Consider the following 72,089-nt stretch of genomic DNA (forward strand, 5'->3'; position numbering starts at 1 on the left):
TTTTTTAGTCCAGTTATTCTATTGACTTTTGTTGACAGTATTGATGTTTGTCTAATATTCTGTTTTTCTGATTTCAACTGTTCCAATGAAGAATTCTTCCTGCTCTGTCTTTTTGTTCAACTGCATGATTTTTTTTTTTTCCTCATTCTGCTCTGATTGTTTTGTTGGACACATTTTTGGTAAAGTGATTTTGCTGTTACAGGATTTGCACACTTGTCCATAAGCAGGACGTTTGTTTCTGTTTCTGTTCATAATCACATCTGGAGAAGGACAGGAACTTGAACTGTGTTCTGTGAATGTGTGTTCTGTTTTCTGTTTCTTCTATAGGTTCTTCCATCTGGACTGTGAAGAATCGTGGCTGGTCATGATGGCAGGTTGCCCTCTCTGAATTCTCACCTTGTCCCACATGTATATGCTTGGTGGGCTCTTTGTCTGTCTGTCATAATAGCTGTTCTACTTGAGTTGTCTTCTCTGCAGCTTGCCTTGAATCTGTATTTTGCTTTTCTTTGAATGTCCAGTATGTTTGGATTTTTCTCATTGGGCCATCCTTCCATGGTCCTTGTGTGTAGTAGCTGCATCTCTGGATCATTTGCTGTTGCCTTTCAGAATGCAATTTAACCACTGGCTTTCCCTCCTGCAGAACTGCTGCTCCGAGGTCTTCTGAGCTCGCATCTACAGATGGTGTACCAGGTATTTTTACCTCATAGAGCTTTAGTGTGGGAGCATTTATCAGCAGAGATTTCAGTTTTTTTATAGCTTTGTGCTCGACTTGCCACGGAGTGCCACAGATGTCATGCTCGAGCAGTTTTCTGAGGGGTGCGCTGACTTCAGACAGGTTGGGAATAAATTTGGAAAGGTACTGAATCAAGCTCTCATTTTATCTCGATCTAGATTGAGACCTTCTGCAGAGAGAGCATATGGCCATGTACTGGATTTGTGATGATCTGATCTTGCACTTGTTTTTGTTGAGTTTCAGGTTCCACTGTCTTTCCCTTTTCAGCACTTGGACGAGTCTGCCGTCATGTTTCCTTGACCGTTTCATCCCAGACTAAGATATTGTTCGTAACGTTGACGACACCTTCCAGGCCTTTAATAGTCTGCAATTGACTTTTGGAATACCTGAAGCTGAGGACACCCCAAAAGAAGATCAAAGGAATCTGTATCTTTCAATAGGTATGTTTAATGTGCAGACCTTGGAACTTTCATGATGTTTGATCTGCCAAAATCCTCACCACTGTGACCATGCTGCTTACCCAGTCGTTGGGTTCATGCTGTTTGGGGATTTACACCCCTTCATTTTGTGTAGCTCATCAATGCTTGTTGTCTTTCAGGGCAATCGGGACTTTTCTTGATGGATGAATCACTGGTGAGATCATGGGATCTACTTAAATGTGGTGATGTCCTGGTAGGAATCCAAGAACAGTGAACAGATCAATATCTTTCAGAATGTCACTTTACTTTGTGATTCCATGCACTCTTTTAACCACACCTAACATCTCCCATGTCTCACGTTGTAGTACTGCTGGTACATCACCATCAACAATATGTGAAATTCAATTTAGCATTTTTGGCTTTTGTGTTCACAGGTGAGTGGTAGCTTTCCCAACGGTGACATGCGGTGGCCGGAATATGTGAGTACTCTGCTGAATTCTGCAGTTTCTGGTCCCCGAATTGCTCCCGTATGCTTTCAGCTGGATCCTAAGCTCTCGTGAAGAACAAATGGTGAACATAGGGTAGGTTCTTTCTTGACTCTCAGTAATCCCTGAACTTGTTTTTCAGTTTCTTTCTCTCTGAATTGTAACATGTTGTAGACCTTCACTGCATCTTCCCCAGCGACGTGTGGAAAGGTGGCGCATTGTACTCCTCAACAATCCCACTCTCTGTAAGAAACAGGTAAAACTTTTGCATCTAAAAATCCAATTTTTGACGAGATTGCCTTGCAAGCACAGTGCTGAAGGTGGCTGCAGTTGTGCCACTTGCTTGTGTTCTGCTTGGACCGTGTTTTGCTGCTGTATCCTGCTTGTGTTTTGCATCAAACTTGTTACGCTGCTGTTTTCTGCTTGAACAACGTTTCACTACTGTGTTCTGCTTTTACCATGTTGGGCTGCTGTGTCCTGCATCAAAGTTGTTACTCTGCTGTCTTCTGCTTGAACGATATTTTGCTTGTGTTCTGCTTGAACTGTGTTGGGCTGCTGTGTCCTGCTTGTGTTCTGCATCAAAATTATTACGCTGCTGTGTCCTGCTTGAACAGTGTCGCTCTTTCTGTATAATAATTTTGATGCTGTCCTGCTTGTGTCCTGCATCAAAATTGTTACTCTGCTGTGTCCTGCTTGAACGATATTTCGCTGCTGTGCCACTTTTTTGTGTTCTGTTTGAACAGTGTTGGGCTGCTGTGTCCTGCATCAAAATTGTTACTCTGCTGTCTTCTGTTTGAATGATATGTCACTGCTTTGCCACTTGCTTGTGTTCTGCTTGAACGGTGTTTGGCTGCTGTGTCCTGCTTGTGTTTTGCATATAAATGGTTACACTGCTGTGTTCTGTATAAATTGTTTTGCTGCTTTGTTGTGCTTGAGCGGTGTTACAGTGCTGTTCATATTCATACATAAACCTAAATCTTCTCTTCATAGTTTTTTATTTATTTATTTATTATTTTCCTCACTGAATTGTAACATGTTGTAGACCTTCACTGCATCTTCCCCAGCGATGTGCAGAAAGGTGGGGCATTGGACTCCTCAACAATCCCACTCTCTGTAAGAAACAGGTAAAACTTTTGCACCCACAGTCTCCAATTTTCGACGAGATTCCCTTGCAAGCACAGTGCTGAAGGTGGCTGCAGCTGTGCCACTTGCTTGTGTTCTGCCTGAAAATTGTTACGCTGCTGTGTTTTGCTTGAACAGTGTCACTTAACCTTGTTCTGTATAATAATTTTGCTGCTGTGTTCTGCTTTTACCATGTTGGGCTGCATCAAAATTGTTACTCTGCTGTCTTCTGCTTGAAGGATATTTCGCTGCCATGCCACTTGCTTGTGTTCCGCTTGAATTATGTTTGGCTGCTGTGTCCTACTTAAACGATATTTCACTGCTGTGTCCTGCTTTAACCATGTTACGCTGCCATTTCCAGCTTGAACAGTGTCACTTAACCTTGTTCTGTATAATAATTTTGCTGCTGTGTTCTGCTTGAACTGTGTTGGGCTGCTGTGTCTTGCTTGTGTTTTGCATATAAATGGTTACACTGCTGTGTTCTTTATAAATTGTTGTGCTGCTTTGTTGTGCTTGAGCGGTGTTACAGTGCTGTTCATATTATATAAACCTAAACCTTTTCCTCATCATTTTTATTTATTTATTTTCCTGACTGAATTGTAACATGTTGTAGACCTTCACTGCATCTTCCCCAGCGATGTGTAGAAAGGTGGCGCATTGTACTCCTCAACAATCCCACTCTCTGTAAGAAACAGGTAAAACTTTTGCACCCACAGTCTCCAATTTTCGACGAGATTGCCTTGCAAGCACAGTGCTGAATGTGGCTGCAGCTGTGCAACTTGCTTGTGTCCTGCTTGAACCATGTTGGGCTGTTGTGCCCTGCTTGTTTTGCATGAAAATGATGCTGCTGTGTTCTGTATAATTTGTTTTGCTGCTTTGTTGTGCTTGAGCGGTGTTACGGTGCTGTTCATATTCATACATAAACCTAAACCTTTTCTTCATTATTTCTTCTTTTCCCCATGTGCTGAGCTGCCTCCTGCTGGTGCGAGTGCATTTGTGTTTGGCTGCTCTTTCCTACCCTGTCCTGCTGTAACCCCCCCACACACAATTTCCTGAGATGATCTTTCATTCAGCACCAGTGTCCAACTTGAAAACAATTTTTTATTTATTTTTTTTTTCCCCAAGATTCAGTCCAGTTATTCGTTTCACTTGGTGTGATGTTTGTCTAATATTCTGTTTTTCTGATTTTAACTGTTCCAGTGAAGAAATCTTCCTGCTCTGTCTTTTGATGTCCTTTTCTTTGCACAGCAGATATTCATGGCCTTGATCAATGTCTGATCTGTTTCTCTCAGCAACCTTGCCCACAATAGGTCTTCCCCAATACCACAAACACTCCTGTCTGATTAACGAGTCATGCAACTCACTGAATTCATGGTCTTTTGCCTTCTTCAGGTCTGTGGTGTACGCATCAGTGCTTTCAACAGGCCCGAGAAAAGCAGAGGGCTCCTCGAACATCACTGTCGGGTTTTACCCTCTGCTAACCAGTCCCTCAGTGTAAAGTATGGACTAAGGACGACTCAGTGGTACACTTTATTGTGTTTGGTTGACATGATTGTTACTTACGGATGCCTCTTTGGTACATAACATGGGTGACGCCCCCACACAATTATTTTTTTCTTAATTTTTTTCTTTCATATATAAGAATGAGAAAAGCTTGACATTGCAGAATAACCTAAACAAATCTAAGATGCAGTAAATGACAGGAACCTTAAATTCAGTCAGCAGAGGGACAGGAGCTTGAACCGTGTCGTCTGAATGTGTGTGTGAATATTGTAAATGTGTACTGTATGTGTGTTCCAGATTCAGTCCTTGTATCTTGCTGGTGTTTTCACATGTCTTCCTGACCTTGTGAAGAATGCCTCTCGGGTGTGTCTCAGGTAAGTCTGATTGTTTTGCAGTACCAGTTTCTGCAGGTGGACCAGATTCACTGACCTGCAGCTCAACACAGGAATCTGCAACAACATTGGGTGATGCTGATGGGAACTCTTTCAGTCATACTGAGGAGGTGTTTTCTGTTTCTCCTATAGGTTCTTCCATCATGTCTCACGTTCTAGTATTGCTGGTACATCACTGTCAACAATGTGAAATTTAATCTAGCATTTTTTGGCTTTTGTGTTCACATGTGAGTGTTAGCTTTCCTAACTGTGACATGCAGTGGCTAGAATATGTGAGCGGTTTGTAAGCTGAATTCTGGGGTTTTGTTTCAAATCTGAGTGACTTGTAGACATTTCCTGAGATGACCTTGCATTCAGCACCAGTGTCCAACTTGAAAACAGTGTTCTTGTTGTTTATTTCAAGATTTTTAGTGCAGTTATTCTTTTCACTTTTGTTGTGACAGTGTTTATGTTTGTCTAATATTCTGTTTTTCTGATTTCAACTGTTCCAATGAAGAAATCTTCCTGCTCTGTCTTTTGATGTCCTTTTATTTGCACAGCAGTTATTCATGGCCTTTGTCAATGTCAGGATGTGTCTCAGGTAAGTCTGATTGTTTTGCAGTACCAGTTTCTGCAGGTGGACCAGATTCACTGACCTGCGGCTCTACACCGGAATCTGCAAAAACATTGGGTGATGCTGATGGGAACTGTTTCAGTCGTCCTGAGGAGGTGTTTTCTGTTTCTCCTATAGGTTCTTCCATCATGTCTCATGTTCTAGTATTGCTGGTACATCACTGTCAACAATGTGAATTTCAATCTTGCATTTTTGATTTGAGTTTTGTTTCAAATCTGATTTGTAGGTCTGTGCTGTGATGACGTTGTCTTCAAGTTGGGCACTGGTGCTGAATGCAAAGTTCTTGTTTTATTTTCAGTCCAGTTATTCTATACACTTTTGTTGTGACAGTGTTGATGTTTGTCTAATATTCTGATTTCAACTGTTCTAATGAAGAAATCTTCCTGCTCTGTTCAACTGCATGATTTTTTTTTTTTTCCTCATTCTGCTCTGATTGTTTTGTTATACACATTTTTGGTAAAGTGATTTTGCTGTTACAGGATTTGCACACTTGTCCATATACAGGACATTGTTTCTGTTTCTGTTCATAACCACATCTGGAGAAGGACAGGAACTTGAACTGTGTCCTGTGAATGTGTGTTCTGTTTCTTCTATAGGTTCTTTCATCTGTCGTCTGGACTGTGAAGAATCATGGCTGATCATAGCAGGTTGCCCTCTCTGAATTCTCACCTTGTCCCACATGTATATGCTTGGTGGGCTCTTTGTCTGTCATAATAGCTGTTCTGCTTGAGTTGTCTTCTCTGCAGCTTGTCTTGAATCTGTATTTGGCTTTTCTTCTTTGAATGTCCAGTATGTTTGGATTTTTCTCATTGGGCCATCCTTCCATGGTCCTTGTGTGTAGTAGCTGCATCTCTGGATCATTTGCTGTTGCCTTTCAGAATGTAATTTAGCCACTGGCTTTCCCTCCTGGAGAACTGCTGCTCTGAAGCCTTCTGAGCACTCATCTACAGATGGTGTACCAGGTATTTATTACCTCATAGAGCTTTAGTGTGGGAGCATTTATCAGCAGAGATTTCAGATTTTTATAGCTTTGTGCTCGACTTGCCACGGAGTGCCAAGGAGTTTCATGCTCGAGCAGTTTTCTGAGAGGTGCGCCAACTTCATACAGGTTGGGAATAAACTTGGAAAGGTACTGAATCATGCCCATTAATCTCATGAGTGCCTGCTTGTTTTCTGGTGTAGGCATGTGTGTTACAGCTCTCACTTTATCTCGATCTAGATTGAGACCTTCTGCAGAGAGCATATGGCCATGTACTGGATTTGTGGTGATCTGATGATTGTTGTCTTTCAGGGCAATCGGGACTTTTCTTGGTGGATGAATCACTGGTGAGACCATGGGATCTACTTGAATGTGGTGATGTCCTGGTAGGAATCCAAGAACAGTGAACAGATCAATATCTTTCAGAATGTCATTTAACGTTGTGATTCCATGCACTCTTTCAACCACACCTAACATCTCCCATGTCTCACGTTCTAGTATTGCTGGTACATCGCCATCAACAATATGTGAAATTCAATTTAACATTTTTAGTTTTGTGTTCACAGGTGAGTGGTAGCTTTCCCAACAGTGACATGCGGTGGCCAGAATATGTGAGTACTCTGCTGAATTCTTCAGTTTCTGGTCCCCGATTTCCTCCCGTACACTTTCAGCTGGATCCTGAGCTCTCATGAAGAACAAATGGCGAACATCGGGTAGGTTCTTTCTTGATTCTCAGTAATCCCTGAACTTGTTTTTCAGCACATTTCTTGTTTCAGTTTCTTTCTCTCTGAATTGAACATGTTTTAGACCTTCACTGCATCTTCCCCAGCGACGTTCGGAAAGGTGCATTGGACTTTCAGACTCCTCAACAATCCCGCTCTCTGTAAGAAACAGGTAAAACCTTTGCACCTAGAAATCAACCGTGTTGGGCTGCTGTGTGCTGCTTGTGTTTTGCATCAAACTTATGCTGCTGTGTTCTGCTTGAACGATATTTCGCTAATGTGTTGTGCTTGAACCATGTTGGGCTGCTGTGTCCTGCTTGTTTTGCATGAAAATGATGCTGCTGTGTTCTGTATAAATTGTTTTGCTGCTTTGTTGTGCTTGAGCTGTGTTACAGTGCTGTTCATATTCATACATATACCTACTCCTTTTCTTCATTATATTTATTGTTTCCTTCATTTCTTCTTTTCCACATGTGCTGAGCTGCCCCCTGCTGTCTGCTGGTGCAAGTGCATTTGTGTTTGGCTGCTCTTTCCTAACCTGTCCTGCTGTAACATCTCCCATGTCTTGCGTCCTAGTATTGCTGGTACATCACCATCAACAAGGTGAGTGGTAGCTTTCCCAACAGTGACATGCAGTGGCCAGAATATGTGAGTACTTTGCTGAATTCTGCAAATTCTGTTTCTGGTCCCCAAATTCCTCTTGTACGCCTCAGTGCTTTTAGCTGGATCCTGAGCTCTCGTGAAGAACAAATGGTGAACATCGGGTAGGTTCTTTCTTGACTCTCAGGAATCCCTGAACTTCTTTTTCAGCACATTTCTTGTTTCAGTTTCTTTCTCTCTGAATTGTGACATATTGTAGACCTTCACTGCATCTTCCCCACGACGTGCAGAAAGGTGGCGCATTGGACTCCTCAACAATCCCACTTTCGGTAAGAAACGGGTAATACTTTTGCACCCACAGTCTCTAGTTTTTTACAAGATTGCCTTGCAAGCACAGTGCTAAAGGTGGCTGTAGCTGTGCCACTTGCTTGTGGTCTGCTTGAACCGTGTTGGGCTGCTGTGTCCTGCTTGTGTTCTGCCTGAAAATTGTTACACTGCTGTGTCCTGCTTGATGGGTGTTGGGCTGCTGTGTCCTGCTTGAACGGTGTCACTTAACCTTGTTCTGTATAATAATTGTGCTGCTGTGTCCTGCTTGTGTTCTGCCTGAAAATGTTACGCTGTTGTCCTGCTTGATTTGTATTTCGCTGCTGTATTCTGCTTGTGTCCTGCATCAAAATTATGCTGCTGTGTCTTGCTTGAACGATATTTCGCCGCTGTGCCACTTTTTTGTGTCCTGCTTGAACAGTGTTGTGCTGCTTTGTCCTGCTTGTTTTTCATCAAAATTGTTACGCTGCTGTGTTCTGCCTGACCGATGTCAATTAACTGTGTCCTGCTTGTGTTTTGCATGGAAATGGTGGTCATGCTGCTGTGTTCTGTATAAATTGTTTTGCTGCTTTGTCCTAAACCTTTTCCTCATTTTTTTTGTTTTTTATTTTTTTGCAAGAAACTGGTAAAACCAATTTTCGACGAGATTGCCTTGCCAACACAGTGCTGAAGGTGGCTGCAGCTGTGCCACTTGCTTGTATTCTGCTTGTGTTTTGCATCAAACTTGTTACGCTGCTGTGTTCTGCTTGAACAGTGTCACTTAACCTTGTTCTATATAATAATTTCGCTGCTGTCCTGCTTGTGTTTTTCATCAACATTATGCTGCCGTGTTCTGCTTGAACAATATTTCGCTAATGTGTTGTGCTTGAACCGTGTTGGGCTGCCGTGTCCTGCTTGTTTTACATGAAACTTATGCTGCTGTGTTCTGTATAATTAGTTTTGCTGCTTTGTTGTGCTTGAGCGGTGTTACAATGCTGTTCATATTCATACATAAACCTAAACCTTTTCTTCATTATTTCTTCTTTTCTCCATGTGCTGAGCTGCCCCCTGCTGTCTGCTGGTGCGAGTGCATTTGTGTTTGGCTGCTCTTTCCTACCCTGTCCTGCTGTAACCCTTCAAAAAAGTCTGTTCATTTTTAGCTAGTTTGGATTTGCTCTTGTGTTCAAACCCAACTGTTTGTTTTGTTTCTGTCGTTCTGTTTTGTATTTCATTGAGCACTTTTTTTCACTTTGCTTGATGTCCCTTCATTTGCACAGCAGATATTCATGGCCTTTGTCTATGTCTGATCTGTTTCTCTCAGCAACCTTGCCCATAATAGGTCTTCCCTAATACCACAAACACTCCTGTCTCTGATTAACAAGTCATGCAACTCACTGAATTCATGGTCTTTTGCCGCCTTCAGGTCTGTGGAAGAAGCCTCTCTGTATGCCTCTCTCGGATGTGCCTCAAGTAAGTCTGATTGTTTTGCAGTACCAGTTTCTGCAGGTGGACCAGATTCACTGACCTGCAGCTCGACACAGGAACCAGCAACAACATTGGGTGATTCTGATGGGAACTCTTTCAGTCGTCCTGAGGAGGTGTTTTTTGTTTCTCCTATAGGTTCTTCCATCATGTCTCACATCCTAGTATTGCTGGTACATCACTGTCAACAATGTGAAATTTAATCTTGCATTTTTGGCTTTTGTGTTCACAGGTGAGCGTTAGCTTTCCCAACAGTGACATGCAGTGGCTAGAATATGTGAGCAGTTTTCAAGCTAAATTCTGGGGTTTTGTTTCAAATCTGATTTGTAGATCTGTGCTGTAATGACATTGTCTTTAGACTGGACACTGGTGCTGAATGCAACGTTCTTGTTTTATTTTGATTTGCAGTTCTGTGTTATTTTCACTTTTCTTCTGACTGTCAATGTTTTTTTGATGTATTGCGTTTTTCCAATTTCAACTTTTCCAATGAAGAAATCTTCCTGCTCTGTCTTTTGTTCAACTGCATGATTTGTTTTTCTGATTTTTGATTGTTTTGTTTTTACACATTTTTGGTAAAGTGATTTTTCTGTTGCAGGATTTACACACTTGGCCAAAGGCAGGACAGTGTTTCTGTTTATGTTCATAACCACATCTGGAGCAGCTTGCTTCTGCTGCTTGTTCATTTTTAGCTTGTTTGGATTTGCTATTCTGTTCAAACCCAACTGTTTTTGTTTCTGTCGTTCTGTTTTGTATTTCATTGAGCACTTTTTTTTTTCACTTCACTTGATGTCCTTTCGTTTGCACAGCAGATATTCATGGCCTTTGTCTGATCTGTTTTTCTCAGCAATCTTGCCAACAATTAGTCTTCCCTAATACCACAAGCACTCCTGTATCTGATTAACGAGTCATGCAACTCACTGAATTCATGGTCTTTTGCCTTCTTCAGGTCTGTGGTGTACGCATCAGTGCTTTCAACAGGCCAGAGAAAAGCTGAGGGCTCATCGAACATCACTTGCTAACCAGTCCCTCAGTGTAAAGTATGGACTAATGTGAAATTCAATCTTACATTTTTGATTTTTAAGTTTTGTTTCAAATCTGATTTGTAGATCTGTGCTGTGATGACATTGTTTTCAAGTTGGGCACTGGTGCTGAATGCAAAGTTCTTGTTTTATTTTCAGTCCAGTTATTCTATTCATTTTTTTTTGTGACAGTGTTGATGTTTGTCTCATTCTGTTTTTCTGATTTCAACTGTTCCAATGAAGTAATCTTCCTGCTCTGCCTTTTTGTTCTGAATTTCTTTTTTTTTTTTTTCCCCCTCATTCTACTTGGATTTCTTGTTGGACACATTATTGATAAAGTGATTTTTGCTGTTACAGGATTTGCACACTTGGCCATAAGCAGGACATTGTTTCTGTTTCTGCTCATAACCACATCTGGAGAAGGACAGGAACTTGAACTGTGTCCTGTGAATGGGTGTTCTGTTTTCTGTTTCTTCTATAGGTTCTTCCATCTGGCGTCTGGACTATGAAGAATCGTGGCTGATCATGATAGCAGGTTGCCCTTCTGAATTCTCACCTTGTCCCACATGTATATGCTTGGTGGGCTCTTTGTCTGTCTGTCATAATAGCTGTTCTGCTTGAGTTGTCTTCTCTGCAGCTTGTCTTAAATCTGTATTTTGCTTTTCTGCTTTGAATGTTCAGTATGTTTGGATTTTTCTCATTGGGCCATCCTTCCATGGTCCTTGTGTGTAGTAGCTGCATCTCTGGATCATTTGCTGTTGCCTTTCGGAATGTAATTTAGCCACTGGCTTTCCCTCCTGCAGAACTGCTGCTCCGAAGCCTTCTGAGCTCTCATCTACAGATGGTGTACCAGGTATTTTCACATCATAGAGCTTTAGTGTGGGAGCATTTATCAGCAGAGATTTCAGTTTTTTTATAGCTTTGTGCTCGACTTGCCACGGAGTGTCATGCTCGAGCAGTTTTCTGAGAGGTGCGCCAACTTTGGACAGGTTGGGAATCAACTTGGAAAGGTACTGAATCATGCCCATTAATCTCATGAGTGCCTGCTTTTTTTCTGGTGTAGGCATGTGTGTTACGGCTCTCACAGTCTCTTGATCTGGCTTGAGACCTTCGGTAGAGAGCATATGGTCATGTACTGGATTTGTGGTGGTCTGATCTTGCATTTGTTGTTGAGTTTCAGGCTCCACTGTCTTTCCCTTTTCAGCACTTGGATGAGTCTGCCGTCATGTTTCCTTGTTTCGTTTCACCCCAGACTAAGATATCGTTTGTAACGTTGACAACACCTTCCAGGCCTTTAATAGTCTGCAATTGACTTTTGGAATACCTCTGAAGCTGAGGATGCCCCAAAAGAAGGTTAAAGGAATCTGTATCTTCCAGTGGGTATGTTCAATGTGCAGAGCTTGGAATCTTCATCGTGATGTTTGATGTGCCAAAATCCTCACCTCTGTGACCATGCTGCTTACCCAGTCGTTTGGTTCATGCTGTTTGGTGATTACACCCCTTTTCTCCATTTTGTGTAGCTCATCAATGCTTGTTGTCTTTCAGGGCAATCGGGACTTTTCTTGGTGGATGTATCACTGGTAAGACCATGGGATCTACTTGAATGTGGTGATGTCCTGGTAGGAATCCAAGAACAGTGAACAGATCAATATCTTTCAGAATGTCATTTAACGTTGTGATTCCATGCACTCTTTTAACCACACCTAACATCTCCCATGTCTCACGTCCTAGTATTGCTGGTACATCACCATCAACAATGTGAAATTCAATTTAGCATTTTTGGCTTTTGTGTTCACAGGTAAGTGGAAGCTTTTCCAACGGTGACATGCAGTGGCCAGAATATGTGAGTACTTTGCTGAACTCAGCAGTTTCTTTTTCAGACTTCTCAACAATCCCACTCGGTAAGAAACTGGTAAAACTTTTGCACCCAAAGTCTCGATTTTTTTTTTTACAAGATTGCCTTGCAAGCACAGTGCTAAAGGTGGCTACAGCTGTGCCAGTTGCTTGTGATCTGCTTGAATGGTGTTGGGCTGCTGTGTCCTGCTTGTGTTTTGCAGAAAAATAATCATGCTGCTGTGTTCTGTATAAATTGTTTTGCTGCTTTGTTGCGCTTGAACGGTGTTACAATACTGTTCAAATTCATATATAAACCTAAACGTCTGCGTCTGCTGTCTGCGGGTGCGAGTGCATTTGTGTTTGGCTGCCCTTTCCTACTGTCCTGCTGTAACCCTTCTAAAACGTCTCCTAACCCTTTGTGTTTGTTTTTCTCTCGTTTCCATATGTTGAGATGCCCAGTTTCAACTGTTCCACCGGCAGACCTCGCTCTCTCCACTACCCTCCTGACCGATGTCCGGTTCTGGGGCCTCTAATTGAGTCATCCTCCCCTCACTGCATGGCTGTGCTTGTGACCGTGTACCTGCATGGACTTCATTTCACTCCTGTTTTCATCTTTTTATGGCTTGACGGCACATTGGCCATATTCCCTTAATTCCATGTTTTATTCCTGTTCTGCTTTTCATTGTGCTATCCGGTGTCGACCAGAGGAGGATGGGTTCCCTTTTTGAGTCTTGGTATCTCTCAAGGTTTCTTCCTCTCGATCTGAGGGAGTTTTTCCTTGCCACTGTTGCCGCTGGATCTCTGTAAAGCTGCTGTGTGACCACATTTGTTGTGAAAGCGCTGTATTAATAAAATTCATTTGAACTGAATACTATATTCTGTGTGAGTTATGCTCCTCTATGCTGTTTGTGTAGTGTTATGCTACCATATTCTGGTTGAAAGAGTACTGGTACTGTATTCTATATCAAAATAATGATTCTAATGTCTTCTGAATGAAAGCGTTATGCTACTCTGTTGTGAATGAACAGTTTCAGGCTACTGTGTTCTGTCAGACATCGTTACGCTACTCTATTCTGGTAAAACAGGGTTCTGTTACTGTGGTCTGTAGGAAAGTTCTGCTACTTTTCATACAGAATTCAGTAGCATAGCTCTGAATACGGGATACAACAGTGTTGCGCTTCACATTCAACACAGAGCTTGTAGCGCCCCCAATGGATTCTGTAAGGGGATTAGCATAGCCCATTTTTCAGATAACATGATTCACCTCCCTGAAATGTAATCCTAAAAATACTGTAAATATCAGAAATCAAACATTTCATACCCCACTGTATCTAGGTTAAAGTACCTGAAGCAGAGTTTCACACAGTTGAAAAGACCTAAAATAAAATGTTCATTTTCCCACATCCTGCAGTTTTTTAGTTTTTTTTTTTTGTTGTTGTTTTTTTAGCTCTGGTTTTGACCCTCGCCTGTTTACTGGTTAAGAAAAACATGTTCACCTTGTGTGCTTTAGAAAGGACTGTACATCTGTTGAACACAGACTTGAATGTTAGTCAAGGTCATTTTCCATCATTTCCTGTTAAAAACCCTGGAATACGGAGGAGGTTTTTGTTGGTTTGAAAACAACACTTGACCTTCAAAGCAAAAACGATGTGTCTGTTTTGTTGTCTTTTAAAATGAAACGCATCCAAATTCTCACACTTGCTATATTTCTATTTAATTTAAGGCCATATTTCAGTTTATATTCTGCTCATTGCGCTCTGGTCTACAGCGGGAGCGGGGAACTGACGTGTATTGAAGCGTGGTTGTGAAATGCTGTTTCCATGCGGTTCTGCTTTGGAAGATCGAGACGTGATTCGACACAGAGCGTCGAGCGACCGTCCCTACTTTATAGTCTTTAATATCAGCTCTATCTGAGCCAGTTGTTGTGATGCTTGTGCTCTCAGCTCTCTGTGTTACTGTACAGTTCTCTGTCTCACTGACCGGTGTTTGCGTTTTTGTCGCAGGAACATGGTGACCGCGGAGGGACGAGCTCTCCAGACGCGTTGCAGGGAGGTCATCAAGCTTGACCCGCAGTTCCAGCTGCTGTTGTAAAGGCACTCCAAAGTCCATGGATGGAGACATCATCAGGGCTTCCAGCTCTTCAGTTTTCATATATTAGAAACCTCACCCAGGTACTTCCATTTCATGTAGTTATTGTTACACATTAGTTTATTAGATTGTGTTTACCCTCATTTACTTTAACATTCTGGAAGTAAAAATAAAATTAAAATAATTAAAATTATTAATGAACAATGATGTTGTAACAACTTTTTCTTTAGAAATACATCAATCAGGGTGACTCATGAGTTGATGAAAGACAAGATGAAAATGATCAATTTTATTAAACAGTTGTATGAATTTGCTGTCTACAGACAAATAAGGGCTTAAGGGTTAAATACACACAAAAAGTATCAAAATGGTTATCACATTGTTTAAAATGATGGATAAACATGATTTAGAGTATTAATAAGTGGAAAATTTAGCAGAGCCAATTGCTGTACATGGTATATAATAAACAATACTAGAAATGCTGAGATTAGTATACAAACTCCAATCAGTGCAACAATCGTATTGTAACAATAATGCACAACAAAAAGTACAGCAACAGATTTGGATAAATATAATACAGAAAAAAAGATAATAGATTATAAAGTGACTTTAGAGACGTGCAGCTCTTACTCCAGTGTGAGTTGTTCTCATTAGTCTGGAACACTGGCACTGTGGAGAATAATTAATGTTATTACAGAAAAAATGTGGTTATTGTTTTGTGGGCTAGTTCTTCAGCACAGTGTGATGTACAGTTGAAACTACAAGTTTACACACACTATATAAAAAACACATGCATTTTGTTTCACTGTCTGACATGAATTTAGAATAAACTTGACCTGTTTTAGATCAATTAGGATTTTCAAAATTATAGGATTGAGGTCAGGGTTTTTTTTGACGATTGAGTTTTGATAGAAGAAGCAGAGCGCAGGCAGACAGAGAGAGAAAAGAGGGAGGGGGGTAAAACTAAACCTGTGTCTGTGTGTCTCAGTTCCTGCCGATCCTGACTTCGACGCCGCCCCGCCAAGAAGACCAGCACCAGCGGGAAACCAGAACCAGCCTGAAGCAGCACCCGAACAAGCGGCAGTGAGGCCACATGTCCCACCCCATCGGGTCCCTATGCCGATGTGCAGCAGGAGCTCGAGGAGCTGGCTGCTGGACAAAGGGAGGCCAGACCACTCACATCGCCAGTAGCCTCCCATACCAGAAACCGTGATACAGAAAGAGAACCTAACTTCAGCACACCCTTCAAGGGTCCGCCTGACCAAGGGGAAGTCTTCACTGCAGTCCAAGCCCTGAGTGGCTTTTTCTCTATGGTAGAGGTGGCTGGACCAGAGGGTCCCCTCTTAATACATCGATACTGGACTGAAAAGAACATGATGGAAACTGCCTCCGACCTGTCTGACCCCCAACAAGTAGGAGGACGCAAGTTTGGAGGAGAATTTGGGGACTTTGTCATGCCGCCCGACCTCGAATGAGAGAAAACGCGTTCTGTTTCCGAAAATTAGACTCCAGCTACTGCAAGGTTGATCAAGGCTGGCCGGATAGAGATGTACGCCTGGCTGATCCCACCTACAACCCCGGAGCTAACGTTCAGCCGGATCCCAATGCCCCTTATCTGAACATAAGAGATTTAAGAACTCGATTGGAAGCTGCCTTTGCCCTGCATGTGAACACAGGGAAAATAGCAGCATGTAAGCAGGAAGACTGAGAGACTGCTCATGTTTATCTGGTCCGCCTGACAAAAGTTCACACGGACTTTAGCGGACCGGAAACACCTGTGACGAGAGCAAATAATCCAGAAGATGTGATTCCATGGGAAGCACACCTGCACAACAGCTTCCTGATGGGACTGAGATCTGAGCTCTCCAATGCTATCAAGCAGCATTTCGTGGGGTATGCCAGACAGCCCCTCACCACCATAGAGGATCATGCCAAGCATCATGGAAACCTCCTTAACACCCAAGCGAAGACGAAAGAGAAAAAGCAGACAGACACGTTGGATCAAGCCATGTTATCGATAGTACAGCAAGTTGCAGCCCTCCCCACTAACGCTCCACGTTAGTTTCTCTCTCTGTCTGCCTGCTGAGGGGTTGAGGATTTGCAGGCAATGGGCCAGCTTTCCAGCCAAACCAACCAAATGTGGATCAGGGTGAATCATGGGTGAATCGATGCTACAGTTGTGGCAAGCATGGACATTTTGCCAGGGATTGTTCCGACCAGTATGTCCAGGAGGAGAGAAAACCAGCAGCAGCGCATCAGGAGCAGTGACAGGCAGCGGAGGGGCAGGACGGTGGAACGGGAACCCACTGACACTGCAAAAAGGGAAGTGCCTTCTTCTTCTCCCCAACTTTCATTAGTGCAACAGCTTACAACATGCCCACTAAGTATGGCAAAATTGACTTTAATTGTAGAAGGAAGGAGTTTTAAATTTTTGGTAGATAGCGGGGCGGGCCACTCAGTGATTAGGACTAATGAGCTTCATTGTGACACGCAAAAGGGAAAATCCCAAGCATTAATAGGGGTAGGGGGAGAAGTGGTCAGAGAAAAGGTGTCTGTGCCCCTCCAATGTTCTTTAGATGGGAAAACTTTTTCGCATTGTTTCCTGATGTCTTCTGTTTGTCCTGTAAATTTACTGGCCAGAGATTTGATGTGTAAACTAGGTTGTACCCTAATCAGCTCCCCTGAGGGAGTAGCTGTAGAATTTTCAGAACAACCATGCATGGTACAGGTAGCATCAGGGGTTCCGGGGTATGCTTGTGGCGCAGTGTTGATGAGCAGGGGGAGATTATCAGACACTTTCTATCAGAGGCAGAGAGGGTGGTGCCTAATCCTTTGCAGTGCAAAAATAATGATTTACATTGCACTTCACACATTAGCCAAGGCCCTGATCATGATTATGAAAAACATTTTTTTCACATCAGGAACAGAGCCTTAGTCAGCCACAGCACTGATATGGAATGATAAGATGGCAGCTGCCCTAGTCTTACTAACAAAACAGCAGGATGTGTTTTTCACAGTAGAAAATTCCTACCCCCACATCTCCCTGGCCAGATTTAAACACACCCTCCCGTGGCGAGATATCGGGCCATGGGCCTTGAGGGTGGCCAGGGCTAATGATTGGGCCAATACCGAGCGCCCCAATGTGCAGTATAGCGCTTCCACAAAGACGTGGAAGTGCCCCTTTCAGTACAGGCTAAGAGCAGAGCGAACAGTGGAGCTGTTTGGCTCACCTCCACTGATTCAGGCTGCCACACTCACAGAAGAGGAGGAACTGGAGCTTGCTTCACTTCCCCCTCAGCTGTGGGCTTCTAGTGAGCATGATATGGGATTGATTAAAGACTGTGAACCAGTATCCATTACACCAAAATCCACATATATGCCCAGACAAGCTCAGTACCCCTTGAAACCTGAAGCAGTTGACTGTATTAGACCTGTGTTTCAAGCTTTGCTAGAGGCAGGGGTCATAGTGCCATACTCCAGCTTCACCAGTTAAGACACCAATTTTACCATTTAAGAAACCGGACGGAATGTGGAGGTTTGTTCAGGACCTGCAGGCAGTAAATGCTGCGGTTCAGGCTCGAGCACCTGAAGTACCAAACCCTCATACTATTTTGTCTCAAATTCCTACAGACCACACTCATTACACAGTGGTAGATTTAGCGAATGCATTCTTCAGTGTACCAATCCATCCAGATAGCAGGTTCTGGTTTCGCCTTCTCCTTTGAGGGAAACGTCTTTGCAGACCATGTGGCCAAATGCATAGCTCACGCAGTGCTTGTCGCCGCCGCACAACTTCCTGTAACAGACCAAGAGAAACCCACCCTGCCAGTAATTCAATCTACTGCCACTGCAGCAAAAAAAGCTCAGTGGACCAAATCAGGGTGTGTCAAACAAAACAATGTGTGCATCCACATTACAACAAAACTTAATTGGGTTAAGTGCCTCCCCCTGGTTCTCTGGCAAAGCAGAACCAGGCCACAAAAAAGAACTGGTCTCAGTGCTTTTGAGTGTTTGGCAGGCCTCCCAGTTCGGGATTAGGTCCACCCCCACTGGATAACCAGTTACCCCTCTCTCACAGTGTTTTGCGTCTCTTTGTATGAGGCGCTTCTGTCTGTGTCCAAGCAGGTGAAAGCAGTGCTGCTGCAACCAGCTGACCAGCCCTTCCATGACCACAAGCCAGGTGATTGGGTGCTGATACGGGACCTCTGCAGACAAGTCGGAACCAGCCGAGATGGCCGTCAAAGGGACACTGTATCCTAACTGCTAAACATGATTCTGATGGCTCTGATGAAATTTAATTTAGACACCCAGGGAAGAATGTCTTTTGGCAATATGTGAATTTGGAACTATGAGAATAGAGTCAAAAACGACCTCTAAGTTTCTCACTGTTTTACTAGGTATAACTAAGTGAGCATCTGTGTTTACCACAGTATTATCATTTATATCTTTATCTATATTAGGACCATGTAGAAGGACCTCTGTTTTATCAGAATTAAGTAAAAGAAAATTGAGTCATCCAGTTTTTAATTTCTTTAATACAGTCTGTTTTTTGGCTGAGACACAGGTCCTCGTTAGGTTTAGCTGATAGGAAAATTTGGGTATCATCAGCATAACAGTGAAAGATAATACCGTGTTTACGGAATCTTTTACACAGCGGTAAAATATAAAGAGTATTGAACTCATTTAAAGCTATATATTCATCAGGTTTAACCCATGTCTCCAAGAGACATAGTGCATTAAGCCGATTGTCAGTAATAATCTCATTTACAATAACTGATTTAGGTGCTAGCAATCTTATATTTAACAGTTCTAATTTAATGCGGTAGTTGCTGTTGCTCTGATGGACGGACAAGTTTCTATTAATTCTAATGAGGTTGTTAAAACAGTTTTTCTGGCTTTTTGGATTTTAAGTTACACAGGGGACAGACACAGTCTCAATATTGAATTGTTTATTTAGCACTGTTATGAGGAAAAGACATGGAAATAGTACATGCTGAAATTCAAGCAGAAAAATGGCAGGCTGAATTATTAAAATGGTATAGATCACTTACCTGGCCGGTGTGACTGGGTAGAGCCAGGTATACTGAGCATCTCAGTATACTACAATTCCCTGTGTCCGTTAACCCCTGGACCTACAGCCTTTATCTAAGGTGAAATCATTGTTTTCTAGTTCTGGCTGTGGAAGTGGGTAGAATGCTTACGAAGCGGTAAATGACTAAACAGATATTGAACGCCGGCTTCACAGTACTGTGAACTTTAAACAATGAACTTTTTAAAACTAGTAATAGTACAAAGGTCATTGTACATTCAATGTTAAAATAATGAACTCCTTGGGACATTAAAGTGTATGATGTTCCTGGGACCATATAATATACTAATAATGTGATCACACAGCTTAACTGCTAATGCTATTATTAAACACACTGTACTACTGTACTTTCTACAAAGCTCATTGTCAAATCACTTCTTCAAATAAATCATGAGTCAAAATTGGTGTATGATGTCCCTATTTTAAGACTGAATGATGTTCCTGGGACTATATAATGTGCTAATACTGTGGTCAGTTTTTCGAGGGAGCGAACGTTGGCTGCAACAGGCTAGGTAGTGGTGGGCACGCAGCCCTAGCCTTTAGCCTAGCATGTAGCCCACCTCTCTTGCCCCGTTTCCGCCTTGGGCACTCTGTCCATCTGTGTGCTGTGTCCAGCTGTGTCGTCTTCCTGAGGCCGGTGCTGCTGTACCTTGCTGGCTGGTTTCGGCGGTGTCCTAGTGCAAAAGAAAATGGAAATCAGAAAGGCTTAAGGTAAGTTCATGATGAACTTTACCAAACTCCAGGAGCGCCTCTCAACTGTAACTAAGCGTTCCGGAGGAGAACTGTACGTGTAAAATATAAAAAGTTAAAGTTAAAATCAATAATAAATAGCGTCAGTTGCCAGAGGAACACACAAAGACGTCTGCCATGGTGGGAATCATCTTGGAGTTGAAGATGCAGTGCTTTGTGGGAACAGTGGTTTCTATGCAGGTGCTGATGTAGCTGGTTACTCCAGAGGCATAGTCTTCTAAGTCAGCAGTACAGCAGCAGTTCTGAACACATCCCAGTTTGCACTGTCAAAGTAGTCCTGAAGCACCAGGTCAGTTTCTTCATTCCACACAAGCTCACGTGATAATGATATTTGGGGAGGACGGTCCTCAGGTTGCTGTGGTTAAAACTGCAGACGACAATGAACACCACGTCCGGATGTGCGGTATCTTGTTTGCTGATTGCGTCATGCAGCAGCCCCAGCACCGTTGCTGAGTTCGCACAAGCCTGAATGTAAACAGCCAGGATAAACACAGCGCTTCTTTGTGTCTGAATGCGACCTGTTGTTTACAAAGACACAGACGCTGCCGCCCTCTGTTCTTCCCGGGTGTTGCCATGTGGTCTCCGGGGTGGACGAAGTGCGTTTATGCCCTCCCACAGGCCACAGATTGGAGCTAGGTGCTTGGGAATTTCAACATTATCAGATGTTTGTAAGACCTCCTGCATCCTTGATTTGCAAAACTTCATGGCTCATCCTTCTTGGCAATGTTGAGGGTATGTTTGTTTGTGTAGGAGTGAATGTAAGTGTCAAAGAGGAACAAAGAAGAAGAGACAGAAAGATGTTTATATACACTGAGCCTTAAGCTGATATTTAGAGACATATCTGTGAAGATTTTGCCGCTGTGATTTGGCATAGCCTGATGAGTATGATCCTGCAGCGAGAAAAGAGTATATACTCTTCCATTTCTTCTCCAAAGCTGTCAGGAAAAATAAAAGGAAAAATGTCAATTTAAGCACACATTAAAAATAGAATAATCTATAAGCTGTGAAAAGACAAGAAAAAATACATTCACTGGCCTGACGGTGGCGCTGCAGCAAAGCATTAAATGTTTTTATTCAATAACGTCTGACCTGTAAGTCCTACACTCAAAATGATTTATGGCTGATTCCTTGATGCCTTCCTACTTCTGCTAACTAGTCCAAGATTTTCTTTTTACCACTCCTCACATATTTGGTATTAAAATACTTGCAATGGTCTTAATAACTAATAATTATTCAAAAAAGTAAGCCTGGAACTTTTGAACGCTTGAGCCTATTTAAACAAAATCTGTTCAGCACATGATTTTAAGGTGTCATGTCAAGTTTAGTTTCAGATCCAATACGATACATAAACTTATTAATAAATACACAACATCTGTCCAATACTATTAAATAAATAAACTGTATGCCTCAACATGTGGGAGAAATTAAAGGCATCAGCTAACCTCACTAACTTTGTAAAATAAAATATAACAAATTATCACAGATATACATTGTTATTGCTATTTATTTTATTACTAAAATAAGAAATGATTGTGCAGGACTTTGGCACGGAATTTGCCTTACAATGATGAAGTATTAATAGGAGACCAGATTTTGTAATTTTCAAAAGATACTAGGCTATTCTAATATGTCTTTATATGAGATATGACTATTAACTAAATGTTATGTAGTTATGTAGATATAATAGATTATATAGAACATATAAATTTGTTATTCATGTATTTAGCAGTGTTGGCTCAGGACTTTTATTCTGAAAGGTGAAGTCCAGTGAGACCAAAGGGAAGCAAGCATTGCTAATATCGGGACCAATATCCAATCCTAATATCTGATGGGTGCACTAGTCTCATTGGGCCTGTTGTGCTGGTTCTTTAGGTCTCATCGGGCCTGTTGTGCTGGTTCTTTAGGTCTCATTGGGCCTGTTGTGGTTGTGGCAAATCTTACAACTTAGGCCTACTTAAAGCCATAGCTGACACCCATATGACTCCAGTGTTGAGACAAATTGCATGTTTTTTTCATGGTAATTCCTACTCCATCCACTATGTGGCAGTATATTGGAAATAGGCCAGGTTACAAGCCAAAAGGAGAGGATCATTCAGTAGCAAAGAGGTTTAGCTGAGTCTCACTTCAGGCCTCATTGTAATGAAGACTGAATGAAGGAACTTTGGTTCAAATACTCATTGTAAGTTTGCAATCCTTTAATTCTTTATATATTCTATCAATGTTTGTGTGTGTTTAATGCATGAGGTTGGGTGCTGTTGTGCTTTTGCAGAAAGCTTCTCTTTTTTCTTGTTGTTTGTTTGTTTGTTTGTTTCTCTATTTGCACTCCTTACAACTAACTTGCTCTTCATATGGACATTGGGATTAGCCTGTTGTGCTTGTTTTTAGGGTCTCATTGGGCCTGTTTTCATGTTCCTAAGTTCTCATTTGTCATGTGCTTATGGTCTCATCGGGCCTGTTGTGCTGGTGCTTTAGTTCTCATCGGGCCTGTTGTGCTGGTGCTTTAGTTCTCATCGGGCCTGTTGTGCTGGTTCTTTAGGTCTCATCGGGCCTGTTGTGGTTGTGGCATAAAACAAATCCTACAACTTAGGCCTACTTGAAGCCATAGCATAGTGTTGAGACAAATGGCATGAGTACAGGCCCAAGACTCATTGTAAGTTTGCAATCCTTTAATTCTTTATATATTCTGTCAATGTTTGTGTATGTTTAATGCATGAGGTTGGGTGCTGTTGTGCTTTTGCAGAAAGCTTCTCTTTTTTCTTGTTTGTTTGTTTGTGTTTCTCTATTTGCACTCCTTACAACTAACTTGCTCTTCATATGGACATTGGGATTAGCCTGTTGTGCTTGTTTTTAGGGTCTCATTGGGCCTGTTGTGCTGGTGCTTTAGGTCTCATTGGGCCTGTTGTGCTGGTGCTTTAGGTCTCATTGGGCCTGTTGTGCTGGTGCTTTAGGTCTCATTGGGCCTGTTGTGGTTGTGGCATAAAACAAATCCTACAACTTAGGCCTACTTGAAGCCATACCTGACACCCATTCCCATCTATTCTAAGGGTAGTAGTATATTTCAGCTGCGTCTCTGTACACTACAACTGACTTTGGATTTGTATGCTATCTGGATGTTTCACTGGAAGAATATTACATTACAAATTGTGAAAATCAGCATATTTTATGTATATATTTATTATTGTTATATATTGTTTTTTATTTAAAGTGCTAAAAGTGCTTGCCAAACTTGACTGAGCTATCCAAACTCAAGTGGAAATGTGCTTGTATGTACAAACGAACATTTTTTTTGGCTCATTAGTAAGACAGCCCGATTCACCTTGGTGAAGTTTATATTGCTAGCATTTTCTGAGGAGACCCTGAAAGCTGTTTATCATGAAATTCATGTGTCATACTGTCATGTGTGTCTCTTGTATGATCTTTGTTCTTTGAAATGCAGCTTCTCCTAGTCTTAGAAATATGTGGAAATAGTACCACCAGTGAAAGTGGTGAGATTTGGTATGGGGGGTGAGATTAGGCGCAGCAGTGTTAACTGAGTGTTAACTGTTTACGAGCTCTCATGTTGCTTGTTAATCATTTCTTTGTATTCTTTAATATTAGCTTTGGCTTGTTTCTTAGCCAGTGTCAATCCTTGCGCTATCTACTATGTGTGTTACTTTACATTACTTTGCTTTACTAACCTGTGTTTTTTCTCAAGAAACATGATGGCCGTGGAGAGACACTGTTAGGAAGAAGACAGACGCCAGAATCGAGGGAGCAAGCCGCTCAGCTGACTTTTTGTGCTCCACTGCTGATTGCAGGTTTGACGTCCGGTCCTCTACCACCTAGAAAGGCTTCACCTGTGCTGCCTGGAATCTGTCTTGCTTTACGGTAACATTGAGAAGGTGCTACTCTAGGGATTATTGTCCCTACCCAGTCCCACAGGTAAGTCAGGTAAGTATTGATTTACTCTATTCAAATAACTTGTTCTGCCATTTCTCTACTTGTATTAAAGTAATATTAGTATCTCTTGCTCATATTTCAAACCCTGCAGTATCGAGATGATGTCTGTGTTTGTAATCATAGATGTCAGAAAATGCGTTATAACAATCTGAGGAACAAAAGGAAACATATGTATCAATTCTTATGAGAACCAGTGATATTAAATTTGGGTTGTACAATCTCTGGCAACTAAAGCAGTCCTTGTCAATTATGTTATTACTGATAACCACCTTAGTTCACTATGTCTAATGAGTTTGTAACCCTGAATGAATCCACTGTCCCAGGTTTTAGACGTTACAGTTACCCACACAGGTCTGATTTTGGTGGTGGTGTAGATGCAATTTATGGTACATTTCTGATGAAAAGCTAGATTTTGTCTGTTCCATCTACAACACTTTTTAGCTGTCTTTCTGTCCCTCTTCAATTTTGTCTGTCCATGTGCAACTCTGAGGCTGGCTGGCTGTCCATCTGACTATGAAACAACAATTCTGGCTAGCTCTCCATCCAAGAGAAACTGAGTTGTGTTTTTTTGTTTGTTTGTTTGTTTTGCATATTCAGTTTCTTGATAGATATATATAGACTTTCTTTTTTCTCATCCAGGTTTTCAGGAGCCCATGATCCCATCCCTCTATGAAGGTGGATTTGGCCCAGTCATCTGCAAATGTGTGTGGTTGTCTCCATCTGGAACTGTGGCTGGTGTGATTCAGTGTGATTCAGGTGGGTGATCATTCAGTTTCTATACATGTATTGACTGATATATTTTTTTAATCATACAGTTTCCCAGGATCCCATGACTGACTCCCTCTCTGAAGGTGGAAACGACTAACAAAGGTCATTCCATCTGCATCTCCATTTTCAACTATATATAGCTAAATACAGCTATACAGTGTGTGCAGAATTATTAGACCGGTTGTATTTAAGAGGATTCTTTTGAACAACAACTATGTTCTCAATCAACCCAAAAGACTCATAAATATCAAAGCTTAATATTTTTGGAAGTTGGAGTGTTTTTTTTTTTTGTTTTTAGATTTGGGAGATCTTGGGAGGATATCTGTTTGTGCAGGTAACTATTACTGTGCAGAATTATTAGGCAACTTAATAAAAAACAAATATATACCCATCTCACTTGTTTTTAACCAGGTAAACCAATATAACAACACACAATTTAGAAATAAACATTTCTGACATTCAAAAACAAAACCAAAAACAAATCAGTGACCAATATAGCCACCTTTCTTTACAATGACACTCAAAAGTCTTCCATCTATAGATTGTCAGTTGCTTGATCTGTTTACGATCAACATTGCGTGCAGCAGACACCACAGCCTCCCAGACACTGTTCAGAGAGGTGTACTGTTTTCTCTCCCTGTAGATCTCACATTTTATGAGGGACCACAGGTTCTCTATGGGGTTCAGATCAGGATGACTGAAGCCGTGGATGACTCCTGAGGTGCGTGCGCTACTGAGGACCCGCGACTCGGCCTTCAGAGTGGGTGACGAGGCGGCCCTGAGGAAAGCAAGAGCCAAATTGTCACGAGCCATCCGAGAGGCAAAGCACACACCCAGAGAATCCACAGCCACTTCAAGGACACGGGTGACACGCGGCGCATGTGGCAGGGCATCCAGGAAATCACAAACTACAGGACAATGCCACCGTCCTGTGACAGTGATGCCTTCCTCCCCGATGCCCTGAATGACTTTAATGCACGGTTTGAGGCACAGAACAATACGTCGGTGAGAAAGATCACGCCCAAGCCGGACGAGCAGGTGTTGTGCCTGACTGCAGTGGACGTGAGGAAAACTCTGCGCAGAGTCAACCCATGGAAAGCTGCAGGACCAGACAACATCCCCGGCAGAGTGCTCTGAGAGTGTGCAGACCAGTTGACGGATGTTCTCACGGACATCTTCAACGTGTCCTTGCGCAGCTCCACTGTCCCAACGTGCCTCAAGACCACCACCATCGTCCCCGTGCCGAAGAAGACTCTGCAACAGCTTCTTCCCCCAAGCCATCAGACTTCTCAACTCAACTCAACTTCTGAACTGATGTCTTTTCTGTTACATGCACATTCTCTCTCTCTCCCCAACCATTTACCCCAGATAAAAGGGGAAGCATTTTTGCACAAAGCATTTGCACTAATAACTTACTACCTCACTGGACTCTATTTATTACACATTGCACAAATTTGCACACTACTGGCAATTATTTATTATTCTCTGTCTGCACTTGTGTTTTGTATGCACTGTCTATGTTGCACCATGGTCCTGGAGGAACGTTGTTTCGTTTCACTGTGTACTCTGTATGTAGTTGAAATGACAATAAAACCCACTTGACTTGACTTGAGGTGAACAAAGGGGCCATGTCATCATTCTTCTTTTAGACCCTTACTGGCCAGCCATGCTGTGGAGTATTTGGATGCATGTGATGGAGCCATTGTCCTGCATGAAAATCATGTTTTTCTTGAACGACTTCTTTCTGTACCACTGCTTGAAGGTGTCTTCCAGAAACTGACAGTAGGTCTGGGAGTTGAGCTTCACTCCATCCTCAACCCGAAAAGGTCCCACAAGTTCATCTTTGATGATACCAGCCCATGGCCAGATGGATCCAGCCTCGGGCCCATGCATCTGGCCCATCAAGAGTCACTCGCATTTCATCAGTCCATAAAAACTTGAAAATAAATAAATAAATAAAAATCAGTCTTTCAGCCTTCCTTACCTTGGCCATGTCCCTGAGTGTCGCACATCTTGTGCTTTTTGATGCTCCAGTAACGTTGCAGCTCTGAAATATGGCAAAACTGGTGGCAAATGGCATCTTGGCAGCTTCACGCTTGATTTCTCAATTCATGGGCAGTTATTTTGCGCCTTTTTTTTTAACACATTTCTTGCGACCCTGTTGGCTATTTGCCATGAAACGCTTGATTGTTCGGTGATCACGCTTCAAATGTTTGGCAATTTCAAGACTGCTGCATCCCTCTGCAAGACATCTCAATTTCAAAGACTTTTCAAAGTCTGTCAAATCTCTCTTCTGACCCATTTTGCCAAAGGAAAGGAAGTTGTCTAATAATTAAGCACACCTTATATAGGGTGTTGATGTCATTAGACCACACCCCTTCTCAGAGATGCACATCACCTGATTTACTTGCTTGGTAGTTGGCTTGCAAGCCTATAGAGCTTGGAGTAGGACAACATGTATAAAAAGGATGATGTGATCAAAATACTCATTTGCTTAATAATTCTGCACACAATGTATTCTGTCCATCTTCAACTGTGTGAGGCTGACTGTTTGTAAACAGCTTTGATACAGGTAAGTGATCATTCAGTACATGTACTGACTTTTTTCTCTTTTTTGTCATACAGTTTCCCAGGATCCCGTGATCGACTCCCTCACTGAAGGTGGACTAACAAGGGTCTTTACATCTGCATCTCCATTTACAACGGTGACTGGCTGGCTGGTATTCTATCCATCTTCAACTGTGTGAGGCTGACTATTCATAAACAGCTGTTATACAGGTATGTGATCATTCAGTTTCTATACACGTATTGACTTTTTTTTTTTTTCTTTTTTGTCGTACAGTTTCCCAGGATCCCATTTCCGACTCCCTCTCTGAAGGTGGACTATCAAGGGTCTAGGGTCTCACTGTTCATAAACAGCTGTGATACAGGTAAGTGATCATTCAGTACATGTATTTACTTTTTTTTTTTCTTTTTTGTTGTACAGTTTCCCAGGATCCCGTGATCGACTCCCTCACTGAAGGTGGACTAACAAGGGTCTAGGGTCTGACGGTTCGTAAACAGCTGTGATACTGGTAAGTGATCATTCAGTTTCTATACATGTATTGACTTTTTTTTCTTTTTTGTTGTGCAGTTTCCCAGGATCCCGTGACCGACTCCCTCTCGGAAAGGGGAAAACGACTAACAAGGATTTTTCCATCTGCATCTCCATTCTCTACTATGACTGGCTGGCTGGTATTCTGTCCATTTTCAACTGTGTGAGGCTGACTGTTCGCAAACAGCTTTGATACTGGTAAGTGATCATTCAGTTTCTATACATGTATTGACTTTTTTTCCTTTTTTGTCGTACAGTTTCCCAGGATCCCGTGACCGACTCCCTCTATGAAGGTGGACTATCAAGGGTCTAGGGTCTGACTGTTCGTAAACAGCTGTGATACTGGTAAGTGATCATTCAGTACATGTATTGACTTTTTTTTTTCTTGTTTGTTGTACAGTTTCCCAGGATTCTATTACCGACTCCCTCTCTGAAGGTGGACTAACAAGGGTCTTTACATCTGCATCTTCATTTACAACTGTGACTGGCTGGCTGGTATTCTGTCCATCTTCAATTACGTGAGGCTGACTGTCCGTAAACAGCTGTTATACAGGTAAGTGATCATTCAGTTTCTATACACGTATTGACTTTTTTTTCTTTTGTCATGCAGTTTCCCAGGATTCTATTACCGACTCCCTCTCTGAAGGTGGACTATCAAGGGTCTAGGGTCTGACCGTTTGTGAACAGCTTTGATACAGGTAAGTGATTATTCAGGTTTTATACATGTATTGACTTTTTTTTCTTTTTTGTCGTACAGTTTCCCAGGATCCCGTGACCGACTCCATCTCTGAAGGTGGAAACGACTAACAAGGATTTTTCCATCTGCATCTCCATTCCCTACTATGACTGGCTGGCTGGTATTCTGTCCACCTTCAACTGTGTGAGGCTGACTGTTCGTAATAGCTTTGATACAGGTAAGTGATCATTCAGTTTCTATACATGTATTGACATTTTTTTTTTCTTTTTTGTCATACAATTTCCCAGGATTCCATTATCAACTCCCTCTATGAAGTTGGACAATCAAGGGTCTAGGGTCTGACTGTTCGTAAACAGCTGTGATACAGGTAAGTGATCATTCAGTTTCTATACACGTATTGACTTTTTTTCTTTTTTGTCGTACAGTTTCGCAGGATCCCATTACCGACTCCCTCTATGAAGGTGGAAAATCAAGGGTCTAGGGTCTGACTGTTCGTAAACAGCTTTGATACAAGTAAGTGATTATTCCGTTTCTATACACGTATTGACTTTTTTTCTTTCTTGTCATACAATTTCCCAGGATCCCATTACCGACTCCCTCTATGAACGTGGACTATCAAGGGTCTAGGGTCTGACTGTTCGTAAACAGCTGTGATACTGGTAAGTGATCATTCAGTACATGTATTGACTTTTTTTTTCTTTTTTGTCGTACAGTTTCCTAGGATCCCATTACCGACTCCCTCTATGAACGTGGACTATCAAGGGTCTAGGGTCTGACTGTTCGTAAACAGCTGTGATACTGGTAAGTGATCATTCAGTACATGTATTGACTTTTTTTTTCTTTTTTGTTGTACAATTTCCCAGGATCCCGTGACCGACTCCCTTTATGAAGGTGGACAATCATGGGTCTAAGGTCTGACTGTTGGTAAACAGCTGTGATACTGGTAAGTGATTATTCAGTACATATACTAACTTTTTTTTTTCTTTTTTGTTGTACAGTTTCGCAGGATCCTGTTACCGACTCCCTCTATGAAGGTGGACAATCAAGGGTCTAGGGTCTGACTGTTGGTAAACAGCTGTGATACTGGTAAGTGATTATTCAGTACATATACTAACTTTTTTTTCTTTTTTGTTGTACAGTTTTGCAGGATCCTGTTACCGACTCCATCTATGAAGGTGGACTATCAAGGGTCTAGGGTCTGAGTGTTCGTAAACAGCTGTGATACAGGTAAGTGATCATTCAGTTTCTATACACGTATTGACTTTTTTTTCTTTTTTTCCATACAGTTTCCCAGGATTCTATTACCGACTTCCTCTCTGAAGGTGGACTATCAAGGGTCTAGGGTCTGACTGTTTGTGAACAGCTTTGATACAGTTAAGTGATTATTCAGTTTCTATACACGTATTGACTTTTTTTCTTTTTTGTCGTACAGTTTCCCAGGATTCCAATACCGACTCCCTCTCTGAAGGTGGACTATCAAGGGTCTAGGGTCTGACTGTTCGTAAACAGCTGTTATACAGGTAAGTGATCATTCAGTTTCTATACACGTATTGACTTTTTTTCTTTTTTGTTGTACAGTTTCGCAGGATCCTGTGACCGACTCCATCTCTGAAGGTGGAAACGACTAACAAGGATTTTCCATCTGCATCTCCATTCTCTAATATGACTCTCTGGCTGGTATTCTGTCCATCTTCAACTGTGTGAGGCCGACTGTTCGCAAACAGCTGTGATACTGGTAAGTGATTATTCAGTACATGTATTGACTTTTTTTTTTCTTTTTTCTCGTACAGTTTCCCAGGATCCCGTGACCGACTCCCTCTCTGAAGGTGGACAATCAAGGGTCTAGGGTCTGACCGTTTGTGAACAGCTTTGATACAGGTAAGTGATCATTCAGTTTCTATACACGTATTGACTTTTTTTTCTTTTTTGTCATGCAGTTTCCCAGGATTCTATTACCGACTCCCTCTCTGAAGGTGGACTATCAAGGGTCTAGGGTCTGACCGTTTGTGAACAGCTTTGATACAGGTAAGTGATTATTCAGGTTTTATACATGTATTGACTTTTTTTTCTTTTTTGTCGTACAGTTTCCCAGGATCCCGTGACCGACTCCATCTCTGAAGGTGGAAACGACTAACAAGGATTTTTCCATCTGCATCTCTATTCTGTACTATGACTGACTGGCAGGTATTCTGTCCATCTTGAACTGTGTGAGTCTGACTGTTCGTAATAGCTTTGATACAGGTAAGTGATCATTCAGTTTCTATACATGTATTGACATTTTTTTTTCTTTTTTGTCGTACAATTTCCCAGGATCCCGTGAAGGTGGAAACGACTAACAAGGATTTCTCCATCTGCATCTCTATTCTGTACTATGACTGACTGGCAGGTATTCTGTCCATCTTGAACTGTGTGAGTCTGACTGTTCGTAATAGCTTTGATACAGGTAAGTGATCATTCAGTTTCTATACATGTATTGACATTTTTTTTTTCTTTTTTGTCATACAATTTCCCAGGATTCCATTATCAACTCCCTCTATGAAGTTGGACAATCAAGGGTCTAGGGTCTGACTGTTCGTAAACAGCTGTGATACAGGTAAGTGATCATTCAGTTTCTATACACGTATTGACTTTTTTTCTTTTTTGTCGTACAGTTTCGCAGGATCCCATTACCGACTCCCTCTATGAAGGTGGACTATCAAGGGTCTAGGGTCTGACTGTTCGTAAACAGCTGTGATACTGGTAAGTGATCATTCAGTACATGTATTGACTTTTTTTTTTCTTTTTTGTCGTACAGTTTCCCAGGATTCCATTACTGACTCCCTCTCTGAAGGTGGACTATCAAGGGTTTAGGGTCTGAGTGTTCGAAACAGCTGTGATGCAGGTAAGTGATTGTTCAGTATATATACTGACTTTTTTTTCTTTTTTCTTGTACAGTTTCGCAGGATCTTGTTACCGACTCCCTCTCTGAAGGTGGACTATCAAGGGTCTAGGGTCTGACTGTTCGTGAACAGCTGTGATACAGGTAAGTGATCATGTACATGTATATACATCTATGAAGGTGGACAATCAAGGGTCTAGGGTCTAACTGTTCGTGAACAGCTGTGATACAGGTAAGTGATCATTCAGTTTCTATACACGTATTGACTTTTTTATTTTCTTTTTTGTCGTACAGTTTCCCAGGATCCCGTGAAGGTGGAAACGACTTACAAGGATTTCTCCATCTGCATCTCCATTCTCTACTATGACTGGCTGGCAGGTATTCTGTCCATCTTGAACTGTGTGAGTCTGACTGTTCGTAATAGCTTTGATACAGGTAAGTGATCATTCAGTTTCTATACATGTATTGACTTTTTTTTCTTTTTTGTCGTACTGTTTCCTAGGATCCCGTGACCGACTCCCTCTCTGAAGGTGGAAATGACTAACAAGAGTCTATCCATTTGCTTCTCACTTCACAACTCTATATAGGTAAATACAGCTATATTCTGTCCATCTTCAGCTGTGTGAGGCTGAATGTTCGTAAACAGCTGTTATACAGGTAAGTGATTGTTCAGTTTCTATACATGTATTGACTTTTTTTTTTCTTTTTGTCGTATAGTTTCCCAGGATTCCATTATCAACTCCCTCTATGAAGGTGGACAATCAAGGGTCTAGGGTCTGACTGTTGGTAACCAGCTGTGATACAGGTAAGTGATCATTCAGTTTCTATACACGTTTTGACTTTTTTCTTTTTTGTCGTACACTTTCCCAGGATTCCATTACCGACTCCCTCTCTAAAGGTGGACTATCAAGAGTCTAGGGTCTGACTGTTCGTGAACAGCTGTGATACAGGTAAATGATCATTCAGTTTCTATACACGTTTTGACTTTTTTCTTTTTTGTCGTACACTTTCCCAGGATTCCATTACCGACTCCCTCTCTAAAGGTGGACTATCAAGAGTCTAGGGTCTGACTGTTCGTGAACAGCTGTGATACAGGTAAATGATCATGTACAGCTGTGATACAGGTAAGTGATCATTCAGTTTCTATACACGTATTGACTTTTTTTTCTTTTTTTTCATACAGTTTCCCAGGATTCTATTACCGACTCCCTCTCTGAAGATGGACTATCAAGGGTCTAGGGTCTGAGTGTTCGTAAACAGCTGTGATAGTGGTAAGTGATTATTCAGTACATATACTGACTTTTTTTTCTTTTTTGTTGTACAGTTTCGCAGGATTTCATTACTGACTCCCTCTCTGAAGGTGGACTATCAAGGGTCTAGGGTCTGAGTGTTCTAAACAGCTGTGATACAGGTAAGTGATCATTCAGTACATGTATTGACTTTTTTTTTTTCTTTTTTGTCGTAGAGTTTCGCAGGATCTTGTTACCGACTCCCTCTCTGAAGGTGGACTATCAAGGGTCTAGGGTCTGAGTGTTCGTGAACAGCTGTGATACAGGTAAGTGATCACTCAGTACATGTATTGACTTTTTTTTTTTTTCTTTTTTGTCGTAGAGTTTCGCAGGATCCCATTACCGACTCCCTCTATGAAGGTGGACAATCAAGGGTCTAGGGTCTGACTGTTGGTAAACAGCTGTGATACTGGTAAGTGATTATTCAGTACATATACTAACTTTTTTTTTCTTTTTTGTTGTACAGTTTCGCAGGATCCTGTTACCGACTCCCTCTATGAAGGTGGACAATCAAGGGTCTAGGGTCTGACTGTTGGTAAACAGCTGTGATACTGGTAAGTGATTATTCAGTACATATACTGACTTTTTTTTCTTTTTTGTCGTACAGTTTCGCTGGATCCTGTTACCTACTCCCTCTCTGATGGTGGACTAACCAAGGTCTCTACATCTGCATCTCCATTTACAATTGTGACTGGCTGGCTGGTATTCTGTCCATCTTCAATTGTGTGAGGCTGACTTCGTAAATAGCTGTGACACAGGTAAGTGATCATTCACATTCTATACACGTATTGACTTTTTTTTTTCTTTTTTGTCGTACAGTTTCCCAGGATCCCGTGACCGACTCCCTCTCTGAAGGTGGAAACGACTAACAAGGATTTTTACATCTGCATCTCCATTCTCTACTATGACTGACTGGCTGGCAGGTATTCTTTCCATCTTGAACTGTGTGAGGCTGACTGTTCGTAATAGCTTTGATACAGGTAAGTGATAATTCAGTTTCTATACATGTTTTGACTTTTTTTTCTTTTTTGTCGTACAGTTTCGCAGGATCCCATTACCGACTCCCTCTATGAAGGTGGACAATCAAGGGTCTAGGGTCTGACTGTTGGTAAACAGCTGGGATACTGGTAAGTGATTATTCAGTACATATACAGACTTTTTTTTCTTTTTTGTTGTACAGTTTCGCAGGATCCTGTTACCGACTTTCTCTATGAAGGTGGACAATCAAGGGTCTACGGCCTGAGTGTTTGTGAACAGCTGTGATACAGGTAAGTGATCATTCAGTACATGTATTGACTTTTTTTTCTTTTTTGTCATACAATTTCCCAGGATTCCAATACCGACTCCCTCTCTGAAGGTGGACAATCAAGGGTCTAGGGTCTGACTGTTGGTAAACAGCTGTGATACTGGTAAGTGATTATTCAGGTTCTATACATGTATTGACTTTTTTTTACTTTTTTGTCGTACAGTTTCCCAGGATCTCGTGACCGACTCCCTCTCTGAAGGTGGAAACGACTAACAAGGATTTTTCCATCTGCATCTCCATTCCCTACTATGACTGGCTGGCTGGTATTCTGTCCATCTTCAACTGTGTGAGGCTGACTGTTTGTAAACAGCTGTTATACAGGTAAGTGATCATTCAGTTTCTATACACGTATTGACTTTTTTTTTTTTTTCTTTTTTGTCTTACAGTTTCCCAGGATGCTGTGAAGGTGGAAACGACTAACAAGGATTTCTCCATCTGCATCTCCATTCTCTACTATGACTGGCTGGCAGGTATTCTGTCCATCTTGAACTGTGTGAGTCTGACTGTTCGTAATAGCTTTGATACAGGTAAGTGATCATTTAGTACATGTATTGACTTTTTTTTTCTTTTTTGTTGTACAGTTTCGCAAGATCCCATTACCGACTCCCTCTATGAAGGTGGACAATCAAGGGTCTAGGGTCTGAGTGTTCTAAACAGCTGTGATACAGGTAAGTGATCAATCAGTACATGTATTGACTTCTTTTTTTTCTTTTTTGTCGTAGAGTTTCGCAGGATCCCATTACCGACTCCCTCTATGAAGGTGGACAATCAAGGGTCTAGGGTCTGACTGTTGGTAAACAGCTGTGATACTGGTAAGTGATTATTCAGTACATATACTAACTTTTTTTTTTCTTTTTTGTTGTACAGTTTCGCAGGATCCCATTACCGACTGCCTCTATGAAGGTGGACAATCAAGGGTCTAGGGTCTGACTGTTGGTAAACAGCTGTGATACTGGTAAGTGATTATTCAGTACATATACTGACTTTTTTTTTTTCTTTTTTGTCGTACAGTTTCGCTGGATCCTGTTACCGACTCCCTCTCTGAAGGTGGACTAACCAAGGTCTCTACATCTGCATCTCCATTTACAATTGTGACTGGCTGGCTGGTATTTTGTCCATCTTCAATTGTGTGAGGCTGACTGTTCGTAAATAGCTGTGACACAGGTAAGTGATCATTCACTTTCTATACACGTATTGAATTTTTTTTTTTCTTTTTTATCGTACAGTTTCCCATGATCCAGTGACCGACTCCCTCTCTGAAGGTGGAAACGACTAACAAGGATTTTTACATCTGCATCTCCATTCTCTACTATGACTGACTGGCTGGCAGGTATTCTGTCCATCTTGAACTGTGTGATGCTGACTGTTCGTAAACAGCTATTATACAGGTAAGTGATTGTTCAGTTTCTATACATGTATTGACTTTTTTTTTTTTTTTTTTTTTTTGTCGTACAGTTTCCCAGGATTCCATTATCAACTCCCTCTATGAAGGTGGACAATCAAGGGTCTAGGGTCTGACTGTTGGTAAACAGCTGTGATACAGTTAAGTGATTATTCAGTAGATATACTGACTTTTTTTTCTTTTTTGTCGTACAGTTTCGCTGGATCCTGTTACCTACTCCCTCTCTGAAGGTGGACTAACCAAGGTCTCTACATCTGCATCTCCATTTACAATTGTGACTGGCTGGCTGGTATTCTGTCCATCTTCAATTGTGTGAGGCTGACTGTTCGTAAATAGCTGTGACACAGGTACGTGATCATTCACTTTCTATACACGTATTGACTTTTTTTTTTCTTTTTTGTCGTACAGTTTCCCAGGATCCCGTGACCGACTCCCTCTCTGAAGGTGGAAACGACTAACAAGGATTTTTACATCTGCATCTCCATTCCCTACTATGACTGGCTGGCTGGTATTCTGTCCATCTTCAACTGTGTGAGGCTGACTGTTTGTAAACAGCTGTTATACAGGTAAGTGATCATTCAGTTTCTATACACGTATTGACTTTTTTTTTTTTTTTTTTCTTTTTTGTCATACAGTTTCCCAGGATGCTGTGAAGGTGGAAACGACTAACAAGTATTTCTCCATCTGCATCTCCATTCTCTACTATGACTGGCTGGCAGGTTTTCTGTCCATCTTGAACTGTGTGAGTCTGACTGTTCGTAATAGCTTTGATACAGGTAAGTGATCATTCAGTACATGTATTGACTTTTTTTTTCTTTTTTGTTGTACAGTTTCGCAGAATCCCATTACCGACTCCCTCTATGAAGGTGGACAATCAAGGGTCTAGGGTCTGACTGTTGGTAAACAGCTGTGATACTGGTAAGTGATCATTCAGTACATATACTGACTTTATTTTCTATTTTGTTGTACAGTTTCGCAGGATCCTGTTACCGACTCCCTCTCTGAAGGTGGACTATCAAGGGTCTAGGGTCTGAGTGTTCGTGAACAGCTGTGATACAGGTAAGTGATCATTCAGTACATGTATTGACTTTTTTTTTTCTTTTTTGTGGTACAGTTTCGCAGGATCCTGTTACCGACTCCCTCTATGAAGGTGGACAATCAAGGGTCTAGGGTCTGAGTGTTTGTGAACAGCTGTGATACTGTTAAGTGATCATTCAGTGCATGTATTGACTTTTTTTTTTTTTTGTCGTACAGTTTCGAGGGATCCCATTACCGACTCCCTCTATGAAGGTGGACAATCAAGGGTCTAGGGTCTGACTGTTCGTAAACAGCTGTGATACTGGTAAGTGATCATGTACAGCTGTGATACAGGTAAGTGATCATTCAGTTTCTATACACGTATTGACTTTTTTTTCTTTTTTTTCATACAGTTTCCCAGGATTCTATTACCCACTCCCTCTCTGAAGATGGACTATCAAGGGTCTAGGGTCTGAGTGTTCGTAAACAGCTGTGATAGTGGTAAGTGATCATTCAGTACATGTATTGACTTTTTTTTTCTTTTTTGTTGTACAGTTTCGCAGGATCCCATTACCGACTCCCTCTATGAAGATGGACAATCAAGGGTCTAGGGTCTGACTGTTGGTAAACAGCTGTGATACTGGTAAGTGATTATTCAGTATATATACTGACTTTTTTTTCTTTTTTGTCGTACAGTTTCCCAGGATTTCATTACTGACTCCCTCTCTGAAGGTGGACTATCAAGGGTCTAGGGTCTGAGTGTTCTAAACAGCTGTGATATAGGTAAGTGATCATTCAGTACATGTATTGACTTTTTTTCTTTTCTTTTTTGTCGTAGAGTTTCGCAGGATCCCATTACCGACTCCCTCTATGAAGGTGGACAATCAAGGGTCTAGGGTCTGACTGTTGGTAAACAGCTGTGATACTGGTAAGTGATTATTCAGTACATATACTAACTTTTTTTTTCTTTTTTGTTGTACAGTTTCGCAGGATCCTGTTACCGACTCCCTCTATGAAGGTGGACAATCAAGGGTCTAGGGTCTGACTATTGGTAAACAGCTAAACAGGTAAATAGCTGTGACACAGGTACGTGATCATTCACTTTCTATACACGTATTGACTTTTTTTTTTTCTTTTTTGTCGTACAGTTTCCCAGGATCCCGTGACCGACTCCCTCTCTGATGGTGGAAACGACTAACAAGGATTTTTACATCTGCATCTCCATTCTCTACTATGACTGACTGGCTGGCAGGTATTCTTTCCATCTTGAACTGTGTGAGGCTGACTGTTCGTAAATAGCTGTTATATAGGTAAGTGATCATTCAGTTTCTATACATGTATTGACTTTTTTTTTTTTTTTTTGTCGTACAGTTTCCCAGGATCCCGTGACCGACTCCCTCTCTGAAGGTGGAAACGAATAACAAGAGTCTATCCATTTGCTTCACTTCACAACTATATATAGGTAAATACAGCTATATTCTGTCCATCTTCAGCTGTGTGAGGCTGAATGTTCGTTAACAGCTGTTATACAGGTAAGTGATTGTTCAGTTTCTATACATGTATTGACTTTTTTTTTTTTTTTTTTCGTACACTTTCCCAGGATTCCATTATCAACTCCCTCTATGAAGGTGGACAATCGAGGGTCTAGGGTCTGACTGTTCGTAAACAGCTGTGATTCAGGTAAGTGATCATTCAGTTTCTATACACGTATTGACTTTTTTTCTTTTTTGTCTTACAGTTTCGCTGGATCCTGTTACCGACTCCCTCTCTGAAGGTGGACTAACCAAGGTCTCTACATCTGCATCTCCATTTACAATTGTGACTGGCTGGGTGGTATTCTGTCCATCTTCAATTGTGTGAGGCTGACTGTTCGTAAATAGCTGTGATACAGGTAAGTGATCATTCAGTTTCTATACATGTATTGACTTTTTTTTCTTTTTTGTCGTACTGTTTCCTAGGATCCTGTGACCGACTCCCTCTCTGAAGGTGGAAATGACTAACAAGAGTCTATCCATTTGCTTCTCACTTCACAACTCTATATAGGTAAATACAGCTATATTCTGTCCATCTTCAGCTGTGTGAGGCTGAATGTTCGTAAACAGCTGTTATACAGGTAAGTGATTGTTCAGTTTCTATACATGTAGTGACTTTTTTTCTTTTCTGTCATGTAGTTTCCCAGGATCCCGTGATCGACTCCCTCACTGAAGGTGGACTAACAAGGGTCTTTACATCTGCATCTCCCTTTACAACTGTGACTGGCTGGCTGGTATTCTGTCCATCTTCAACTGTGTGAGTCTGACTGTTCGTAATAGCTTTAATACAGGTAAGTGATTATTCAGTTTCTATACATGTATTGATTTTTTTTTTCTTTTTCGTCGTACAGTTTCGCAGGATCCCATTACCGACTCCGTCTATGAAGGTGGACAATCAAGGGTCTAGGGTCTGACTGTTGGTAAACAGCTGTGATACTGGTAAGTGATTATTCATTACATATACTAACTTTTTTTTTTTCTTTTTTGTTGTACAGTTTTGCAGGATCCTGTTACCGACTCCCTCTATGAAGGTGGACAATCAAGGATCTAGGGTCTGAGTGTTTGTGAACAGCTGTGATACTGTTAAGTGATCATTCAGTGCATGTATTGACTTTTTTTTTTTTTTGTCGTACACTTTCGAGGGATCCCATTACCGACTCCCTCTATGAAGGTGGACAATCAAGGGTCTAGGGTCTGACTGTTCGTAAACAGCTGTTATACAGGTAAGTGATCATTCAGTTTCTATACACGTATTGACTTTTTTTCTTTTTTGTCGTACAGTTTCGAGGGATCCCATTACCGACTCCCTCTATGAAGGTGGACAATCAAGGGTCTAGGGTCTGACTGTTCGTAAACAGCTGTGATACAGGTAAGTGATCATTCAGTTTCTTTACATGTATTTACTTTTTTTTCTTTTTTGATGTACAGTTTCCCAGGATCCCGTGACCGACTCCCTCTCTGAAGGTGGAAACGACTAACAATGATTTTTCCATCTGCATCTCCATTCTCTACTATGACTCTCTGGCTGGTATTCTGTCCATCTTTAACTGTGTGAGGCTGACTGTTCGCAAACAGCTTTGATACAGGTAAGTGATCATTCAGTTTCTATACATGTATTGACTTTTTTTTCTTTTTTGTCGTACAGTTTCCCAGGATTCTATTACCGACTCCCTCTCTGAAGGTGCACTATCAAGGGTCTAGGGTCTAACTGTTCGTGAACAGCTGTGATACTGGTAAGTGATCATTCAGTACATATACTGACTTTTTAGTGATCATTCAGTTTCTATACACGTATTGACTTTTTTTTTCTTTTTTGTCGTACAGTTTCCCAGGATTCTATTACCGACTCCCTCTCTGAAGGTGCACTATCAAGGGTCTAGGGTCTGACTGTTCGTGAACAGCTGTGATACAGGTAAGTGATCATGTACAGCTGTGATACAGGTAAGTGATCATTCAGTTTCTATACACGTATTGACTTTTTTTTCTTTTTTTTCATACAGTTTCCCAGGATTCTATTACCCACTCCCTCTCTGAAGATGGACAATCAAGGGTCTAGGGTCTGACTGTTGGTAAACAGCTGTGATACTGGTAAGTGATTATTCAGTATATATACTGACTTTTTTTTCTTTTTTGTCGTACAGTTTCCCAGGATTTCATTACTGACTCCCTCTCTGAAGGTGGACTATCAAGGGTCTAGGGTCTGAGTGTTCTAAACAGCTGTGATACAGGTAAGTGATCATTCAGTACATGTATTGACTTTTTTTTTTTTCATTTTTGTCGTAGAGTTTCGCAGGATCTTGTTACCGACTCCCTCTCTGAAGGTGGACTATCAAGGGTCTAGGGTCTGAGTGTTCGTGAACAGCTGTGATATAGGTAAGTGATCATTCAGTACATGTATTAACTTTTTTTCTTTTCTTTTTTGTTGTAGAGTTTCGCAGGATCCCATTACCGACTCCCTCTATGAAGGTGGACAATCAAGGGTCTAGGGTCTGACTGTTGGTAAACAGCTGTGATACTGGTAAGTGATTATTCAGTACATATACTGACTTTTTTTTCTTTTTTGTTGTACAGTTTCGCAGGATCCTGTTACCGACTCCCTCTCTGAAGGTGGACTATCAAGGGTCTAGGGTCTGACTGTTCGTAAACAGCTGTGATACAGGTAAGTGATCATTCAGTTTCTATACACGTATTGACTTTTTTTTCTTTTTTTTCCATACAGTTTCCCAGGATTCTATTACCGACTTCCTCTATGAAGGTGGACAATCAAGGGTCTAGGGTCTGACTGTTGGTAAACAGCTGTGATACTGGTAAGTGATTATTCAGTACATATACTGACTTTTTTTTCTTTTTTGTTGTACAGTTTTGCAGGATCCTGTTACCGACTCCCTCTCTGAAGGTGGACTATCAAGGGTCTAGGGTCTGACTGTTCGTAAACAGCTGTGATACAGGTAAGTGATCATTCAGTTTCTATACACGTATTGACTTTTTTTTCTTTTTTTTCCATACAGTTTCCCAGGATTCTATTACCGACTTCCTCTCCGAAGGTGGACTATCAAGGGTCTAGGGTCTGACTGTTTGTGAACAGCTTTGATACAGGTAAGTGATTATTCAGCTTCTATACATGTATTGACTTTTTTTTCTTTTTTGTCGTACAGTTTCCCAGGATCCCGTGACCGACTCCCTCTCTGAAGGTGGAAACGACTAACAAGGATTTTTACATCTGCATCTCCATTCCCTACTATGACTGGCTGGCTGGTATTCTGTCCATCTTCAACTGTGTGAGGCTGACTGTTTGTAAACAGCTGTTATACAGGTAAGTGATCATTCAGTACACGTATTGACTTTTTTTTTTCTTTTTTGTTGTACAGTTTCGCAGAATCCCATTACCGACTCCCTCTATGAAGGTGGACAATCAAGGGTCTAGGGTCTGACTGTTCGTGAAAAGCTGTGATACAGGTAAGTGAACATCCAGTACATGTATTGACTTTTTTTTTTCTTTTTTTGTCGTAGATTTTCGCAGGATCCCATTACCGACTCCCTCTCTGAAGGTGGACAATCAAGGGTCTAGGGTCTGACTGTTGGTAAACAGCTGTGATACTGGTAAGTGATTATTCATTACATATACTAACTTTTTTTTTTCTTTTTTGTTGTACAGTTTTGCAGGATCCTGTTACCGACTCCCTCTCTGAAGGTGCACTATCAAGGGTCTAGGGTCTGACTGTTCATGAACAGCTGTGATACAGGTAAGTGATCATTCAGGTTTCTATACACGTATTGACTTTTTTTCTTTTTTGTCGTACAGTTTCCTAGGATCCCGTGACCGACTCCCTCTCTGAAGGTGGAAACGACTAACAAGGATTTTTCCATCTGCATCTCCATTCCCTACTATGACTGGCTGGCTAGTATTCTGTCCACCTTCAACTGTGTGAGGCTGACTGTTTGTAAACAGCTGTTATACAGTTAAGTGATCATTTATTTTCTATACATGTATTGATTTTTTTTTTCTTTTTCGTCGTACAGTTTCGCAGGATCCCATTACCGACTCCGTCTATGAAGGTGGACAATCAAGGGTCTAGGGTCTGACTGTTGGTAAACAGCTGGGATACTGGTAAGTGATTATTCAGTACATATACTGACTTTTTTTTTCTTTCTTGTCGTACAGTTTCCCAGGATCCCGTGACCGACTCCCTCACTGAAGGTGGACTAAACAAGGGTCTGTACATCTGCATCTCCATTCTCTACTATGACTGGCTGGCTGGTATTCTGTCCATCTTCAACTGTGTGAGGCTGACTGTTCGTAAACAGCTGTGATACAGGTAAGTGATTATTCAGTTTCTATACATGTATTGATTTTTTTTTTTTTTTTTTTTGTCGTACAGTTTCCCAGGATCCCGTGACCGACTCCCTCTCTGAAGGTGGAAACGACTAACAAGGATTTCTCCATTCTCTACTATGACTGGTTGGCTGGCATTCTGTCCGTCTTCAACTGTGTGAGGCTGACTGTTCGTAAACAGCTGTGATACTGGTAAGTGATCATTCAGTACATGTACTGACTTTTTTTTTCTTTTTTGTCATACAGTTTCCCACGATCCTATTTCCGACTCCCTCTCTGAAGGTGGAAACGACTAACAAGAGTCTATCTATTTGCTTCTCACTTCACAACTATATATAGGTAAATACAGCTATGTTCTGTCCATCTTCAGCTGTGTGAGGCTGAATGTTCGTAAACAGCTGTTATACAGGTAAGTGATTATTCAGTTTCTATACATGTATTGACTTTTTTTCTTTTCTGTCATGTAGTTTCCCAGGATCCCGTGATCGACTCCCTCACTGAAGGTGGACTAACAAGGGTCTTTACATCTGCATCTCCCTTTACAACTGTGACTGGCTGGCTGGTATTCTGTCCATCTTCAACTGTGTGAGTCTGACTGTTCATAAACAGTTGTTATACAGGTAGGTGATCATTCAGTTTCTATACACGTATTGAATTTTTTTTTCTTTTTTGTCGTACTATTTCCATAGGATCCCATTACCGACTCCCCTTCTGAAGGTGGACTATCAAGGGTCTAGGGTCTGACTGTTGGTAAACAGCTGTGATACTGGTAAGTGATTATTCAGTACATGTACTGACTTCTTTTTTGTCGTACAGTTTTGCAGGATCCTGTTACCGACATCCTCTCTGAAGGTGCACTATCAAGGGTCTAGGGTCTGAATGTTCGTAAACAGCTTTGATACAAGTAAGTGATTATTCAGTTTCTATACACGTATTGACTTTTTTTCTTTTTTATCGTACAGTTTCCCAGGATCCCGTGACCGACTCCCTCTCTGAAGGTGGAAACGACTAACAAGGATTTCTCCATCTGCATCTCCATTCTCTACTATGACTGAATGGCTGGCAGGTATTCTTTCCATCTTGAACTGTGTGAGGCTGACTGTTCGTAAACAGCTGTTATAGAGGTAAGTGATCATTCAGTTTCTATACACATATTGACTTTTTTTCTTTTTTGTCATACTTTTCCCAGGATCCCATTACCGACTCCCCCTCTGAAGGTGGACTATCAAGGGTCTGGGGTCTGACTGTTCGTAAACAGCTGTGATACTGGTAAGTGATCATTCAGTACATGTATTGACTTTTTTTTTTTCTTTTTTATCGTACTTTTCCCAGGATCCCGTGACCGACTCCCTCTCTGAAGGTGGACTAACCAAGGTCTTTACATATGCATCTCCATTTACAACTGTGACTGGCTGTCTGGTACTCTGTCCATCTTCAACTGTGTGAGGCTGACTGTTCGTAAACAGCTTTGATACAAGTAAGTGATCATTCAGTTTCTATACACGTATTGACTTTTCTTCTTTATTGTCGTACAGTTTCCCAGGATCCCGTGACCGACTCCCTCTCTGCAGGTGGAAAAGACTAACAATTTCTCCATTTCTCCATCTGCATCTCCATTCTCTACTATGACTGGCTGGCAGGTATTCTGTCCATCTTGAACTGTGTGAGGCTGACTGTTCGTAAACAGCTGTTATATAGGTAAGTTATTATTCAGTTTCTATACACATATTGACTTTTTTTCTTTATTGTCGTACAGTTTCCCAGGATCCCGTGACCGACTCCCTCACTGAAGGTGGACTAAACAAGGGTCTTTACATCTGCATCTCCATTCTCTACTATGACTGACTGGCTGGCAGGTATTCTGTCCATCTTGACTGTTCGTCAACAGCTGTTATATAGGTAAGTGATTATTCAGTTTCTATACATGTATTTACTTTTTTTTTTTCTTTTTTGTTGTACAGTTTCCCAGGATCCCATTACCGACTCCCTCTCTGAAGGTGGACTATCAAGGGTCTAGGGACTGACTGTTCGTGAACAGCTTTGATACAGGTAAGTGATCATTCAGTTTCTATACACGTATTGACTTTTTTTCTTTATTGTCGTACACTTTCCCAGGATCCCGTGACCGACTCCCTCACTGAAGATGGAAACGACTAACAAGGATTTCTCCTTTCTCTACTATGACTGGCTGTCTGGTATTCTGTCCGTCTTGAACTGTGTGAGGCTGACTGTTCGTAAACAGCTGTTATACAGGTAAGTGATTATTCAGTTTCTATACACTTATTGACTTTTTTTCTTTTGTCGTACAGATTCCCAGGATCCCGTCACCGACTCCCTCTCTGAAGGTGGACAATCAAGGGTCTAGGGTCTGACTGTTGGTAAACAGCTGTGATACTGGTAAGTGATTATTCAGTACATATACTGACTTTTTTTTTCTTTTTTGTCATACAGTTTCGTAGGATCCTGTGACCGACTCCCTCTCTGAAGGTGGAAACGACTAACAAGGATTTTTCTATTCTCTACTATGACTGGCTGGCTGGTATTCTGTCCATCTTCAACTGTGTAAGGCTGACTGTTCGTCAACAGCTGTTATATAGGTAAGTGATTATTCAGTTTCTATACACGTATTGACTTATTTTCTTTATTGTCGTACAGTTTCCCAGGATCCCGTGACCGACTCCCTCTCTGAAGGTGGAAACGACTAACAAGGATTTTTCCAACTGCATCTCCATTCTCTACTATGACTGGCTGGCTGGTATTCTGTCCATCTTCAACTGTGTGAGGCCGACTGTTCGCAAACAGCTGTGATACTGGTAAGTGATTATTCAGTACATGTATTGACTTTTTTTTTTCTTTTTTCTCGTACAGTTTCCCAGGATCCCGTGACCGACTCCCTCTCTGAAGGTGGAATATCAAGGGTCTAGGGTCTGACCGTTTGTGAACAGCTTTGATACAGGTAAGTGATCATTCAGTTTCTATACACGTATTGACTTTTTTTTCTTTTTTGTCATGCAGTTTCCCAGGATTCTATTACCGACTCCCTCTCTGAAGGTGGACTATCAAGGGTCTAGGGTCTGACCGTTTGTGAACAGCTTTGATACAGGTAAGTGATTATTCAGGTTTTATACATGTATTGACTTTTTTTTCTTTTTTGTCGTACAGTTTCCCAGGATCCCGTGACCGACTCCATCTCTGAAGGTGGAAACGACTAACAAGGATTTTTCCATCTGCATCTCTATTCTGTACTATGACTGACTGGCAGGTATTCTGTCCATCTTGAACTGTGTGAGTCTGACTGTTCGTAATAGCTTTGATACAGGTAAGTGATCATTCAGTTTCTATACATGTATTGACATTTTTTTTTCTTTTTTGTCGTACAATTTCCCAGGATCCCGTGAAGGTGGAAACGACTAACAAGGATTTCTCCATCTGCATCTCTATTCTGTACTATGACTGACTGGCAGGTATTCTGTCCATCTTGAACTGTGTGAGTCTGACTGTTCGTAATAGCTTTGATACAGGTAAGTGATCATTCAGTTTCTATACATGTATTGACATTTTTTTTTCTTTTTTGTCATACAATTTCCCAGGATTCCATTATCAACTCCCTCTATGAAGTTGGACAATCAAGGGTCTAGGGTCTGACTGTTCGTAAACAGCTGTGATACAGCTAAGTGATCATTCAGTTTCTATACACGTATTGACTTTTTTTATTTTTTGTCGTACAGTTTCGCAGGATCCCATTACCGACTCCCTCTATGAAGGTGGACTATCAAGGGTCTAGGGTCTGACTGTTCGTAAACAGCTGTGATACTGGTAAGTGATCATTCAGTACATGTATTGACTTTTTTTTTTCTTTTTTGTCGTACAGTTTCCCAGGATCCCATGACCGACTCCCTCTCTGAAGGTGGAAACGACTAACAAGGATTTTTCCATCTGCATCTCCATTTTCTACTATGACTGGCTCGCTGGTATTCTGTCCATCTTCAACTGTGTGAGGCTGACTGTCCGTAAACAGCTGTTATACAGGTAAGCAATCATTCAGTTTCCATACATGTATTGACTTTTTTTTCTTTTTTGTCATACAATTTCCCAGGATCCCGTGACCGACTCCCTCTCTGAAGGTGGAAACGACTAACAAGGATTTTTCCATCTGCATCTCCATTCTCTACTATGACTGGCTGGCTGGTATTCTGTCCTTCTTCAACTGTGTGAGGCTGACTGTTCGTAAGTAGCTGTGATACAGGTAAGTGATCATTCAGTTTCTATACACGTATTGAATTTTTTTTTCTTTTTTTGTCGTACAATTTCCCAGGTTCCCGTGACCGACTCCCTCTATGAAGGTGGACAATCAAGGGTCTAGGGTCTGGCTGTTGGTAAACAGCTGTGATACTGGTAAGTGATCATTCAGTACATATACTGACTTTTTAGTGATCATTCAGTTTCTATACATGTATTGACTTTTTTTTTCTTTTTGTCGTACACTTTCCCAGGATTCCATTATCAACTCCCTCTATGAAGGTGGACAATCAAGGGTCTAGGGTCTGACTGTTCGTAAACAGCTGTGATACAGGTAAGTGATCATTCAGTTTCTATACACGTTTTGACTTTTTTTCTTTTTTGTCGTACAGTTTCCCAGGATTCTATTACCGACTTCCTCTCTGAAGGTGGACTATCAAGGGTCTAGGGTCTGACTGTTTGTGAACAGCTTTGATACAGGTAAGTGATTATTCAGCTTCTATTCATGTATTGACTTTTTTTTCTTTTTTGTCGTACACTTTCCCAGGATCCCGTGACCGACTCCCTCTGTGAAGGTGGAAACGACTAACAAGGATTTTTCCATCTGCATCTCCATTCCCTACTATGACTGGCTGGCTGGTATTCTGTCCATCTTCAACTGTGTGAGGCTGACTGTTTGTAAACAGCTGTTATACAGGTAAGTGATCATTCAGTTTCTATACACGTATTGACTTTTTTTTTTTTTCTTTTTTGTCGTACAGTTTCCCAGGATGCTGTGAAGGTGGAAACGACTAACAAGGATTTCTCCATCTGCATCTCCATTCTCTACTATGACTGGCTGGCAGGTATTCTGTCCATCTTGAACTGTGTGAGTCTGACTGTTCGTAATAGCTGTGATACAGGTAAGTGATCATTCAGTACATGTATTGACTTTTTTTTTCTTTTTTGTTGTACAGTTTCGCAGGATCCCATTACCGACTCCCTCTATGAAGGTGGACAATCAAGGGTCTAGGGTCTGACTGTTGGTAAACAGTTGTGATACTGGTAAGTGATTATTCAGTACATGTACGGACTTTTTTTTGCTTTTTTGTCGTACAGTTTCCCAGGATTCCATTACTGACTCCCTCTCTGAAGGTGGACTATCAAGGGTTTAGGGTCTGAGTGTTCGAAACAGCTGTGATGCAGGTAAGTGATTATTCAGTATATATACTGACTTTTTTTTCTTTTTTCTTGTACAGTTTCGCAGGATCTTGTTACCGACTCCCTCTCTGAAGGTGGACAATCAAGGGTCTAGGGTCTAACTGTTCGTGAACAGCTGTGATACAGGTAAGTGATCATTCAGTTTCTATACACGTTTTGACTTTTTTCTTTTTTGTCGTACACTTTCCCAGGATGCTGTGAAGGTGGAAACGACTAACAAGGATTTCTCCATCTGCATCTCCATTCTCTACTATGACTGGCTGGCAGGTATTCTGTCCATCTTGAACTGTGTGAGTCTGACTGTTCGTAATAGCTTTGATACAGGTAAGTGATCATTCAGTTTCTATACATGTATTGACTTTTTTTTCTTTTTTGTCGTATAGTTTCCCAGGATTCCATTATCAACTCCCTCTATGAAGGTGGACAATCAAGGGTCTAGGGTCTAACTGTTCGTAAACAGCTGTGATACAGGTAAGTGATCATTCAGTTTCTATACACGTTTTGACTTTTTTCTTTTTTGTCGTACACTTTCCCAGGATTCCATTACCGACTCCCTCTCTAAAGGTGGACTATCAAGAGTCTAGGGTCTGACTGTTCGTGAACAGCTGTGATACAGGTAAATGATCATGTACAGCTGTGATACAGGTAAGTGATCATTCAGTTTCTATACACGTATTGACTTTTTTTTCTTTTTTTTCATACAGTTTCCCAGGATTCTATTACCGACTCCCTCTCTGAAGATGGACTATCAAGGGTCTAGGGTCTGAGTGTTCGTAAACAGCTGTGATACAGGTAAGTGATCATTTAGTACATGTATTGACTTTTTTTTTCTTTTTTGTTGTACAGTTTCGCAAGATCCCATTACCGACTCCCTCTATGAAGGTGGACAATCAAGGGTCTAGGGTCTGAGTGTTCTAAACAGCTGTGATACAGGTAAGTGATCAATCAGTACATGTATTGACTTCTTTTTTTTCTTTTTTGTCGTAGAGTTTCGCAGGATCCCATTACCGACTCCCTCTATGAAGGTGGACAATCAAGGGTCTAGGGTCTGACTGTTGGTAAACAGCTGTGATACAGGTAAGTGATTATTCAGTACATATACTAACTTTTTTTTTTCTTTTTTGTTGTACAGTTTCGCAGGATCCCATTACCGACTGCCTCTATGAAGGTGGACAATCAAGGGTCTAGGGTCTGACTGTTGGTAAACAGCTGTGATACTGGTAAGTGATTATTCAGTACATATACTGACTTTTTTTTTTTCTTTTTTGTCGTACAGTTTCGCTGGATCCTGTTACCGACTCCCTCTCTGAAGGTGGACTAACCAAGGTCTCTACATCTGCATCTCCATTTACAATTGTGACTGGCTGGCTGGTATTTTGTCCATCTTCAATTGTGTGAGGCTGACTGTTCGTAAATAGCTGTGACACAGGTAAGTGATCATTCACTTTCTATACACGTATTGAATTTTTTTTTTTCTTTTTTATCGTACAGTTTCCCATGATCCAGTGACCGACTCCCTCTCTGAAGGTGGAAACGACTAACAAGGATTTTTACATCTGCATCTCCATTCTCTACTATGACTGACTGGCTGGCAGGTATTCTGTCCATCTTGAACTGTGTGATGCTGACTGTTCGTAAACAGCTATTATACAGGTAAGTGATTGTTCAGTTTCTATACATGTATTGACATTTTTTTTTTTTTTTTTTTTGTCGTACAGTTTCCCAGGATTCCATTATCAACTCCCTCTCTGAAGGTGGACTATCAAGGGTCTAGGGTCTAACTGTTCGTAAACAGCTGTGATACAGGTAAGTGATCATTCAGTACATGTATTGACTTTTTTTTTCTTTTTTGTTGTACAGTTTCGCAGGATCCTGTGACCGACTCCCTCTCTGAAGGTGGACAATCAAGGGTCTAGGGTCTGACTGTTGGTAAACAGCTGTGATACTGGTAAGTGATCATTCAGTTTCTATACATGTATTGACTTTTTTTTCTTTTTTGTCGTACAGTTTCCCAGGATTCTATTACCGACTCCCTCTCTGAAGGTGCACTATCAAGGGTCTAGGGTCTAACTGTTCGTGAACAGCTGTGATACTGGTAAGTGATCATTCAGTACATATACTGACTTTTTAGTGATCATTCAGTTTCTATACACGTATTGACTTTTTTTTCTTTTTTGTCATACAGTTTCCCAGGATTCTATTACCGACTCCCTCTCTGAAGGTGCACTATCAAGGGTCTAGGGTCTGACTGTTTGTGAACAGCTGTGATACAGGTAAGTGATCATGTACAGCTGTGATACAGGTAAGTGATCATTCAGTTTCTATACACGTATTGACTTTTTTTTTCTTTTTTTTCATACAGTTTCCCCGGATTCTATTACCCACTCCCTCTCTGAAGATGGACTATCAAGGGTCTAGGGTCTGAGTGTTCGTAAACAGCTGTGATAGTGGTAAGTGATCATTCAGTACATGTATTGACTTTTTTTTTTCTTTTTTGTTGTACAGTTTCGCAGGATCCCATTACCGACTCCCTCTATGAAGATGGACAATCAAGGGTCTAGGGTCTGACTGTTGGTAAACAGCTGTGATACTGGTAAGTGATTATTCAGTATATATACTGACTTTTTTTTCTTTTTTGTCGTACAGTTTCCCAGGATTTCATTACTGACTCCCTCTCTGAAGGTGGACTATCAAGGGTCTAGGGTCTGAGTGTTCGTGAACAGCTGTGATACAGGTAAGTGATCATTCAGTACATGTATTGACTTTTTTTTTTTTCATTTTTGTCGTAGAGTTTCGCAGGATCTTGTTACCGACTCCCTCTCTGAAGGTGGACTATCAAGGGTCTAGGGTCTGAGTGTTCGTGAACAGCTGTGATATAGGTAAGTGATCATTCAGTACATGTATTGACTTTTTTTCTTTTCTTTTTTGTCGTAGAGTTTCGCAGGATCCCATTACCGACTCCCTCTATGAAGGTGGACAATCAAGGGTCTAGGGTCTGACTGTTGGTAAACAGCTGTGATACTGGTAAGTGATTATTCAGTACATATACTAACTTTTTTTTTCTTTTTTGTTGTACAGTTTCGCAGGATCCTGTTACCGACTCCCTCTATGAAGGTGGACAATCAAGGGTCTAGGGTCTGACTATTGGTAAACAGCTGTGATACTGGTAAGTGATTATTCAGTACATATACTAACTTTTTTTTCTTTTTTGTCGTACAGTTTTGCAGGATCCTGTTACCGACTCCCTCTATGAAGGTGGACAATCAAGGGTCTAGGGTCTGAGTGTTCGTAAACAGCTGTGATACAGGTAAGTGATCATTCAGTACATGTATTGACTTTTTTTTTTCTTTTTTGTCGTACAGTTTCGCAGGATCCCATTACCGACTCCCTCTATGAAGGTGGACAATCAAGGGTCTAGGGTCTGACTGTTGGTAAACAGCTGTGATACAGTTAAGTGATTATTCAGTAGATATACTGACTTTTTTTTCTTTTTTGTCGTACAGTTTCGCTGGATCCTGTTACCTACTCCCTCTCTGAAGGTGGACTAACCAAGGTCTCTACATCTGCATCTCCATTTACAATTGTGACTGGCTGGCTGGTATTCTGTCCATCTTCAATTGTGTGAGGCTGACTGTTCGTAAATAGCTGTGACACAGGTACGTGATCATTCACTTTCTATACACGTATTGACTTTTTTTTTTCTTTTTTGTCGTACAGTTTCCCAGGATCCCGTGACCGACTCCCTCTCTGATGGTGGAAACGACTAACAAGGATTTTTACATCTGCATCTCCATTCTCTACTATGACTGACTGGCTGGCAGGTATTCTTTCCATCTTGAACTGTGTGAGGCTGACTGTTCGTAAATAGCTGTTATATAGGTAAGTGATCATTCAGTTTCTATACATGTATTGACTTTTTTTTTTTTTTTTGTCGTACAGTTTCCCAGGATCCCGTGACCGACTCCCTCTCTGAAGGTGGAAACGAATAACAAGAGTCTATCCATTTGCTTCTCACTTCACAACTATATATAGGTAAATACAGCTATATTCTGTCCATCTTCAGCTGTTTGAGGCTGAATGTTCGTTAACAGCTGTTATACAGGTAAGTGATTGTTCAGTTTCTATACATGTATTGACTTTTTTTTTTTTTTTTTTTCGTACACTTTCCCAGGATTCCATTATCAACTCCCTCTATGAAGGTGGACAATCGAGGGTCTAGGGTCTGACTGTTCGTAAACAGCTGTGATTCAGGTAAGTGATCATTCAGTTTCTATACACGTATTGACTTTTTTTTCTTTTTTGTCGTACAGTTTCGCAAGATCCTGTTACCGACTCCCTCTCTGAAGGTGGACTATCAAGGGTCTAGGGTCTGAGTGTTCGTGAACAGCTGTGATACAGGTAAGTGATTGTTCAGTTTCTATACATGTAGTGACTTTTTTTTTTTTTCTTTTTGTCGTACAGTTTCGCAGGATCCTGTTACCGACTCCCTCTCTGAAGGTGGACTATCAAGGGTCTAGGGTCTGAGTGTTCGTGAACAGCTGTGATACAGGTAAGTGATCATTCAGTACATGTATTGACTTTTTTTTTCTTTTTTGTTGTACAGTTTCGCAGGATCCTGTGACCGACTCCCTCTCTGAAGGTGGACAATCAAGGGTCTAGGGTCTGACTGTTGGTAAACAGCTGTGATACTGGTAAGTGATCATTCAGTACATATACTGACTTTTTAGTGATCATTCAGTTTCTATACACGTATTGACTTTTTTTTCATTTTTGTCGTACAGTTTCGCAGGATCCCATTACTGACTCCCTCTATGAAGGTGGACAATCAAGGGTCTAGGGTCTGACTGTTGGTAAACAGCTGTGATACTGGTAAGTGATTATTCAGTACATATACTGACTTTTTTTTCTTTTTTGTTGTACAGTTTCGCAGGATCCTGTTACCGACTCCCTCTCTGAAGGTGGACTATCAAGGGTCTAGGGTCTGACTGTTCGTAAACAGCTGTGATACAGGTAAGTGATCATTCAGTTTCTATACACGTATTGACTTTTTTTTCTTTTTTTTCCATACAGTTTCCCAGGATTCTATTACCGACTTCCTCTCCGAAGGTGGACTATCAAGGGTCTAGGGTCTGACTGTTTGTGAACAGCTTTGATACAGGTAAGTGATTATTCAGCTTCTATACATGTATTGACTTTTTTTTCTTTTTTGTCGTACAGTTTCCCAGGATCCCGTGACCGACTCCCTCTCTGAAGGTGGAAACGACTAACAAGGATTTTTACATCTGCATCTCCATTCCCTACTATGACTGGCTGGCTGGTATTCTGTCCATCTTCAACTGTGTGAGGCTGACTGTTTGTAAACAGCTGTTATACAGGTAAGTGATCATTCAGTACACGTATTGACTTTTTTTTTTCTTTTTTGTTGTACAGTTTCGCAGAATCCCATTACCGACTCCCTCTATGAAGGTGGACAATCAAGGGTCTAGGGTCTGACTGTTCGTGAAAAGCTGTGATACAGGTAAGTGAACATCCAGTACATGTATTGACTTTTTTTTTTCTTTTTTTGTCGTAGATTTTCGCAGGATCCCATTTCCGACTCCCTCACTGAAGGTGGACTAAACAAGGGTCTGTACATCTGCATCTCCATTCTCTACTATGACTGGCTGGCTGGTATTCTGTCCATCTTCAACTGTGTGAGGCTGACTGTTCGTAAACAGCTGTGATACAGGTAAGTGATTATTCAGTTTCTATACATGTATTGTTTTTTTTTTTTTTTTTTTTTTGTCGTACAGTTTCCCAGGATCCCGTGACCGACTCCCTCTCTGAAGGTGGAAACGACTAACAAGGATTTCTCCATTCTCTACTATGACTGGTTGGCTGGCATTCTGTCCGTCTTCAACTGTGTGAGGCTGACTGTTCGTAAACAGCTGTGATACTGGTAAGTGATCATTCAGTACATGTACTGACTTTTTTTTTCTTTTTTGTCATACAGTTTCCCAGGATCCCATTTCCGACTCCCTCTCTGAAGGTGGAAACGACTAACAAGAGTCTATCTATTTGCTTCTCACTTCACAACTATATATAGGTAAATACAGCTATGTTCTGTCCATCTTCAGCTGTGTGAGGCTGAATGTTCGTAAACAGCTGTTATACAGGTAAGTGATTATTCAGTTTCTATACATGTATTGACTTTTTTTCTTTTCTGTCATGTAGTTTCCCAGGATCCCGTGATCGACTCCCTCACTGAAGGTGGACTAAACAAGGGTCTTTACATCTGCATCTCCATTCTCTACTATGACTGACTGGCTGGCAGGTATTCTGTCCATCTTGACTGTTCGTCAACAGCTGTTATATAGGTAAGTGATTATTCAGTTTCTATACATGTATTTACTTTTTTTTTTCTTTTTTGTTGTACAGTTTCCCAGGATCCCATTACCGACTCCCTCTCTGAAGGTGGACTATCAAGGGTCTAGGGACTGACTGTTCGTGAACAGCTTTGATACAGGTAAGTGATCATTCAGTTTCTATACACGTATTGACTTTTTTTCTTTATTGTCGTACACTTTCCCAGGATCCCGTGACCGACTCCCTCACTGAAGATGGAAACGACTAACAAGGATTTCTCCTTTCTCTACTATGACTGGCTGTCTGGTATTCTGTCCGTCTTGAACTGTGTGAGGCTGACTGTTCGTAAACAGCTGTTATACAGGTAAGTGATTATTCAGTTTCTATACACTTATTGACTTTTTTTCTTTTGTCGTACAGATTCCCAGGATCCCGTCACCGACTCCCTCTCTGAAGGTGGACAATCAAGGGTCTAGGGTCTGACTGTTGGTAAACAGCTGTGATACTGGTAAGTGATTATTCAGTACATATACTGACTTTTTTTTTCTTTTTTGTCATACAGTTTCGTAGGATCCTGTGACCGACTCCCTCTCTGAAGGTGGAAACGACTAACAAGGATTTTTCTATTCTCTACTATGACTGGCTGGCTGGTATTCTGTCCATCTTCAACTGTGTAAGGCTGACTGTTCGTCAACAGCTGTTATATAGGTAAGTGATTATTCAGTTTCTATACACGTATTGACTTATTTTCTTTATTGTTGTACAGTTTCCCAGGATCCCGTGACCGACTCCCTCTCTGAAGGTGGAAACGACTAACAAGGATTTTTCCAACTGCATCTCCATTCTCTACTATGACTGGCTGGCTGGTATTCTGTCCATCTTCAACTGTGTGAGGCCGACTGTTCGCAAACAGCTGTGATACTGGTAAGTGATTATTCAGTACATGTATTGACTTTTTTTTTTCTTTTTTCTCGTACAGTTTCCCAGGATCCCGTGACCGACTCCCTCTCTGAAGGTGGAATATCAAGGGTCTAGGGTCTGACCGTTTGTGAACAGCTTTGATACAGGTAAGTGATCATTCAGTTTCTATACACGTATTGACTTTTTTTTCTTTTTTGTCATGCAGTTTCCCAGGATTCTATTACCGACTCCCTCTCTGAAGGTGGACTATCAAGGGTCTAGGGTCTGACCGTTTGTGAACAGCTTTGATACAGGTAAGTGATTATTCAGGTTTTATACATGTATTGACTTTTTTTTCTTTTTTGTCGTACAGTTTCCCAGGATCCCGTGACCGACTCCATCTCTGAAGGTGGAAACGACTAACAAGGATTTTTCCATCTGCATCTCTATTCTGTACTATGACTGACTGGCAGGTATTCTGACCATCTTGAACTGTGTGAGTCTGACTGTTCGTAATAGCTTTGATACAGGTAAGTGATCATTCAGTTTCTATACATGTATTGACATTTTTTTTTCTTTTTTGTCGTACAATTTCCCAGGATCCCGTGAAGGTGGAAACGACTAACAAGGATTTCTCCATCTGCATCTCTATTCTGTACTATGACTGACTGGCAGGTATTCTGTCCATCTTGAACTGTGTGAGTCTGACTGTTCGTAATAGCTTTGATACAGGTAAGTGATCATTCAGTTTCTATACATGTATTGACATTTTTTTTTCTTTTTTGTCATACAATTTCCCAGGATTCCATTATCAACTCCCTCTATGAAGTTGGACAATCAAGGGTCTAGGGTCTGACTGTTCGTAAACAGCTGTGATACAGGTAAGTGATCATTCAGTTTCTATACACGTATTGACTTTTTTTATTTTTTGTCGTACAGTTTCGCAGGATCCCATTACCGACTCCCTCTATGAAGGTGGACTATCAAGGGTCTAGGGTCTGACTGTTCGTAAACAGCTGTGATACTGGTAAGTGATCATTCAGTACATGTATTGACTTTTTTTTTTCTTTTTTGTCGTACAGTTTCCCAGGATCCCATGACCGACTCCCTCTCTGAAGGTGGAAACGACTAACAAGGATTTTTCCATCTGCATCTCCATTTTCTACTATGACTGGCTCGCTGGTATTCTGTCCATCTTCAACTGTGTGAGGCTGACTGTCCGTAAACAGCTGTTATACAGGTAAGCAATCATTCAGTTTCCATACATGTATTGACTTTTTTTTCTTTTTTGTCATACAATTTCCCAGGATCCCGTGACCGACTCCCTCTCTGAAGGTGGAAACGACTAACAAGGATTTTTCCATCTGCATCTCCATTCTCTACTATGACTGGCTGGCTGGTATTCTGTCCTTCTTCAACTGTGTGAGGCTGACTGTTCGTAAGTAGCTGTGATACAGGTAAGTGATCATTCAGTTTCTATACACGTATTGAATTTTTTTTTCTTTTTTTGTCGTACAATTTCCCAGGTTCCCGTGACCGACTCCCTCTATGAAGGTGGACAATCAAGGGTCTAGGGTCTGGCTGTTGGTAAACAGCTGTGATACTGGTAAGTGATCATTCAGTACATATACTGACTTTTTAGTGATCATTCAGTTTCTATACATGTATTGACTTTTTTTTTCTTTTTGTCGTACACTTTCCCAGGATTCCATTATCAACTCCCTCTATGAAGGTGGACAATCAAGGGTCTAGGGTCTGACTGTTCGTAAACAGCTGTGATACAGGTAAGTGATCATTCAGTTTCTATACACGTTTTGACTTTTTTTCTTTTTTGTCGTACAGTTTCCCAGGATTCTATTACCGACTTCCTCTCTGAAGGTGGACTATCAAGGGTCTAGGGTCTGACTGTTTGTGAACAGCTTTGATACAGGTAAGTGATTATTCAGCTTCTATTCATGTATTGACTTTTTTTTCTTTTTTGTCGTACACTTTCCCAGGATCCCGTGACCGACTCCCTCTGTGAAGGTGGAAACGACTAACAAGGATTTTTCCATCTGCATCTCCATTCCCTACTATGACTGGCTGGCTGGTATTCTGTCCATCTTCAACTGTGTGAGGCTGACTGTTTGTAAACAGCTGTTATACAGGTAAGTGATCATTCAGTTTCTATACACGTATTGACTTTTTTTTTTTTTCTTTTTTGTCGTACAGTTTCCCAGGATGCTGTGAAGGTGGAAACGACTAACAAGGATTTCTCCATCTGCATCTCCATTCTCTACTATGACTGGCTGGCAGGTATTCTGTCCATCTTGAACTGTGTGAGTCTGACTGTTCGTAATAGCTGTGATACAGGTAAGTGATCATTCAGTACATGTATTGACTTTTTTTTTCTTTTTTGTTGTACAGTTTCGCAGGATCCCATTACCGACTCCCTCTATGAAGGTGGACAATCAAGGGTCTAGGGTCTGACTGTTGGTAAACAGTTGTGATACTGGTAAGTGATTATTCAGTACATGTACGGACTTTTTTTTGCTTTTTTGTCGTACAGTTTCCCAGGATTCCATTACTGACTCCCTCTCTGAAGGTGGACTATCAAGGGTTTAGGGTCTGAGTGTTCGAAACAGCTGTGATGCAGGTAAGTGATTATTCAGTATATATACTGACTTTTTTTTCTTTTTTCTTGTACAGTTTCGCAGGATCTTGTTACCGACTCCCTCTCTGAAGGTGGACTATCAAGGGTCTACAGTCTGAGTGTTCGTGAACAGCTGTGATACAGGTAAGTGATCATTCAGTACATGTATTGACTTTTTTTTTTTTTCTTTTTTGTCGTAGAGTTTCGCAGGATCCCATTACCGACTCCCTCTATGAAGGTGGACAATCAAGGGTCTAGGGTCTGACTATTGGTAAACAGCTGTGATACTGGTAAGTGATTATTCAGTACATATACTAACTTTTTTTTTCTTTTTTGTTGTACAGTTTCGCAGGATCCTGTTACCGACTCCCTCTATGAAGGTGGACAATCAAGGGTCTAGGGTCTGACTATTGGTAAACAGCTGTGATACTGGTAAGTGATTATTCAGTACATATACTAACTTTTTTTTCTTTTTTGTTGTACAGTTTTGCAGGATCCTGTTACCGACTCCCTCTATGAAGGTGGACAATCAAGGGTCTAGGGTCTGAGTGTTCGTAAACAGCTGTGATACAGGTAAGTCATCATTCAGTACATGTATTGACTTTTTTTTTTCTTTTTTGTCGTACAGTTTCACAGGATCCCATTACCGACTCCCTCTATGAAGGTGGACAATCAAGGGTCTAGGGTCTGACTGTTGGTAAACAGCTGTGATACTGGTAAGTGATTATTCAGTACATATACTGACTTTTTTTTCTTTTTTGTCGTACAGTTTCGCTGGATCCTGTTACCTACTCCCTCTCTGATGGTGGACTAACCAAGGTCTCTACATCTGCATCTCCATTTACAATTGTGACTGGCTGGCTGGTATTCTGTCCATCTTCAATTGTGTGAGGCTAACTTCGTAAATAGCTGTGACACAGGTAAGTGATCATTCACATTCTATGCACGTATTGACTTTTTTTTTTTCTTTTTTGTCGTACAGTTTCCCAGGATCCCGTGACCGACTCCCTCTCTGAAGGTGGAAACGACTAACAAGGATTTTTACATCTGCATCTCCATTCTCTACTATGACTGACTGGCTGGCAGGTATTCTTTCCATCTTGAACTGTGTGAGGCTGACTGTTCGTAATAGCTTTGATACAGGTAAGTGATAATTCAGTTTCTATACATGTATTGACTCTTTTTTCTTTTTTCTCGTACAGTTTCCTAGGATCCCGTGACCGACTCCCTCTCTGAATGTGGAAACGACTAACAAGAGTCTATCCATTTTCTTCTCACTTCACAACTCTATATAGGTAAATACAGCTATATTCTGTCCATCTTCAGCTGTGTGAGGCTGAATGTTCGTAAACAGCTGTTATACAGGTAAGTGATTGTTCAGTTTCTATACGTGTATTGACTTTTTTTTTTTCTTTTTGTTGTACAGTTTCCCAGGATTCCATTATCAACTCCCTCTATGAAGGTGGACAATCAAGGGTCTAGGGTCTGAGTGTTCGTAAACAGCTGTGATACAGGTAAGTGATCATTCAGTTTCTATACACGTATTGACTTCTTTTTTTCTTTTTTGTCGTACAGTTTCACAGGATCCTATTACCGACTTCCTCTCTGAAGGTGCACTATCAAGGGTCTAGGGTCTGACTGTTCGTAAACAGCTGTGATACAGGTAAGTGATCATTCAGTTTCTATACATGTATTGACTTTTTTTTTTCTTTTTTTGTCGTACAGTTTCCCAGGATCCCGTGACCGACTCCCTCTCTGAAGGTGGAAACGACTAACAAGGATTTTTCCATCTGCATCTCCATTCTCTACTATGACTGGCTCGCTGGTATTCTGTCCATCTTTAACTGTGTGAGGCTGACTGTTGGTAAACAGCTGTTATTACAGGTAAGTGATCATTCAGTTTCTATACCTGTATTGACTTTTTTTTTTTTTTTTTTGTCCTACAGTTTCCCAGGATTCCATTACCGACTCCCTCTATGAAGGTGAACTATCAAGGGTCTAGGGTCTGACTGTTCGTAAACAGCTGTGATACAGGTAAGTGATCATTCAGTACATGTATTGACTTTTTTTTTTCTTTTTTCTCGTACAGTTTCCCAGGATCCCGTGACCGACTCCCTTTCTGAAGGTGGACTATCCAAGGTCTTTACATTTGCATCTCCATTTACAACTGTGACTGGCTGGCTGGTATTCTGTCCATCTTCAACTGTGTGAGGCTGACTGTCCGTAAACAGCTGTTATACAGGTAAGTGATCATTCAGTTTCTATACACGTATTGACTTTTTTCTTTTTTGTCATACAGTTTCCCAGGATTCCATTACCGACTCCCTCTATGAAGGTGGACAATCAAGGGTCTAGGGTCTGACTGTTGGTAAACAGCTGTGATACTGGTAAGTGATTATTCAGTACATATACTGACTTTTTTTTCTTTTTTGTTGTACAGTTTCGCAGGATCCTGTTACCGACTCCCTCTCTGAAGGTGGACTATCAAGGGTCTAGGGTCTGAGTGTTCGTGAACAGCTGTGATACAGGTAAGTGATCATTCAGTACATGTATTGACTTTTTTTTTCTTTTTTGTTGTACAGTTTCGCAGGATCCTGTGACCGACTCCCTCTCTGAAGGTGCACTATCAAGGGTCTAGGGTCTGACTGTTTGTGAACAGCTGTGATACAGGTAAGTGATCATGTACATGTATATACATCTATGAAGGTGGACAATCAAGGGTCTAGGGTCTAACTGTTCGTAAACAGCTGTGATACAGGTAAGTGATCATTCAGTTTCTATACACGTATTGACTTTTTTTTTCTTTTTTTGTCGTACAATTTCCCAGGTTCCCGTGACCGACTCCCTCTATGAAGGTGGACAATCAAGGGTCTAGGGTCTGACTGTTGGTAAACAGCTGTGATACTGGTAAGTGATCATTCAGTACATATGCTGACTTTTTAGTGATCATTCAGTTTCTATACACGTATTGACTTTTTTTCTTTTTTGTCATAAAGTTTCGCAGGATCCCATTACCGACTCCCTCTATGAAGGTGGACAATCAAGGGTCTAGGGTCTGACTGTTGGTAAACAGCTGGGATACTGGTAAGTGATTATTCAGTACATATACTGACTTTTTTTTCTTTTTTGTTGTACAGTTTCGCAGGATCCTGTTACCGACTTTCTCTATGAAGGTGGACAATCAAGGGTCTAGGGCCTGAGTGTTTGTGAACAGCTGTGATACAGGTAAGTGATTATTCAGGTTCTATACATGTATTGACTTTTTTTTCTTTTTTGTCATACAATTTCCCAGGATTCCAATACCGACTCCCTCTCTGAAGGTGGACAATCAAGGGTCTAGGGTCTGACTGTTGGTAAACAGCTGTGATACTGGTAAGTGATTATTCAGGTTCTATACATGTATTGACTTTTTTTTACTTTTTTGTCGTACAGTTTCCCAGGATCTCGTGACCGACTCCCTCTCTGAAGGTGGAAACGACTAACAAGGATTTTTCCATCTGCATCTCCATTCCCTACTATGACTGGCTGGCTGGTATTCTGTCCATCTTCAACTGTGTGAGGCTGACTGTTTGTAAACAGCTGTTATACAGGTAAGTGATCATTCAGTTTCTATACACGTATTGACTTTTTTTTTTTTTTTCTTTTTTGTCGTACAGTTTCCCAGGATGCTGTGAAGGTGGAAACGACTAACAAGGATTTCTCCATCTGCATCTCCATTCTCTACTATGACTGGCTGGCAGGTATTCTGTCCATCTTGAACTGTGTGAGTCTGACTGTTCGTAATAGCTTTGATACAGGTAAGTGATCATTTAGTACATGTATTGACTTTTTTTTTCTTTTTTGTTGTACAGTTTCGCAAGATCCCATTACCGACTCCCTCTATGAAGGTGGACAATCAAGGGTCTAGGGTCTGAGTGTTCTAAACAGCTGTGATACAGGTAAGTGATCAATCAGTACATGTATTGACTTCTTTTTTTTCTTTTTTGTCGTAGAGTTTCGCAGGATCCCATTACCGACTCCCTCTATGAAGGTGGACAATCAAGGGTCTAGGGTCTGACTGTTGGTAAACAGCTGTGATACAGGTAAGTGATTATTCAGTACATATACTAACTTTTTTTTTTTCTTTTTTGTTGTACAGTTTCGCAGGATCCCATTACCGACTGCCTCTATGAAGGTGGACAATCAAGGGTCTAGGGTCTGACTGTTGGTAAACAGCTGTGATACAGGTAAGTGATTATTCAGTACATATACTGACTTTTTTTTTTTCTTTTTTGTCGTACAGTTTCGCTGGATCCTGTTACCGACTCCCTCTCTGAAGGTGGACTAACCAAGGTCTCTACATCTGCATCTCCATTTACAATTGTGACTGGCTGGCTGGTATTTTGTCCATCTTCAATTGTGTGAGGCTGACTGTTCGTAAATAGCTGTGACACAGGTAAGTGATCATTCACTTTCTATACACGTATTGAATTTTTTTTTTTCTTTTTTATCGTACAGTTTCCCATGATCCAGTGACCGACTCCCTCTCTGAAGGTGGAAACGACTAACAAGGATTTTTACATCTGCATCTCCATTCTCTACTATGACTGACTGGCTGGCAGGTATTCTGTCCATCTTGAACTGTGTGATGCTGACTGTTCGTAAACAGCTATTATACAGGTAAGTGATTGTTCAGTTTCTATACATGTATTGACATTTTTTTTTTTTTTTTTTTTGTCGTACAGTTTCCCAGGATTCCATTATCAACTCCCTCTCTGAAGGTGGACTATCAAGGGTCTAGGGTCTAACTGTTCGTAAACAGCTGTGATACAGGTAAGTGATCATTCAGTACATGTATTGACTTTTTTTTTCCTTTTTGTTGTACAGTTTCGCAGGATCCTGTGACCGACTCCCTCTCTGAAGGTGGACAATCAAGGGTCTAGGGTCTGACTGTTGGTAAACAGCTGTGATACTGGTAAGTGATCATTCAGTTTCTATACATGTATTGACTTTTTTTTCTTTTTTGTCGTACAGTTTCCCAGGATTCTATTACCGACTCCCTCTCTGAAGGTGCACTATCAAGGGTCTAGGGTCTAACTGTTCGTGAACAGCTGTGATACTGGTAAGTGATCATTCAGTACATATACTGACTTTTTAGTGATCATTCAGTTTCTATACACGTATTGACTTTTTTTTCTTTTTTGTCATACAGTTTCCCAGGATTCTATTACCGACTCCCTCTCTGAAGGTGCACTATCAAGGGTCTAGGGTCTGACTGTTTGTGAACAGCTGTGATACAGGTAAGTGATCATGTACAGCTGTGATACAGGTAAGTGATCATTCAGTTTCTATACACGTATTGACTTTTTTTTTCTTTTTTTTCATACAGTTTCCCCGGATTCTATTACCCACTCCCTCTCTGAAGATGGACTATCAAGGGTCTAGGGTCTGAGTGTTCGTAAACAGCTGTGATAGTGGTAAGTGATCATTCAGTACATGTATTGACTTTTTTTTTTCTTTTTTGTTGTACAGTTTCGCAGGATCCCATTACCGACTCCCTCTATGAAGATGGACAATCAAGGGTCTAGGGTCTGACTGTTGGTAAACAGCTGTGATACTGGTAAGTGATTATTCAGTATATATACTGACTTTTTTTTCTTTTTTGTCGTACAGTTTCCCAGGATTTCATTACTGACTCCCTCTCTGAAGGTGGACTATCAAGGGTCTAGGGTCTGAGTGTTCGTGAACAGCTGTGATACAGGTAAGTGATCATTCAGTACATGTATTGACTTTTTTTTTTTTCATTTTTGTCGTAGAGTTTCGCAGGATCTTGTTACCGACTCCCTCTCTGAAGGTGGACTATCAAGGGTCTAGGGTCTGAGTGTTCGTGAACAGCTGTGATATAGGTAAGTGATCATTCAGTACATGTATTGACTTTTTTTCTTTTCTTTTTTGTCGTAGAGTTTCGCAGGATCCCATTACCGACTCCCTCTATGAAGGTGGACAATCAAGGGTCTAGGGTCTGACTGTTGGTAAACAGCTGTGATACTGGTAAGTGATTATTCAGTACATATACTAACTTTTTTTTTCTTTTTTGTTGTACAGTTTCGCAGGATCCTGTTACCGACTCCCTCTATGAAGGTGGACAATCAAGGGTCTAGGGTCTGACTATTGGTAAACAGCTGTGATACTGGTAAGTGATTATTCAGTACATATACTAACTTTTTTTTCTTTTTTGTCGTACAGTTTTGCAGGATCCTGTTACCGACTCCCTCTATGAAGGTGGACAATCAAGGGTCTAGGGTCTGAGTGTTCGTAAACAGCTGTGATACAGGTAAGTGATCATTCAGTACATGTATTGACTTTTTTTTTTCTTTTTTGTCGTACAGTTTCGCAGGATCCCATTACCGACTCCCTCTCTGAAGGTGGACTAACCAAGGTCTCTACATCTGCATCTCCATTTACAATTGTGACTGGCTGGCTGGTATTCTGTCCATCTTCAATTGTGTGAGGCTGACTGTTCGTAAATAGCTGTGACACAGGTACGTGATCATTCACTTTCTATACACGTATTGACTTTTTTTTTTCTTTTTTGTCGTACAGTTTCCCAGGATCCCGTGACCGACTCCCTCTCTGATGGTGGAAACGACTAACAAGGATTTTTACATCTGCATCTCCATTCTCTACTATGACTGACTGGCTGGCAGGTATTCTTTCCATCTTGAACTGTGTGAGGCTGACTGTTCGTAAATAGCTGTTATATAGGTAAGTGATCATTCAGTTTCTATACATGTATTGACTTTTTTTTTTTTTTTTGTCGTACAGTTTCCCAGGATCCCGTGACCGACTCCCTCTCTGAAGGTGGAAACGAATAACAAGAGTCTATCCATTTGCTTCTCACTTCACAACTATATATAGGTAAATACAGCTATATTCTGTCCATCTTCAGCTGTGTGAGGCTGAATGTTCGTTAACAGCTGTTATACAGGTAAGTGATTGTTCAGTTTCTATACATGTATTGACTTTTTTTTTTTTTTTTTTTCGTACACTTTCCCAGGATTCCATTATCAACTCCCTCTATGAAGGTGGACAATCGAGGGTCTAGGGTCTGACTGTTCGTAAACAGCTGTGATTCAGGTAAGTGATCATTCAGTTTCTATACACGTATTGACTTTTTTTTCTTTTTTGTCGTACAGTTTCGCAAGATCCTGTTACCGACTCCCTCTCTGAAGGTGGACTATCAAGGGTCTAGGGTCTGAGTGTTCGTGAACAGCTGTGATACAGGTAAGTGATTGTTCAGTTTCTATACATGTAGTGACTTTTTTTTTTTTTCTTTTTGTCGTACAGTTTCGCAGGATCCTGTTACCGACTCCCTCTCTGAAGGTGGACAATCAAGGGTCTAGGGTCTGACTGTTGGTAAACAGCTGTGATACTGGTAAGTGATCATTCAGTACATATACTGACTTTTTAGTGATCATTCAGTTTCTATACACGTATTGACTTTTTTTTCATTTTTGTCGTACAGTTTCCCAGGATTCTATTACCAACTCCCTCTCTGAAGGTGCACTATCAAGGGTCTAGGGTCTGAGTGTTCGTAAACAGCTGTGATACAGGTAAGTGATCATTCAGTACATGTATTGACTTTTTTTTTCTTTTTTGTCGTACAGTTTCGCAGGATCCCATTACTGACTCCCTCTATGAAGGTGGACAATCAAGGGTCTAGGGTCTGACTGTTGGTAAACAGCTGTGATACTGGTAAGTGATTATTCAGTACATATACTGACTTTTTTTTCTTTTTTGTTGTACAGTTTCGCAGGATCCTGTTACCGACTCCCTCTCTGAAGGTGGACTATCAAGGGTCTAGGGTCTGACTGTTCGTAAACAGCTGTGATACAGGTAAGTGATCATTCAGTTTCTATACACGTATTGACTTTTTTTTCTTTTTTTTCCATACAGTTTCCCAGGATTCTATTACCGACTTCCTCTCCGAAGGTGGACTATCAAGGGTCTAGGGTCTGACTGTTTGTGAACAGCTTTGATACAGGTAAGTGATTATTCAGCTTCTATACATGTATTGACTTTTTTTTCTTTTTTGTCGTACAGTTTCCCAGGATCCCGTGACCGACTCCCTCTCTGAAGGTGGAAACGACTAACAAGGATTTTTACATCTGCATCTCCATTCCCTACTATGACTGGCTGGCTGGTATTCTGTCCATCTTCAACTGTGTGAGGCTGACTGTTTGTAAACAGCTGTTATACAGGTAAGTGATCATTCAGTACACGTATTGACTTTTTTTTTTTCTTTTTTTCTTTTTTGTCGTACAGTTTCCCAGGATGCTGTGAAGGTGGAAACGACTAACAAGTATTTCTCCATCTGCATCTCCATTCTCTACTATGACTGGCTGGCAGGTTTTCTGTCCATCTTGAACTGTGTGAGTCTGACTGTTCGTAATAGCTGTGATACAGGTAAGTGATCATTCAGTACATGTATTGACTTTTTTTTTCTTTTTTGTTGTACAGTTTCGCAGAATCCCATTACCGACTCCCTCTATGAAGGTGGACAATCAAGGGTCTAGGGTCTGACTGTTCGTGAAAAGCTGTGATACAGGTAAGTGAACATTCAGTACATGTATTGACTTTTTTTTTTCTTTTTTTGTCGTAGATTTTCGCAGGATCCCATTACCGACTCTCTCTCTGAAGGTGGACAATCAAGGGTCTAGGGTCTGACTGTTGGTAAACAGCTGTGATACTGGTAAGTGATTATTCATTACATATACTAACTTTTTTTTTTCTTTTTTGTTGTACAGTTTTGCAGGATCCTGTTACCGACTCCCTCTCTGAAGGTGCACTATCAAGGGTCTAGGGTCTGACTGTTCATGAACAGCTGTGATACAGGTAAGTGATCATTCAGGTTTCTATACACGTATTGACTTTTTTTCTTTTTTGTCGTACAGTTTCCTAGGATCCCGTGACCGACTCCCTCTCTGAAGGTGGAAACGACTAACAAGGATTTTTCCATCTGCATCTCCATTCCCTACTATGACTGGCTGGCTAGTATTCTGTCCACCTTCAACTGTGTGAGGCTGACTGTTCGTAAACAGCTGTGATACAGGTAAGTGATTATTCAGTTTCTATACATGTATTGATTTTTTTTTTTTTTTTTTTTGTCGTACAGTTTCCCAGGATCCCGTGACCGACTCCCTCTCTGAAGGTGGAAACGACTAACAAGGATTTCTCCATTCTCTACTATGACTGGTTGGCTGGCATTCTGTCCGTCTTCAACTGTGTGAGGCTGACTGTTCGTAAACAGCTGTGATACTGGTAAGTGATCATTCAGTACATGTACTGACTTTTTTTTTCTTTTTTGTCATACAGTTTCCCAGGATCCCATTTCCGACTCCCTCTCTGAAGGTGGAAACGACTAACAAGAGTCTATCTATTTGCTTCTCACTTCACAACTATATATAGGTAAATACAGCTATGTTCTGTCCATCTTCAGCTGTGTGAGGCTGAATGTTCGTAAACAGCTGTTATACAGGTAAGTGATTATTCAGTTTCTATACATGTATTGACTTTTTTTCTTTTCTGTCATGTAGTTTCCCAGGATCCCGTGATCGACTCCCTCACTGAAGGTGGACTAACAAGGGTCTTTACATCTGCATCTCCCTTTACAACTGTGACTGGCTGGCTGGTATTCTGTCCATCTTCAACTGTGTGAGTCTGACTGTTCATAAACAGTTGTTATACAGGTAGGTGATCATTCAGTTTCTATACACGTATTGAATTTTTTTTTCTTTTTTGTCGTACTATTTCCATAGGATCCCATTACCGACTCCCCTTCTGAAGGTGGACTATCAAGGGTCTAGGGTCTGACTGTTGGTAAACAGCTGTGATACTGGTAAGTGATTATTCAGTACATGTACTGACTTCTTTTTTGTCGTACAGTTTTGCAGGATCCTGTTACCGACATCCTCTCTGAAGGTGCACTATCAAGGGTCTAGGGTCTGAATGTTCGTAAACAGCTTTGATACAAGTAAGTGATTATTCAGTTTCTATACACGTATTGACTTTTTTTCTTTTTTATCGTACAGTTTCCCAGGATCCCGTGACCGACTCCCTCTCTGAAGGTGGAAACGACTAACAAGGATTTCTCCATCTGCATCTCCATTCTCTACTATGACTGAATGGCTGGCAGGTATTCTTTCCATTTTGAACTGTGTGAGGCTGACTGTTCGTAAACAGCTGTTATAGAGGTAAGTGATCATTCAGTTTCTATACACATATTGACTTTTTTTCTTTTTTGTCATACTTTTCCCAGGATCCCATTACCGACTCCCCCTCTGAAGGTGGACTATCAAGGGTCTGGGGTCTGACTGTTCGTAAACAGCTGTGATACTGGTAAGTGATCATTCAGTACATGTATTGACTTTTTTTTTTTCTTTTTTATCGTACTTTTCCCAGGATCCCGTGACCGACTCCCTCTCTGAAGGTGGACTAACCAAGGTCTTTACATATGCATCTCCATTTACAACTGTGACTGGCTGTCTGGTACTCTGTCCATCTTCAACTGTGTGAGGCTGACTGTTCGTAAACAGCTTTGATACAAGTAAGTGATCATTCAGTTTCTATACACGTATTGACTTTTCTTCTTTATTGTCGTACAGTTTCCCAGGATCCCGTGACCGACTCCCTCTCTGCAGGTGGAAAAGACTAACAATTTCTCCATTTCTCCATCTGCATCTCCATTCTCTACTATGACTGGCTGGCAGGTATTCTGTCCATCTTGAACTGTGTGAGGCTGACTGTTCGTAAACAGCTGTTATATAGGTAAGTTATTATTCAGTTTCTATACACATATTGACTTTTTTTCTTTATTGTCGTACAGTTTCCCAGGATCCCGTGACCGACTCCCTCACTGAAGGTGGACTAAACAAGGGTCTTTACATCTGCATCTCCATTCTCTACTATGACTGACTGGCTGTCAGGTATTCTGTCCATCTTGACTGTTCGTCAACAGCTGTTATATAGGTAAGTGATTATTCAGTTTCTATACATGTATTTACTTTTTTTTTTCTTTTTTGTTGTACAGTTTCCCAGGATCCCATTACCGACTCCCTCTCTGAAGGTGGACTATCAAGGGTCTAGGGACTGACTGTTCGTGAACAGCTTTGATACAGGTAAGTGATCATTCAGTTTCTATACACGTATTGACTTTTTTTCTTTATTGTCGTACACTTTCCCAGGATCCCGTGACCGACTCCCTCACTGAAGATGGAAACGACTAACAAGGATTTCTCCTTTCTCTACTATGACTGGCTGTCTGGTATTCTGTCCGTCTTGAACTGTGTGAGGCTGACTGTTCGTAAACAGCTGTTATACAGGTAAGTGATTATTCAGTTTCTATACACTTATTGACTTTTTTTCTTTTGTCGTACAGATTCCCAGGATCCCGTCACCGACTCCCTCTCTGAAGGTGGACAATCAAGGGTCTAGGGTCTGACTGTTGGTAAACAGCTGTGATACTGGTAAGTGATTATTCAGTACATATACTGACTTTTTTTTTCTTTTTTGTCATACAGTTTCGTAGGATCCTGTGACCGACTCCCTCTCTGAAGGTGGAAACGACTAACAAGGATTTTTCTATTCTCTACTATGACTGGCTGGCTGGTATTCTGTCCATCTTCAACTGTGTAAGGCTGACTGTTCGTCAACAGCTGTTATATAGGTAAGTGATTATTCAGTTTCTATACACGTATTGACTTATTTTCTTTATTGTCGTACAGTTTCCCAGGATCCCGTGACCGACTCCCTCTCTGAAGGTGGAAACGACTAACAAGGATTTTTCCAACTGCATCTCCATTCTCTACTATGACTGGCTGGCTGGTATTCTGTCCATCTTCAACTGTGTGAGGCCGACTGTTCGCAAACAGCTGTGATACTGGTAAGTGATTATTCAGTACATGTATTGACTTTTTTTTTTCTTTTTTCTCGTACAGTTTCCCAGGATCCCGTGACCGACTCCCTCTCTGAAGGTGGAATATCAAGGGTCTAGGGTCTGACCGTTTGTGAACAGCTTTGATACAGGTAAGTGATCATTCAGTTTCTATACACGTATTGACTTTTTTTTCTTTTTTGTCATGCAGTTTCCCAGGATTCTATTACCGACTCCCTCTCTGAAGGTGGACTATCAAGGGTCTAGGGTCTGACCGTTTGTGAACAGCTTTGATACAGGTAAGTGATTATTCAGGTTTTATACATGTATTGACTTTTTTTTCTTTTTTGTCGTACAGTTTCCCAGGATCCCGTGACCGACTCCATCTCTGAAGGTGGAAACGACTAACAAGGATTTTTCCATCTGCATCTCTATTCTGTACTATGACTGACTGGCAGGTATTCTGTCCATCTTGAACTGTGTGAGTCTGACTGTTCGTAATAGCTTTGATACAGGTAAGTGATCATTCAGTTTCTATACATGTATTGACATTTTTTTTTCTTTTTTGTCGTACAATTTCCCAGGATCCCGTGAAGGTGGAAACGACTAACAAGGATTTCTCCATCTGCATCTCTATTCTGTACTATGACTGACTGGCAGGTATTCTGTCCATCTTGAACTGTGTGAGTCTGACTGTTCGTAATAGCTTTGATACAGGTAAGTGATCATTCAGTTTCTATACATGTATTGACATTTTTTTTTCTTTTTTGTCATACAATTTCCCAGGATTCCATTATCAACTCCCTCTATGAAGTTGGACAATCAAGGGTCTAGGGTCTGACTGTTCGTAAACAGCTGTGATACTGGTAAGTGATCATTCAGTACATGTATTGACTTTTTTTTTTCTTTTTTGTCGTACAGTTTCCCAGGATCCCATGACCGACTCCCTCTCTGAAGGTGGAAACGACTAACAAGGATTTTTCCATCTGCATCTCCATTTTCTACTATGACTGGCTCGCTGGTATTCTGTCCATCTTCAACTGTGTGAGGCTGACTGTCCGTAAACAGCTGTTATACAGGTAAGCAATCATTCAGTTTCCATACATGTATTGACTTTTTTTTCTTTTTTGTCATACAATTTCCCAGGATCCCGTGACCGACTCCCTCTCTGAAGGTGGAAACGACTAACAAGGATTTTTCCATCTGCATCTCCATTCTCTACTATGACTGGCTGGCTGGTATTCTGTCCTTCTTCAACTGTGTGAGGCTGACTGTTCGTAAGTAGCTGTTATACAGGTAAGTGATCATTCAGTTTCTATACACGTATTGAATTTTTTTTTCTTTTTTTGTCGTACAATTTCCCAGGTTCCCGTGACCGACTCCCTCTATGAAGGTGGACAATCAAGGGTCTAGGGTCTGGCTGTTGGTAAACAGCTGTGATACTGGTAAGTGATCATTCAGTACATATACTGACTTTTTAGTGATCATTCAGTTTCTATACATGTATTGACTTTTTTTTTCTTTTTGTCGTACACTTTCCCAGGATTCCATTATCAACTCCCTCTATGAAGGTGGACAATCAAGGGTCTAGGGTCTGACTGTTTGTGAACAGCTTTGATACAGGTAAGTGATTATTCAGGTTTTATACATGTATTGACTTTTTTTTCTTTTTTGTCGTACACTTTCCCAGGATCCCGTGACCGACTCCCTCTGTGAAGGTGGAAACGACTAACAAGGATTTTTCCATCTGCATCTCCATTCCCTACTATGACTGGCTGGCTGGTATTCTGTCCATCTTCAACTGTGTGAGGCTGACTGTTTGTAAACAGCTGTTATACAGGTAAGTGATCATTCAGTTTCTATACACGTATTGACTTTTTTTTTTTTTTCTTTTTTGTCGTACAGTTTCCCAGGATGCTGTGAAGGTGGAAACGACTAACAAGGATTTCTCCATCTGCATCTCCATTCTCTACTATGACTGGCTGGCAGGTATTCTGTCCATCTTGAACTGTGTGAGTCTGACTGTTCGTAATAGCTGTGATACAGGTAAGTGATCATTCAGTACATGTATTGACTTTTTTTTTCTTTTTTGTTGTACAGTTTCGCAGGATCCCATTACCGACTCCCTCTATGAAGGTGGACAATCAAGGGTCTAGGGTCTGACTTTTGGTAAACAGTTGTGATACTGGTAAGTGATTATTCAGTACATGTACGGACTTTTTTTTGCTTTTTTGTCGTACAGTTTCCCAGGATTCCATTACTGACTCCCTCTCTGAAGGTGGACTATCAAGGGTTTAGGGTCTGAGTGTTCGAAACAGCTGTGATGCAGGTAAGTGATTATTCAGTATATATACTGACTTTTTTTTCTTTTTTCTTGTACAGTTTCGCAGGATCTTGTTACCGACTCCCTCTCTGAAGGTGGACTATCAAGGGTCTAGGGTCTGACTGTTCGTGAACAGCTGTGATACAGGT

Source organism: Salminus brasiliensis, chromosome 15 (assembly GCF_030463535.1).
Source record: "Salminus brasiliensis chromosome 15, fSalBra1.hap2, whole genome shotgun sequence".
NCBI lineage: Eukaryota > Metazoa > Chordata > Actinopteri > Characiformes > Bryconidae > Salminus > Salminus brasiliensis.